The sequence below is a fragment of the Bombina bombina genome, chromosome 5, assembly GCF_027579735.1.
Source record: "Bombina bombina isolate aBomBom1 chromosome 5, aBomBom1.pri, whole genome shotgun sequence".
NCBI lineage: Eukaryota > Metazoa > Chordata > Amphibia > Anura > Bombinatoridae > Bombina > Bombina bombina.
In genome coordinates this window covers 56,062,176-56,134,264 of record NC_069503.1, presented here as the reverse complement: position 1 = coordinate 56,134,264, position 72,089 = coordinate 56,062,176, and the positions used below count along the sequence as shown (strand labels likewise).

Genomic DNA, 72,089 nt, shown 5'->3' with positions numbered 1-72,089 from the left:
CCAAGGAGGAGAGATAGACTTAATAACAGGTTTGATACGAACCAAAGCCTGAACAAAACAATGAATATCAGGAAGATTAGCAATCTTTCTGTGAAACAACACAGAAAGAGCAGAAATTTGTCCTTTCAAAGAGCTTGCAGACAAACCTTTATCCAGACCATCCTGAAGAAATTGTAATATTCTAGGAATTCTAAAAGAATGCCAGGAAAAATGATGAGAAGAGCACCAAGAAATGTAAATCTTCCAGACTCGATAATATATCTTCCTAGATACAGCTTTGCGAGCCTGTAACATAGTATTAATTACAGAGTCAGAGAAACCTCTATGACTGAGAATCAAGCGTTCAAATTTAAGGATTTGAGATCCTGATGGAAAAAAGGACCTTGCGATAGAAGGTCTGGTCTTAACAGAAGAGTCCACGGTTGGCAAGAAGCCATCCGAACAAGATCCGCATACCAAAACTTGTGAGGCCATGCTGGAGCCACCAGCAGAACAAACGAACGCTCTTTTAGAATCTGAAAATCACTCTTGGAAGAAGAACTAGAGGCGGAAAAATATAGGCAGGATGATACTTCCAAGGAAGTGACAACGCATCCACTGCCTCCGCCTGAGGATCCCTGGATCTGGACAGATACCTGGGAAGATTCTTGTTTAGATGAGAAGCCATCAGATCTATTTCTGGAAGACCCCAGGTTTTAACAATCTGAAGAAACACCTCTGGGTGAAGAGACCATTCGCCCGGATGTAACGTCTGGCGACTGAGATAATCCGCTTCCCAATTGTCTATACCTGGGATGTGAACCGCAGAAATTAGACAGGAGCTGGATTCCGCCCAAGCAAGTATCCGAGATACTTCTTTCATGGCCAGAGGACTGTGAGTCCCCCCTTGATGATTGACATATGCCACGGTTGTGACATTGTCCGTCTGAAAACAAATGAACGACTCTCTCTTTAGAAGAGGCCACGACTGAAGAGCCCTGAAAATCGCACGGAGTTCCAAAATGTTGATTGGTAATCTCGCCTCCTGAGATTCCCAAACCCCCTGTGCTGTCAGAGACCCCCATACAGCTCCCCAACCTGTCAGACTTGCGTCTGTTGAGATCACAGTCCAGGTCGGAAGAACAAAAGAAGCCCCCTGAACTAAACGATGGTGGTCTGTCCACCACGTCAGAGAGTGTCGTACAGTCGGTTTTAAAGATATTAATTGAGATATCTTTGTATAATCCCTGCACCACTGGTTCAGCATACAGAGCTGAAGAGGTCACATGTGAAAACGAGCAAAGGGGATCGCGTCCGATGCAGCAGTCATAAGACCTAGAATTTCCATGCATAAGGCTACCGAAGGGAATGATTGAGACTGAAGGTTTCGACAAGCTGAAACCAATTTCAGACTTCTCTTGTCTGTCAATGACAGAGTCATGGACACTGAATCTATCTGGAAACCTAAAAAGGTTACCCTTGTCTGAGGAATCAACGAACTCTTTGGTAAATTGATCCTCCAACCATGTTCTTGAAGAAACGACACAAGTCGATTCGTATGAGATTTTGCTAAATGTGAAGACTGAGCAAGTACCAAGATATCGTTCAAATAAGGAAATACCACAATACCCTGTTCTCTGATTACAGATAGTAGGGCACCGAGAACCTTTGTAAAAATCCTTGGAGCTGTTGCTAGGCCAAACGGCAGAGCCACAAACTGGTAATGCTTGTCTAGAAAAGAGAATCTCAGAAACTGATAGTGATCTGGATGAATCGGAATATGCAGATATGCATCCTGTAAATCTATTGTGGACATATAATGCCCTTGCTGAACAAAAGGCAGAATAGTCCTTATAGTTACCATTTTGAATGTTGGTATTCTTACATAATGATTCAATATTTTTAGATCCAGAACTGGTCTGAAGGAATTCTCCTTCTTTGGTACAATGAATAGATTTGAGTAAAACCCCAGACCCTGTTCCAAAACTGGAACTGGAATAATTACTCCAGCCAACTCTAGATCTGAAACAAATTTCAGAAACGCTTGAGCCTTCACTGGATTTAAAGGAACACGAGAAAGAAAAAATCTTCTTGCAGGGGGCCTTATCTTGAAACCTATTCTGTACCCTTGTGAAGCAATGTTCTGAATTCAAAGACTGTGAATCGAATTGATCCAAATTTCTTTGAAAAATCGTAATCTGCCCCCTACCAGCTGGGCTGGAATGAGGGCCGCACCTTCATGTGGACTTGGGAGCTGGCTTTTGCTTTCTAAAAGGCTTGGATTTATTCCAGACTGGAGATGGTTTCCAAACTGATACTGTTCCTGTAGGGGAAGGATCAGGCTTTTGTTCCTTATTGTGACGAAAAGAACGATTAGCAGCCCTATATTTACCTTTAGATTTTATTACCCTGGAAAGAAAGGGAAAGCAAAGTTGACTTAGAAGACATATCTGCATTCCAAGTTTTAAGCCATAAAGCTCTTCTAGCTAAAATAGCTAAAGACATATACCTGACATCAACCCTAATAATGTCAAAGATGGCATCACAAATAAAGTTGTTAGCATGTTGAAGAAGATTAACAATGCTATGAGAATTATGATCTGTTACTTGTTGTGCTAAAGCCTCCAACCAGAAAGTTGAAGCTGCAGCAACATCCGCCAAAGATATAGCAGGTCTAAGAAAATTACCTGAACATAAATATGCTTTTCTTAGAAAGGATTCAATTTTCCTATCTAAAGGATCCTTAAAGGAAGTACTATCTGCCGTAGGAATAGTAGTACGTTTAGCAAGAGTAGAGATAGCCCCATCAACCTTAGGGATTTTGTCCCAAAACTCTAATCTGTCAGATGGCACAGGATATAATTTCTTAAACCGTTTAGAAGGAGTAAATGAATTACCCAGATTATTCCATTCCCTGGAAATTACTTCAGAAATAGCATCAGGGACGGGAAAAACCTCCGGAATAACTTCAGGAGATTTAAAAACTGTGTTTAAACGTTTAGATTTAGTAACAAGAGGACCAGAATCCTCTATTTCTAATGCAATTAAGACTTCTTTAAGTAAGGAACGAATAAATTCCATTTTAAATAAATATGAAGATTTATCAGTGTCAATCTCTGAAACAGAATCATCTGAACCAGAGAAATCATCATCAGAAACAGAATCAGAATGATGATGTTCATTTAAAAGATCATCTGGAAAATGAGAAGTTTTAAAAGACCTTTTACGTTTACTGGAAGGAGGAATAACAGACATAGCCTTCATATTTAGACACAAAATCTCTTATATTAACAGGAACACCCTGAGTATTAGATGTTGATGGAACAGCAACAGGTAATGGAACATTACTAAAGGAAATGTTATCTGCATTAGCAAGTTTATCATGACATTCATCACAAACAACAGCCGGAGGAACAGTTACCACAAGTTTACAGCAAATACACTTAACTTTGGTAGATCCAGCATCAGGCAGCGATTTTCCAGAAGTAGCTTCTGATTCAGGGTCAATCTGAGACATCTTGCAATATGTAATAGAAAAAACAACATATAAAGCAAAATTGATCAAATTCCTTAAATGACAGTTTCAGGAATGGGAAAAAATGCCAATGAACAAGCTTCTAGCAACCAGAAGCAATAAACAACTAGACTGAAATAATGTGGAGACAATAATGACGCCCAAATTTTTTAGCGCCAAAAAAGACGCCCATATTATTTGGCGCCTAAATGCTTTTTGGCGCCAAATGACGCCGCATCCGGTGACGCCGACATTTTTGGCGCAAAAACGTCAAAAACATGACGCAACTTCCGGCGACACGTATGACGCCGGAAATGACAAAGAAAAAATTTGCGCCAAAAAAGTCCGCGCCAAAAATGACGCAATAAAATGAAGCATTTTCAGCCCCCGCGAGCCTAACAGCCCACAGGAAAAAAAGTCAAATTTTTAAGGTAAGAAAAAATTGATAATTCATATGCAATATCCCAAATAATGAAACTGACTGTCTGAAATAAGGAATATTGAACATCCTGAATCAAGGCAAATAAATGTTTAAACACATATATTTAGAACTTTATATAAAGTGCCCAACCATAGCTTAGAGTGTCACAAAAAATAAGACTTACTTACCCCAGGACACTCATCTACATAGAGTAGAAAGCCAAACCAGTACTGAAACGAGAATCAGTAGAGGTAATGGTATATAAGAGTATATCGTCGATCTGAAAAGGGAGGTAAGAGATGAATCTCTACGACCGATAACAGAGAACCTATGAAATAGACCCCGTAGAAGGAGATCATTGAATTCAAATAGGCAATACTCTCTTCACATCCCTCTGACATTCACTGCACACTGAGAGGAAAACCGGGCTCCAGCCTGCTGCGAAGCGCATATCAACGTAGAATCTAGCACAAACTTACTTCACCACCTCCAAGGGAGGCAAAGTTTGTAAAACTGATTTGTGGGTGTGGTGAGGGGTGTATTTATAGGCATTTTGAGGTTTGGGAAACTTTGCCCCTCCTGGTAGGATTGTATATCCCATACGTCACTAGCTCATGGACTCTTGCTAATTACATGAAAGAAAGAAAGAAATGCGCAACTGAGGCGCGAAAATAGGCCCCGCCCCTCTCTACCCGATGTTGCTGGGGCCTACACAGAAAGTTACAAAACGAACCTTGAGCCATGTGGGTTATAAAAAAAACCAAATAAGCCAAGTGAACCCTCCAAACAGAAGTCCCAAATAAAATAAACATAGTACTCCCAGACACACAAACGTTTGTTTCCTAATATAACATACAAACTGAGTGCCCATAAAATTAGCCCTATATGCAAGCTAGTAATACCCTTCTAACACTAGGATTACTGCTTACTCTTCCCCTAATGGGGATACTTTCAGCCTTTCTGTAGTTATCCAAGTCTCTGCAGAAAAAAAGGGCTGAACATACCTCATTGCTGTATAGCAAGAACTGTTCCTCACACTGAAGTTTTCCTGTACTCCTCAGCTTCTGTGGGAACAGCAGTGGACCTTAGTTACAAATGCTAAGATCATCATCCTTCCAGGCAGAAATCTTCATCTATATCCTGCCTGAGAGCAAATAGTACAACACCGGTACCATTTAAAAATAACAAACACTTGATTGAAGATTAAATAAAACTAACAGTTTAACACCTCTTCTCTTTACCCTTCCTGCTTAGAGCCAGCAAAGAGAATGACTGGGGGGTGGAGTTAAGGGGGGAGCTATATAGACAGCTCTGCTGTGGTGCTCTTTGCTACTTCCTGTCAGGAAGTACAATATCCCACAAGTTAGGATGAATCCGTGGACTCAGTACATCTTGCAAAAGAAATATTTTAATATGTTAGATTAGTTTATTATTGTACCACTGATTGTTTATAACTATGTATTTAACTCCTGCAAAGTCAGCTATAGAGCAGCAATGTAATACTGGGAGCTAGCTAAGCATATCTGGTGAGCCAATGACAAGAGGCACATGTGTGTAGCCACCAGTCAGCTCTCAGTACTACATACACTTGATAATAGAAGTGAAATTAAAATGACACATTCTATCTGAATCATGAAAGTGTAATTTTCTATCCCTTTAAGTATGATTTAAGTTACATAAAATGTCTGTGTATAAAAAGTCTTGCTGGTGATTAATAATCTGGGTTGGTGTAGGTCGGGATTCATTTGATATTGTTTTATGTACTGGTAAAGGGACAGAAAAGGAAAAATTAAACTTAAATGGATTAGATAGAACATGACATTTCAAACAACTTTCCAATTTACTTATATTATAATTTGTGCTTAGTTCTCTTAGTATCCTTTGTTAAAGAGTAATCCTAGTTGAACTCAGGAGCATGCACGTATCTTCAGACAGCAGAGTTTGCATGAACATTTATAGCAATGTTATACATAGTTACAAACACTGCTGCACAGAGTGCTAAATACACGTGCATGCCCCTAAGCTCATATAATATCAGCCTCCTATGTTTACTCTTTAAAAGGATACCAAAAGAACAAAGCAAAGTAGATTATAGAAGGGAATTGCAAAGTTAGGTAAAATTGCTGCTCTATCAGCGTTTAACTTTCACTGTCAGATTTGGCTTCTGTCTTTGATGATGTTTTCCTAATTATTCTGTGATATTGTGTTTTTATTTATACAAAAAACACAAAATACTGGTCTGGATTACAATCACTTTTTATTTGCATGAAAAAACATTACATATACGGTAATTATATAGTAAAAAACAGAATTTATGCTTACCTGATAAATTACTTTCTCTTGCGGTGTATCCAGTCCACGGATTCATCCTTACTTGTGGGATAGTCTCATTCCCTACAGGAAGTGGCAAAGAGAGCACACAGCAGAGCTGTCCATATAGCTCCCTCAGGCTCCGCCCCCCCAGTCATTCGACCGACGGTTAGGAGAAAAAGGAGAAACCATAGGGTGCAGTGGTGACTGTAGTTTAAACAAAAATAAATTTTAACCTGACTTAATTGCCAGGGCGGGCCGTGGACTGGATACACCACAAGAGAAAGTAATTTATCAGGTAAGCATAAATTCTGTTTTCTCTTGCAAGGTGTATCCAGTCCACAGATTCATCCTTACTTGTGGGATACCAATACCAAAGCTTTAGGACACGGATGAAGGGAGGGAACAAGTCAGGTAACCTAAACGGAAGGCACCACTGCTTGCAAAACCTTTCTCCCAAAAATAGCCTCTGAAGAAGCAAAAGTATCGAATTTGTAAAATTTGGCAAAAGTATGCAGTGAAGACCAAGTCGCTGCCTTACAAATCTGTTCAACAGAAGCCTCATTCTTGAAAGCCCATGTGGAAGCCACAGCTCTGGTGGAATTAGCTGTAATTCGTTCAGGAGGCTGCTGTCCAGCAGTCTCATAAGCCAATCGGATAATGCTTTTCAGCCAGAAGGAAAGAGAGGTAGCAGTCGCTTTTCAACCTCTCCTCTTACCAGAATAGACAACAAACAAGGATGATGTTTGTCTGAAATCTTTAGTTGCTTTTAAATAGAATTTTAAAGCACGAACCACATCAGGATTGTGTAATAGTCGTTCCTTCTTAGAAACTGGATTAGGACACAGAGAAGGAACAATGATTTCCTGGTTAATATTCTTATTAGAAACCACTTTAGGAAGAAAACCAGGTTTGGTACGCAAAACTACCTTATCTGCATGGAACACCAGATAGGGTGAATTACACTGCAAAGCAGACAATTCTGAAACTCTTTGAGCAGAAGATATAGCTACCAAAAACAAAACTTTCCAAGATAATAACTTAATATCTATGGAATGTAAAGGTTCAAACGGAACCCCTTGAAGAACTGAAAGAACTAAATTTAGACTCCATGGAGGAGCCACAGATTTATAGACAGGCTTGATTCTGACTAAAGCCTGTACTGACGCTTGTGTAACAGGATAGACAGAGCAGATATCTGTCCCTTTAAGGAACTAGCTGACAATCCTTTCTCCAATCCTTCTTGGAGAAAGGACAATATCCTGTGAATCCTAATCTTACTCCACGAGTAACCCTTGGATTCACACCAACAAATATATTTTCGCCATATCTTATGGTAAATTTTCCTGGTGACAGGCTTTCTAGCATGGATCAGAGTATCTATGACTGATTCAGAGAACCCACGCTTAGATAGAATTAAGCGTTCAATCTCCAAGCAGTCAGTTGCAGAGAAACTAGATTTGGATGCTTGAATGGACCCTGTATTAAAAGATCCTGCCTCGATGGCAGTGTCCATGGTGGAACAGATGACATGTCCACTAGGTCTGCATAACAAGTCCTGAGTGGCCACGCAGGCGCTATCAAAATTACCGAAGCCTTCTCCTGTTTGATTCTGGCTACCAGCCGAGGGAGAAGGGGAAACGGTGGAAAGACATAAGCCAGATTGAAGGACCAAGGCGCTACTAGAGCATCTATCAATGCTGCCTTGGGGTCCCTGGACCTGGATCCGTAAAGAGGAAGTTTGGTGTTCTGACGGGACGCCATCAGATCCAATTCTGGAATGCCCCATAGCTGGGTCAGCTGAGCAAAAACCTCCGGGTGGAGTTCCCATTCCCCCGGGTGAAAAGTCTGACGACTCAGAAAATCCGCCTCCCAGTTGTCTACTCCTGGGATGTGAATTGCAGATAGATGGCAGGAGTGATCCTCCATCCATTTAATGATCTTGGTTACTTCCTTCATCGCTAGGGAACTCTTTGTTCCTCCCTGATGATTGATGTACGCTACAGTCGTGATGTTGTCCGACTGAAATCTGATGAATTTGGCCGCCGCTAGTTGAGGCCATGCCTGGAGCGCGTTGAATATCGCTCTCAGTTCCAAAATGTTTATCGGGAGAAGAGATTCTTCCCGAGACCATAGGCCCTGAGCTTTCAGGGAGTCCCAGACCGCACCCCAGCCTAACAGACTGGCATCGGTCGTGACAATGATCCACTCCGGTCTGCGGAAGCACATTCCCTGAGACAGGTGATCCTGAGACAACCACCAGAGAAGAGAATCTCTGGCTTTCTGGTCCAGTTGTATTTGAGGAGACAAATCTGCGAAAAACAGTTAAGAGTGAGTGCACCTATTGGATTGAGACAGCTCAACCCTGATAAACAGCTGTTCCTTCAAACAACTGTGAGGGATCGATGGGGTAAAAAACAAGTGAGGGGAGCTGTGTGTATTTCAATACATAAATAATATGTGTTACCGTGACCTTTAAATGAGCTTCTCGTATTGGTTTCAAAATTCAATCATAATATATATTGCGCTGTGATAAGGTAAACAAATAGGTGAAAATTGGGTGAAAAATAGTGAAAATATGACTACAAGAGGTTAAAAAACAAAATATTTAATTGTTGCCATACAAAACAATATTGGACTAGATAATATATTCTGATAGGATAATAAGTGGTAAAGAGCTCTATTACCTTGTGTATATTATATATTAAAATTCCTTAATCAAAAGTTAAAATTGACAATAAATTCTTGCTATAGTGTTCAAAGCATATGATAAAAACAGATTAAGTTAAAATAATTAACGTAGGAGGTGGAAATAAATGTTCATCTGATGAATTGCAAGTATCTTTTGATGTGACTTTAAATGTGACTTTTAGTTGGAAATGAAATTACTCACAGTTTGCATGAAATAATTTTTCCAGGTGTCTGATTGGTTGAAACAGACAAGCCTTTATGTGAATAAAATAATTTTTCGCTGTAGTTAAAACTTGTAGATCGAAATTGTAGATGAAGATAACAACTAATGGATGGTAAAGATGCTGAAATTGTTTACCTAAAATGGGTTTGCAGGAGTTTCAGTTGTTGATAAAACTTGGTTCTGTATATTTAAACTGTTATCTAAGACTTGGTTTGCAGGAGTTTCAGTTGTTGGTATGACTTAATTAAGGAACTGTTTACCTTGTATTTATTTGCTGGAGTTTCTATTTTTCTGGTTGCGTGAGGTGTTTGAACGCTTCTCTTTGTAGGTGTCTGTTTGTAGCTGAAACTATATACCCTCCCAGGGTTTGCTGGAGCTTCAGTGATTGATGGTTGATCTGTAGTGAAACTGTTTACCTTGGAAAGGTTTGCAGGAGTTTCAGACCACCTGTTGGTTATAAAAATCTTTTCTTAAGAGTTGCTGGAGCTGTATACCTTTTTCAAGGTTTGCTGGAGCTTCAGGTCTGGTGAGTGTCCACTTTAAGTCTTGTGGTGCTCGGTGTATAGCAATCACCGGTAACAGATTTTTTCGTGTTCAGTCCTGGGTAGTCTCAGATGCAGACTTGAGTTGTTGGAGTGCACACTAGGGGCAAATCTATGCGTTTCGGCTTCAGCCTTTATCAGGCCTTTATCATAAAGGCTGAAGCCGAAACGCGTAGATTTGCCCCTAGTGTGCACTCCAACAACTCAAGTCTGCATCTGAGACTACCCAGGACTGAACACGAAAAAATCCGTTACCCGTGATTGCTATACACCGAGCACCACAAGACTTAAAGTGGACACTCACCAGACCTGAAGCTCCAGCAAACCTTGAAAAAGGTATACAGCTCCAGCAACTCTTAAGAAAAGATTTTTATAACCAACAGGTGGTCTGAAACTCCTGCAAACCTTTCCAAGGTAAACAGTTTCACTACAGATCAACCATCAATCACTGAAGCTCCAGCAAACCCTGGGAGGGTATACAGTTTCAGCTACAAACAGACACCTACAAAGAGAAGCGTTCAAACACCTCACGCAACCAGAAAAATAGAAACTCCAGCAAATAAATACAAGGTAAACAGTTCCTTAATTAAGTCATACCAACAACTGAAACTCCTGCAAACCAAGTCTTAGATAACAGTTTAAATATACAGAACCAAGTTTTATCAACAACTGAAACTCCTGCAAACCCATTTTAGGTAAACAGTTTCAGCATCTTTACCATCCATTAGTTGTTATCTTCATCTACAATTTCGATCTACAAGTTTTAACTACAGCGGAAAAATTATTTTATTCACATAAAGGCTTGTCTGTTTCAACCAATCAGACACCTGAAAAATTATTTCATGCAAACTGTGAGTAATTTCATTTCCAACTAAAAGTCACATTTAAAGTCACATCAAAAGATACTTGCAATTCATCAGATGAACATTTATTTCCACCTCCTACGTTAATTATTTTAACTTAATCTGTTTTTATCATATGCTTTGAACACTATAGCATGAATTTATTGTGAATTTATTGTCAATTTTAACTTTTGATTAAGGAATTTTAATATATAATATACGCAAGGTAATAGAGCTCTTTACCACTTATTATCCTATCAGAATATATTATCTAGTCCAATATTGTTTTGTATGGCAACAATTAAATATTTTGTTTTTTAACCTCTTGTAGTCATATTTTCACTATTTTTCACCCAATTTTCACCTATTTGTTTACCTTATCACAGCGCAATATATATTATGATTGAATTTTGAAACCAATACGAGAAGCTCATTTAAAGGTCACAGTAACACATATTATTTATGTATTGAAATACACACAGCTCCCCTCACTTGTTTTTTACCCCAGGAGACAAATCTGCATAATCCCTATTCCACTGTTTGAGCATGCACAGTTGCAGTGGCCTGAGATGAATTCGGGCAAAGGGGACAACGTCCATTGCCGCAACCATTAATCCGATTACCTCCATGCACTGCACTACAGATGGCTGAGGAATGGAATGAAGAACTCGGCAAGTAGTTAAAAGCTTTAACTTCCTGACCTCCGTCAGAAATATTTTCATTTCTACCGAGTCTATAAGTGTTCCCAGGAAGGGAACCCTTGTGAGCGGGGACAGAGAACTTTTTTCGACGTTCACCTTCCACCCATGAGACCTTAGAAAGGCCAGAACAATATCCGTATGAGCCTTGGCTCTATGAAAAGATGACGCCTGTATTAAGATGTCGTCTAGGTAAGGTGCTACTGCAATGCCCCGCGGTCTTAGTACCGCTAGAAGGGACCCTAACACCTTTGTGAAAATTCTGGGAGCGGTGGCCAACCCGAAGGGAAGGGCCACGAACTGGTAATGCTTGTCCAGAAAGGCGAACCTTAGGAACTGATGATGATCTTTGTGGATAGGAATATGCAGGTACGCATCCTTTAGATCCACGGTAGTCATATATTGACCTTCCTGGATCATCAGTAAGATTGTCCGAATGGTTTCCATTTTGAATGATGGAACTCTGAGGAATTTGTTTAGAATTTTTAGATCCATGATTGGCCTGAAAGTTCCTTCCTTTTTGGGAACTACAAACAGGTTTGAGTAAAAACCCAGTCCTTGTTCTGCAATTGGAACTGGATATATCACTCCCATCTTGAGTAGATCTTCTACACAGCGTAAGAACGCCTGTTTCTTTGTCTGGTCTGACGACAGACGAGAAATGTGGAACCTTCCCCTTGGAGGAGAGTCCTGTAATTCTAGAAGATATCCCTGAGCAATGATCTCTAATGCCCAGGGATCTGGAACATCTCTTGCCCAAGCCTGAGCAAAGAGAGAGAGTCTGCCCCCTACTAGATCCGGTCCCGGATCGGGGGCTACCCCTTCATGCTGTCTTAGTAGCAGCCGCAGGCTTCTTGGCCTGTTTACCCTTGTTCCAGCCCTGCAAAGGATTCCAGGTTGCTTTGGGCTGTGAAGCGTTACCCTCTTGCTTTGCGTTTGCAGAGGTTGAAGCAGGGCCGCTCCTGAAGTTGCAAAAGGAGCAAAAATTAGCCTTGTTTTTGGCCTTAAACGGTCTATCCTGCGGGAGGGCATGGCCCTTTCCCCCAGTTATATCCGAAATAATTTCTTTCAACTCGGGACCGAAAAGGGTCTTTCCCTTGAAAGGAATATTTAGTAATTTTGTTTTGGACGACGTCAGCCGACCATGATTTGAGCCAAAGCGCTCTTCGCGCCATAATGGCAAAACCAGAATTTTTCACCGCTAACTTAGCTAATTGCAAAGCGGCATCTGTGATAAAAGAATTAGCCAGCTTTAGAGCATGAATTCTATCCATGACTTCGTCATATGAAGTCTCCCTCTGGAGCGACTCCTCCAGCTCCTCAAACCAAAAAGCCGCTGCAGTAGTTACAGGAATAATGCAGGCAATAGGTTGGAGAAGGAAACCTAGTTGAACAAATATTTTCTTTAGTAAACCTTCTAATTTTTTATCCATAGGAAATTTGAAAGCACAACTGTCTTCTATTGGTATGGTTGTGCGCTTGGCTAGTGTTGAAACTGCTCCCTCTACCTTAGGGACCGTCTGCCACGCGTCCCGCCTGGGGTCAGTTATGGGGAACATTTTCTTAAAGATAGGGTGGGGGGAACAAAAGGTACACCTGGTCTCTCCTACTCCCTAGTCACAATATCCGCCACCCTCTTCGGGATCGGAAACGCATCAGTGTATACAGGGACTTCTAGAAACTTGTCCATTTTACACAATTTTTCTGGGACCACCATGGGGTCGCAATCATCCAGCGTAGCTAAAACCTCCTTAAGCAGCATGCGGAGGTGTTCCAGCTTAAATTTAAACGCTAAGGAATCTGATTCTGCCCGCTGAGAAACCTTTCCTGTGTCAGAAATTTCTCCCTCGGACAGCACATCCCTCACTGCCACTTCAGAGTGTTGTGAGGGTACAACGGATAAATCATCCAAAGCTTCTGATTGCTCATCCTCTGTTCTTAAAACTGAGCTATCACGCTTTTTAGGAAAAACTGGCAGTTTGGATAGAAATGCTGCAAGGGAATTATCCATGACTGCTGCTAATTGTTGTAATGTAATAGGGGCCAATGTGCTAGAGGTACTAGGCATCGCTTGCGCGGGCATAACTGGTGTCGACACATGGGGAGAGGAAGGTGGACTATCCTCGTTACCTTCCGTTAAAGAATCATCTTGGGCTACATTTTTAAGTGTCACTGCATGGTCTTTAAAATGCTTAGATACCTTAGCACACTTTAAACACAAATGTAAAGGGGGTTCCGCCATGGCTATTAAACACATAGAACAAGGTCTATCTGTAGGCTCAGACATGTTAAACAGACTTAGACAGCACAGAAAAATACAATTTGAGAAAAAACGGTACTGTGCCTTTAAATAATAAAAAGCGCACACTTTTTTACTAAATCTCAAAAAATAACCCAATCTTTATGAAATTTTCACCATATGATCCTAATGCTTTGAAATGATTGCACAGTGAATTTCAAGTCAATTAACCCCTTAATGCCCAAACCGGAGCAAACTAAAGCTGGCAACCGGTTAGCAAACTACAGCACCATGCCACAGCAATCTGCTGTGGCCCTACCTTCCTTGGGGATAAGTTTAATCGAAAATAAGCCTCTATGAAGTCCTCAAGTAATCTTTGGAGCCTCCACGTGAAGCTGCATGAAGCTGTCTGCAATATCAACTGCGCAACTGAGGCGCAAAATTTAGGCCCCCTCCCTCTCCACTCTGGAGTTGTGGGGCCTTCACAAGCCTAAATAGGTGTCTAAATATATGCCATGTGGAATAAAACCCCATAAAACGTTTCAAATGTAATAAAAACTTGTAAAATGATCAGATTTTTATTATAAAATAATCGATTGCCCCTTAACAGTGTCCACCAGTGTTTGAGCCCTTTTAATTAAGCCTTCCTTCTATACTAAGTCTCAGAATATGGCTTACCTTCCCCACAGGGGGATTCTTGTCAGTCTTCTAGCATTACTAAGTCTTGACTAGAAAAAAATGACTGAACATACCTTATAGCAGTTAAGCCTGCAAACTGTTCCCCCCAACTGAAGTTTTCTGGTACTCCTCAGTCCTGTGTGGGAACAGCAATGGATTTTAGTTACAACATGCTAAAATCGTTTTCCTCTCAGCAGAAATCTTCATTACTTTCTGCCAGAGAGTAAATAGTACAAACCGGCACTATTTAAAAATAACAAACTTTTGATTGAAGAAATAAAAACTACAAATCTAACACCACATTCACTTTACCCTCCCGTGGAGATGCTACTTGTTAGAGCGGCAAAGAGAATGACTGGGGGGGCGGAGCCTGAGGGGGAGCTATATGGACAGCTCTGCTGTGTGCTCTTTTGCCACTTCCTGTAGGGAATGAGAATATCCCACAAGTAAGGATGAATCCGTGGACTGGATACACCTTGCAAGAGAAAGCAGCATTACATGATATATGCACACAATGGTATAAATATACCTAACACTGGTGCTCTTGATACAAAGGGATTTATCATACATATAATGTTCCCTTTATATATACAGTATGTGCTATTATCAGTTCTTGTGGCTTCTAACTAACATGAAAACATCTAACAGACATAATATGAAGTTACAGAACATGACACACATATTACATACCCAGTATACATGTAGGTTATAGTAGCCATTTAAATTAAACTGATTATGATCACGTATGTACCGGTTACTGATATTGTGTCCCATGAAATAAAATCAGTTTCCCCTCAGTAATTCCTCTGCTATATAACATGTACCGCTAAGCATCTACTGCTATAAGAAAAGGTTTATTCACAAGATGTGCACTTAAAATATATCTCCCATATGTCAATCATTTGAGACTGCTGTTCTTGTTTATATAATTCTCTAACACTCTATTCATATAAAGACTCCTTTATTCTGTAAATATAATTATTTTCTCCCTATGTAAATCAAACGTACAACTCCTAATACTGGCATATTAATAAACACTGGGGGTGCTTTAGTGGTGAATGGTTGTGTAAACTGGGCAGTATGAGGACAGATCTGTATATTCCTGTGTGGTGTTTGGAGTCTATCACATTGATATGAGAGAAACTGAGGTGCACATATATAGAGGAACAATGGCCAGCAGAAGAGCACTTCCAATCTGGGGCTTATATAACGGGATTAAAAAGTATTATTTACAATAGGATCCTTTTTGATGCTTCTATTTAGATAGTTTGTCCTCTTTAGGATAATTGTAAAAAGGTTTGCACACTGTGTATATAAAGTTTATTTGTGTGTAAATATTTGGTGTTTTGTGATACCTGATTTAAATAAAAACCTTTTTCCCACTTTCTAAACATGTGAAAGGTTTCTTCCCTTGTGAATCCTTTCATGAGTTTTTAGATTACTTTTTTGTGTAAAACTTTTTCCACACTCTGTACATGGGAAAGGCTTTTCTCCTGTGTGATTCCTTTCATGACTTTTCAGACTATTTATATGTGTAAAACTTTTTCCACACTCTGTACATGTAAAAGGCTTTTCTCCTGTGTGAATCCTTTCATGATTTTTCAGAGTACTCTTATGTGTAAAACAATTCCCACACTCTGTACATTTGAAAGGCTTTTCTGCTGTGTGAATCCTTTCATGCTTTTTCAGAGTACTCATTTGTATAAAACTTTTTCCACACTCTGTACATTTGAAAGGCTTTTCTCCTGTGTGAATCCTTTCATGGTTTTTCAGAGTACGCATATGTGTAAAACATTTTCCACACTCTGTACATGTGAAGGGCTTTTCTCCTGTGTGAATCCTTTCATGTTTTTTCAGATGATCCATTCGTGTAAAACATTTTCCACACTCTGTACATGTGAAAGGCTTTTCTCCTGTGTGAATCCTTTCATGGTTTTTCAGATGATCCATTTGTGTAAAACATTTTCCACACTCTGTACATGTGAAAGGCTTTTCCCCTGTGTGAATCCTTTCATGAGTTTTCAGATAATCCATTCGTGTAAAACATTTTCCACACTCAGTACATGTGTGTGGTTTCTCACCTGTGTGAATTTTGTGGTGTTCTAGTAGATGAGAATTCCATCTAAAGCTTTTCTCACATTGTGTACATTGGAAAGGTTTCTCATTTGTTTGAATTATTTGGCTAGACTGTAAAATTTTCCCTTCTTTAATATGTTTTGAAAACTCAATAAATATGTGTGGTTTATCCTCCGGGATAATCATTTCACTAGATAAGTCATAAATCTTGTCCTTTTGTTTGATAACTAAATTACTCTCTGTAAATAATGATTGCTGCCCAGTTCCTGCCAATTCACCATTGTCTGTTAATATATTTTGCAATATCCCCAATGTTTGTGAATAGTCATTGGTGTCTAAGATTTTTGGAGTTTGTGGAATCATTCCGATGCTTTCTGTAGTGAAGGATGGATATGAAGTATTCACGTGTTTGTCTACATAAAATGAAATGGAATAAGGAAAAATAAGACTGTTTATTCATTATAATATAATCCATCTCAATAAAAAAACAGAATTTATGCTTACCTGATAAATTACTTTCTCTTGCGGTGTATCCAGTCCACGGATTCATCCTTTACTTGTGTGATATTCTCATTCCCTACAGGAAGTGGCAAAGAGAGCACACAGCAAAGCTGTCCATATAGCTCCCCCTCTAGCTCCACCCCCCAGTCATTTGACCAAAGGTTAGGAAGAAAAAGGAGAAACCATAGGGTGCAGTGGTGACTGTAGTTTAAACAAAAAATTTTTACCTGACTTAAATGCCAGGGCGGGCCGTGGACTGGATACACCGCAAGAGAAAGTAATTTATCAGGTAAGCATAAATTCTGTTTTCTCTTGCAAGGTGTATCCAGTCCACGGATTCATCCTTTACTTGTGGGATACCAATACCAAAGCTTTAGGACACGGATGAAGGGAGGGAACAAGACAGGTACCTTAAACGGAAGGCACCACTGCTTGCAAAACCTTTCTCCCAAAAATAGCCTCCGAAGAAGCAAAAGTATCGAATTTGTAAAATTTGGCAAAAGTATGCAGTGAAGACCAAGTCGCTGCCTTACAAATCTGTTCAACAGAAGCCTCATTTTTGAAAGCCCATGTAGAAGCCACTGCTCTGGTAGAATGAGCAGTAATTCTTTCAGGAGGCTGCTGGCCAGCAGTCTCATAGGCCAAACGGATGATGCTTTTCAGCCAAAAGGAAAGAGAGGTAGCAGTCGCTTTCTGACCTCTCCTCTTACCAGAATAGATAACAAACAAGGAAGATGTTTGTCTGAAATCCTTAGTTGCTTGTAAATAGAACTTTAAAGCACGAACAACATCAAGATTGTGTAATAGACGTTCCTTCTACGAAGATGGATTAGGACACAGAGAAGGAACAACTATTTCCTGGTTAATATTCTTGTTAGAAACAACTTTAGGAAGAAAACCAGGCTTGGTACGCAAAACTACCTTATCTGCGTGGAACACCAGGTAAGGTGAATCACACTGTAGGGCAGATAATTCTGAAACTCTTCTAGCAGAAGAGATAGCTATCAAAAACAAAACTTTCCAAGATAACAACTTAATGTCTATGGAATGTAAAGGTTCAAACGGAACCCCTTGAAGAACTGAAAGAACTAGATTCAAACTCCATGGCGGAGCCACAGGTTTATAGACAGGCTTGATTCTGACTAAAGCCTGAGCAAATGCTTGAACGTCTGGTACCTCTGCCAGACACTTGTGTAACAGGATAGACAAAGCAGATATTTGTCCTTTTAAGGAACTAGCTGACAATCCTTTCTCCAATCCTTCTTGGAGAAAGGACAATATCCTGGGAATCCGAATCTTACTCCATGAGTAACCCTTGGATTCACACCAACAAAGATATTTCCTCCATATCTTATGGTAGATTTTCCTGGTGACAGGCTTTCTAGCCTGAATCAGAGTATCTATGACTGACTCAGAGAAACCACGCTTTGATAGAATTAAGCGTTCAATCTCCAAGCAGTCAGACGTAGAGAAACTAAATTTGGATGCTTGAACGGACCCTGTATCAGAAAATCCTGCCTCATTGGCAACGTCCATAGTGGGACAGATGACATGTCCACTAGGTCTGCATACCAAGTCCTGCATGGCCACGCAGGCTCTATCAGAATCACCAAAGCCTTCTCCTGCTTGATTCTGGCAACCAGACGCGGGAGGAGAGGAAACGGTGGAAAAACATAAGCCAGATTGAAGGACCAAGGCGCTGCTAGAGCATCTATCAATACCGCCTTGGGATCCCGGGACCTGGACCCGTGGAGAGGAAGTTTGGTGTTCTGACAGGACGCCATCAGATCCAACTCTGGAGTGCCCCAAAACTAAGTCAGCTGGGCAAATGCCTCCGGGTGGAGTTCCCACTCCCCCGGGTGAAAAGTCTGACGACTTAGAAAATCCGCCTCCCAGTTGTCTACTCCTGGGATGTGAATTGCTGAGAGATGGCAGGAGTGATCCTCCGCCCACCTGATTATTTTGGTTACTTCCGTCATTGCTAGGGAACTCTTTGTTCCCCCCTGATGATTGACGTAAGCTACAGTCGTGATGTTGTCCGACTGAAATCTGATGAATTTGGCCGCAGGTAGTTGAGGCCATGCCTGAAGAGCGTTGAATATCGCCCTCAGTTCCAGAATGTTTATCGGGAGAAGAGTTTCTTCCCGAGACCATAAGCCCTAAGCTTTCAGGGAGTCCCAGACCGCACCCCAGCCTAACAGACTGACGTCGGTTGTTACAATGATCCACTCTGGTCTGCGGAAACATATTCCCTGAGACAGGTGATCCTGAGACAACCACCAGAGAAGAGAATCTCTGGTCTCCTGGTCCAACTGAATTTGAGGAGACAAATCTGCATAATCCCCATTCCACTGTTTGAACATGCATAGTTGCAGTGGTCTGACGTGTATCCGAGCAAAAGGGACTATGTCCATTGCCGCTACCATTAGTCCGATTGTCTCCATGCACTGAGCTACAGATGGCCGAGGAATGGAATGAAGAGCTCGGCAAGTAGTTAACAGTTTTAACTTTCTGACCTCTGTCAGAAATATTTTCATTTCTACCGAGTCTATCAGGGTTCCTAGGAATGGAACTCTTGTGAGGGGGAGAGAGAACTCTTTTTGACGTTCACCTTCCACCCATGAGACCTCAGAAAGGCCAATACGATCTCCGTGTGAGACTTGGTTCTTTGGAAAGTCGACGCCTGAATTAAGATGTCGTCTAGGTAAGGCGCCACTGCTATGCCCCGCGGTCTTAGAACCGCCAGGAGGGACCCTAGCACCTTTGTGAAAATTCTGGGAGCAGTGGCCAACCCGAAAGGAAGAGTCACAAACTGATAATGCTTGTCCAGAAAGGCGAACCTGAGAAACTGGTGATGATCTTTGTGGATAGGAATATGCAGATACGCATCCTTTAGATTCACGGTAGTCATATATTGACCCTCCTGGATCATTGGTAAGATTGTCCGAATGGTCTCCATCTTGAATGATGGGACTCTGAGGAATTTGTTTAGAATTTTGAGATCCAGGATTGGTCTGAAAGTTCCTTCTTTTTTGGGAACCACAAACAGGTTTGAGTAAAACCCCAGTCCTTGTTTTGCAATTGGAACTGGGTGGATCACTCCCATTGTAAGTAGATCTTCTACACAGCGTAAAAACGCCTCTTTCTTTGTCTGATCTGTAGACAGACGAAAAATGTGGAACCTTCCCCTTGAAGGAGAGTCCTTGAATTCTAGAAGGTATCCCTGGGCTACAATCTCTAATGCCCAAGGATCGTGTACATCTCTTGCCCAGGCCTGAGCGAAGAGAGAGAGTCTGCCCCCTACTAGATCCGGTCCTGGATCGGGGGCTACCCCTTCATGCTGTCTTGGTGGCAGCTGCAGGCTTTTTGGCCTGTTTACCCTTATTCCAGCCCTGGTAAGGTTTCCAGGTTGCCTTGGGCTGTGAAGCGTTACCCTCTTGCTTTGCAGCCGGAGAGGATGAAGCGGGGCCGTTCCTGAAATTGTGAAAGGAACGAAAATTAGCTTTGTTCTTTGTCTTAAAGGGCTTGTCCTGTAGGAGAGCATGGCCTTTTCCCACGGTGATATCTGAAATAATCTCTTTCAATTCAGGCCCGAAGAGGTTCTTTCCTTTGAAAGGAATGTTCAAAAGCTTGGATTTAGACGACACATCGGCCGACCAGGACTTTAGCCATAGCGCCCTGCGCGCCAAAATGGCGAAACCTGAATTTTTCGCCGCTAACTTAGCTATTTGGAAAGCGGCGTCAGTGATAAAAGAATTAGCTAGCTTTAGAGCCTTAATTCTATCCATAATTTCCTCATATGAGGTCTCCGTCTGGAGCGAGTCTTCCAGCGCCTCAAACCAGAAAGCAGCTGCAATAGTTACAGGAATAATGCAGGCAATAGGTTGGAGAAGAAAACCTTGTTGAACAAAAAGTTTCTTAAGTAAACCCTCTAACTTCTTATCCATAGGGTCTTTAAAAGCACAAATGTCTTCAATTGGTATGGTTGTGCGTTTAGCAAGTGCAGAAATAGCCCCCTCCACCTTAGGGACCGTCTGCCACGAGTCCCGCACACGGTCAGGTATGGGGAACATTTTCTTAAAAACAGGAGGGGGAGCAAAGGGAACACCTGGTCTATCCCACTCCCTAGTAACGATATCCGCAATCCTCTTAGGGACCGGAAACTTATCTGTGTAAACAGGGACGTCTAGGTACTTGTCCATTTTACACAATTTCTCTGGGATCACCAAAGGGTCGCAGTCATCCAGAGTAGCTAATACCTCCCTAAGCAAAACGCAGAGGTGTTCTAGTTTAAATTTAAAAGCCAATGTATCTGAATCTGTCTGAGGAGGAACCCTTCCTGAATCAGAGACTTCTCCCTCAGACATCAAATCCCTCGCTCCCACTTCAGAGCGTTGTGAGGGTATATCGGATACGGCTACCAAAGCGTCAGAATGCTCATAATCTGTTCTTAAAACGGAGCTATCACGCTTTGCGGGTAACACGGGCAGTTTAGATAAGAAGGCTGTAAGAGAATTATCCATGACTGCCGATAAGTCTTGTAATGTAAAAGGGTTAGACGCACTAGAGGTACTAGGCGTTGCTTGCGCAGGCGTAACTGGTTGTGACACTTGGGGAGAGGCAGACGGGCTACCCTCGTTACCTTCAGTCTGAGAATCATCTTGGGCCACATTCTTAAGTGCAACAATATGATCTTTAAAGTGTATAGACATATCAGTACAAGTGGGACACATTCTTAGAGGGGGTTCCACCATGGCTTCTAAACACATTTAACAAGGATTTTCCTTAGTGTCAGACATGTTTAATAGACTAGTAATATATACAAGCAGGCTTGGAAATCACTTTAATCAAATAAAACACACAATTTTAAAAAAACGTTACTGTGCCTTTAAGAGATAAAAAGAGCACACAATTTTACAAAACAGTGAAAAATGCAGCAATTCTCCTGAAATTTTCACAGTATGTACCTAAAGCCTTAATAAGATTGCACCACAAGTTTCAAAACGATTAACCCCTTAATGCCCAAACCAGAGCAGCCTAAAGCCAACACCCGGTTAAAAATAGTACAGCACCTTGCCACAGCCTTGCTGTGGCCCTACCTGCCCTTAGGGATCAGATTTGGGGGAATATAACTTCTATAAGGCCCTCAAACAGCAGAAGGACCCTCCATGTGAAGCAGCATGAACTTCTCTGCAATTCTAACTGCGCATCTGAGGCGCGAAATTAGGCCCCTCCCACTCTACTCCGGAGCTGTGAGGCCTAGTAAATCACTCTTAAGTGACTAAAAACCAGCCACGTGGGAATAACCCCAGAAAGAACCCCAAAAGGACTTTCAAAGTGTCTACAAACGATATTTTTCTTGAATAAACAATCGATTGCCCTGAATCAGTGTCAACCAGCATAATTAGCCCTGTTATGTAAGCATTCAATTCCTTACTAAGTCTGTGAACATAGCTTACCCTCCCCTCATGGGGATATTGTCAGTCTCTTCTAGCATTATCTCAGTCTTGTCTAGAAATAAATGACTGAACATACCTCATTGCAGATTACCCTGCAAACCGTTCCCCCCAACTGAAGTTTTCTGGTACTCCTCAGTCCTGTGTGGGAACAGCAGTGGATTTTAGTTACAACATGCTAAAATCATTTTCCTCTCAGAAGAAATCTTCATCACTTTTCTGCTAGAGAGTAAATAGTACAAACCGGTACCATTTAAAATAACAAACTTTTGATTGAAGATAATAAAAACTACAATTCTAACACCACATTCACTTTACCCTCCCGTAGAGAGACCCTAGTGCTTAGAGCCGGCAAAGAGAATGACTGGGGGGTGGAGCTAGAGGGGGAGCTATATGGACAGCTTTGCTGTGTGCTCTCTTTGCCACTTCCTGTAGGGAATGAGAATATCCCACAAGTAAAGGATGAATCCGTGGACTGGATACACCTTGCAAGAGAAAAACTTTTTATACTCAAAAATTCCATCCATTTTTGAATTATTAAATGTATTTACCTGTAAATCACAAATTAAAAAAGGATGACATAGAACGTAAACATTACTACATCATAGTAAACTAAATTACTGAGTTGTGGGTGTTCCACACATGGGAACAAGGTAGGCATAAGTGCAGTTATGGATGTTCCATGAGCAAGGTCAGGGCAGGAGAAGGTGGAGTTGTCGGTGTTCTGAGTAATGAACCAGGTCAGGGGGTGAGGTCAGGCAGTTGTTAGCCATGGTCTGTCTTAAAGGGTAGAGGTGGGAGCAGTATTTTTTACCCTCTTCCTCAGCTCAATGGATGTTGCTCCATCTTTATAACGTCACTGACACAAATGTTCTTAAAGATGCAGATATAAATATAATAGTTTATATTTGTTTAATGACTGATTTATTCTATTTCCCAGTAATTAAAGTCAGCATAATATCTATTGTACTCACCTAACACATATGAGTTCATGCTGATTACAGGCTCCAATGTCTATGCTCAGGAAGAAGGTTCCCTTATTCACTCCAGTTACATCAATACCTGATATCTCTCAGTGCTCTGGCCGTGTCTGTAAAAAGTATATTAAATGGTTTAGACTAATAATAATAAATAATGGTTCTGATTAACTGTACGTATGGTATAATTAAAGGCACACATAACAATTCATGTGATCCAGATCAGCTGTTTAGGTTATTACATATGTGCTATTGATTCAGCACAAGCATTTAGTACAGTTAACACTGTGGGTGTTATAATTGCACTTTAAATATTAATCTTCCCAGATCTATACAACATAATGGTAGAAAATCAATTTAAATGGGGCCATGTCACAACTTTATAAATATATTATAATCTTTGTTTTCTATCATTTATATGAAACAATATTTTCTCCTGAATGAAATGCTTAAAATCAGTTGTTTAAATAGAAGTTAAATCGGATACACCAGTATTGGTATTGTACTTCCTACTAATTCTCACTGTCAGACATTTTGTCATGTGCTCCACCCCCAGTCCTTTAACTTCTCTTGGTCAATACTGAGTTGTCTTAAGTCGTACTGCAAGATAGGCACCAAAATGTTCATTTCAATTGTTATCTTGGACAGAGTTAAGAAAAGAAAGATTATTTTGTTTACAAGGAGTGATAATATAATGAGATATGCATGCATAATAAAAATAAAATGCAAGTCATAGTAATTTTTTTTCTGATAAATGTTGTTCTGCACCTGTACCATGTGACAGCTATCAGAAAATAACAGACACATATTTTTATATAATGTGAACTCTTGCATATGCTAAGTAGGAGCCAGTCCCTAATAACAGGTAATTTAAAAGGCTGTGTACAATTTAATAATGAAAATAAATTACAAACAGTAAACAGTTATTTTTTTTAATTAAATTGTTTTTTATTGAATTTTTCAAAAATGAACACAACATGAATAACATTAGCACATAGCATTTGTGGAATAAAGTAAAATATAAATACAAATTACAGTCACTGTTGATAACATAAATTAGACGCAATATAATCAGCGTAGCCTTGTGACCGTAAAGAAATGAAGGATATTTCTAAAGAGGGTGAAAAGTAGAAGAGGAAATAAGTTAAAGAAGGGGGGGAGGGGGGGGGGAGATGAGAAGGTTTTGTGTCAAAGGTACTTGTTAGACATCATATTTATATGGGACCAGAAAACAACAAAATAACCTAAGATAAAATCAGCTTTACCTTGAAAGCAGTAGTGGAGTTTTTCCAACGAGAGAACATGATCACTTCCTTTAGCCACATTTGTAAGGTGGGTGTTGTCACTTTTTTCAAAAATCTAGGTATTAAATCTCTTGGCGCAATTTATCATACATTGTAACAATTTCCTATGATACAGACAGGGGATTTCGGGGAGGTCAATGAGGAGTATTATGGAAGGGCAAAGTTCGAGTGTTGTGCCTAATATTGAGTTAATGTGTAAGGTGATGTTTTCCCAAAATGTTTTTATCTGAGGGCAATGCCACCAGATATGGGAGAGTGCATATTTCACCACAATGTCTCCAACACAGTGAGGAGGCACCAGTGAAGATACTGTGGAGTCGGCGGGGTGTGAGGTACCATCTTGATAGGATTTTGTAGTTAAGTTCTACATTGATTGGGGAGATGGATGCTTTCTTAATCAATTTAAAGAATTTGCTTTATTGTTCTTCTGTAAACGTTTCTTGCAGTTCATTTTCCCACTTAGTTATGTATAGGGGTTTTATGTGTTGGGAAGCAGCCTCTAAGCAAATTTAGCTTATGTGGATTAATTTGGATTGCATGATGAATTTGAAGATATACAAACCATTTGGGAAAAGGTGTTCCTATATGTTGTAAGTCATTTTGCATTCTGAAATGTCCGTCTTTGAACAGTGAAGATATTGATAGTTGTTGTAAATGATCGGATATGGAGATTGTTTGTGTCAATTCGGGCTGGAGGAACAATGGGTGTCCCTAGAGTGGGGTGAGAGGGGATATTTGGCTTGAGATTATGTGATTTAATTGGATGGTTTTGTCCCATGTTTTTAGTGTGCTTGCTACATAGTAGTTGGTGGTGCATGTTGTTGGTCTGTATCTTTTAGGGATCCAACACATCTCGCCCAAAGAAGGAAGATTGGGGAGCGCTGCTTCTAGTTGGACCCATGGCTTAATATGGCAGTAATACATTCTAGTTGGGGAGCCCTAAAGTAGTCAGGTTGGGAATTCCTAGGCCGCCAAATTGAATAGCTCTGTTTTGTCTGGTGTAATATTGATGCCTAGATAGCGTATAGAGTTGGAGATTGAGAATAGGGTGTTTGAAGTTATATATGTGGTTTTGTTTGTCGTCAGGTTAATGGGTACTAGGGATGTTTTGTCCATGTTGATGGAAAAGTTAGAGATCACTTTATATGTATCAAGTTCTTTTAGTTTAGTGGGGATGGATGTGATTGGGGAGCCTATGTTGAAGATGATGTCATCTGCATACAGTAGGCATTTTTGTTCTATGGTGCCAAATTTCAGTCCGTTGATGTTTGGATTACATCGGATATGTGTAGCAAAAGTCTCAACTGTAAGGGGAAATAGGAGGGGTGATAGGGGGCAACCCTGTCGGGTACCATTTTTAATCGAAAATTTGTCCGAAGTTGAGTCATTAACGTGGATTACAGCAGTAGGGTTAGTGTATAGAGCCTTTATTCTTGTAATTAATTTGGTAGAGAACCCGAATTTCAACAAGGTGGACTACGTGAACTCCCAGTCCACCCTATTGAATGCCTTCCCAGCACCCGTACAGAGCAAAATAATTAAGGTTTTCCTATTATTGGAGTAATGTAGAGTTTGAAGTACACAAATCGAATCGTCTTTGGCTTCTCTGCCGGGGATAAAGCCCACCTGGTGAGTATGGTTCAGGTATGGCAGGACTTTATACGAGTGGCTAGAATCTTAGCATATAGTTTTACATCTATGTTCAATAGGGATATTGGCCTATAGTTACCTACTTGATCAGGGCATTTGCCTGGTTTTGGGAATAACCGATATGGTAGCCTCCAAGAGGTGTTGGGAGAGATTACCAGTCTGGTCTATCGATTGGAATAGAGTAAAGAGTTGTGGGCTTAATTGTGTTTTAAGTAGATGGTAGAATTTGGGGGTGAAGCCATCTGGGCCTGGGGATATCCCGGGTGGGAGGGATTTTATAGCCGTTAGAATTTTTTGTATATGGAATGGTTGGTCTAAGGTGGAAAAGTCTTCTGCTGTAAGGGATGGGAGGTTAATATGGGCTAGATAATCTGTAATCAGATTTGTTTTAGAATTGGGATTGCACGATTCTAAATTGTATATGATGTGTAGTATTTTGTAAAGTCCTGTAGTATGGCTCTACTATCGAAAGAGGTACGTCCTGTATGTCTTTTAATGTTTTTAATAAATGTTTTGTATTTCTTTTTTTTGAGGGATCTAGCTAGCATTGGACCCATTGTATTGCTTTCAACAAAAAAACTTTGCTTTCATTGTGAGGGAGCGCAAATGCACATTTTTAATTATATAATCATTTAAAGTGTCTCTGTCCCGCTGTTGAGGGAAAGTCGGATTAAGTTTATGTGCCAGTTCGGATTGCATAAATTTAGAGGTGAGAGTATTATATTGTGCAGTTCTTTGCTGACGTTGTCTCTTCATGTGTTTGATGAGTTCCCCCCATATAAAGCATTTGTATGCTTCCCAATTGTTGGAGTTAAAAGTGTCTAGGGGATTATTAATAGAAAATAATTCAACTGTTCTCTCCTTGATGTCTGTAAGGATGAGTGGGTCTGAAAATATAAGATCATTGAGCCTTCAGCTTGGACGGTTAAGTGGTATAGAGGAACAAGTGAAAGTGTTAATCAATGTGCTGTGGTTTGACCATACCGTATGTGTTATCTTAGAATCTTTTAAATTAGATAGTGTGGTTCGGTCGCAAACTATGTAGTCAAGTCGGGAGTAGGAGTTTTGTGGATGTGAGAAGAAGATGTAGTCCCAAGAAGTGGGATGCGTAATCTGCCAGGTGTCATATAGTGGAAGGGTTTGGAGAGCATGCCAGTTAGCCTTTGTTCATCTATTTCCCATATAAGATTTCCCTGTGGATGTATCTATTGCTGGGTTGAGTGGAAAGTTAAAAAAAGTCTCCTCCTATAATAGTCAGGCCTTTAGCATTATCTATTAGTTGGTTAAGTGCCTTACGAAAAAATGTGGGTGTGGGTCGGATGGGGGCATATATATTAGCTATTGTGAGGGGTCTACCATATAGTAAGCCCACAATTATTAGAACTCTACCGTCAGTGTCAGAATATTTATTTAGTAGTTCAAAGGAGGTGCCTTTTCTGATAGATACCCACACCATTCTTTTTTATCTGGGCCTGAACTAAGAAAGTGCTGGTCATAGTAATATGTAGACAGTTTGGGTTCATTGGTTTTTCTAAAGTGTGTTTCTTGGGTTAAAAGGAGGTCAATTCACTTTTTATAGAAGTCAAGGAAGGCAATTGACCTCTTTTCTGGAGATAAGAACCCTTTGACATTTTGCGTTGCTATTGTAAAAGTTTTAAGTGTTATGTGTTTACTCATTTATTTACGTGTGTGGGGGTATTACTATGGGGATCAGATATGACCAGAGAGCAAAACTGGAATATGTGTGGTTCTATCAAAGCAGAAGTGTAGTATGTACCAGATATAAATTGAAGTTGGCTAAAGGGAAGGGAGGGGGAAGGGGAAGAAGTGTTAGAATAAAGTTAAAGAAGGTGAGGAGAAAGAAGAAAATTAGGTTTAGTAGTCTACTTAACTGTAGAGAAGGGGGCTAGATACTGTATTTTGAAACTCACCACCGATGGATATGAATTATTGCATGGTAACAAAGGGTGGGGAAACAGGTTATAGTACATCAAGGAAGTTTAGTGACCTGGTTCAAGTACATTGAAAAATGGAAAAAAGGGGGACAAGGGTATTTATACTCTAATGAATGAATGTCATAGCATGAGACAAAAGATAAATAAAATACAAAAACCTCAGAAATCATGACATTTAAACATTTTAAAGACTACAAACATGTGTCTGAGAGCACAATTGGAAACTGTATTGCAATGTTAAATCGACATTAATAACAACATGAACAATATTAAGCAACTCTGAATAATTAAACATACTTCATTATCATAGTAGGTAATAGTTATTAACGTTAAGAATGAAAGAACTCACAAACTCCTAGAGTCATAGATGGTGATTAATGTTAGAATGTCTTTCTGTTTAGTAGCAGAATTTCAGGTAACCTCTGATGCAGTGTGGGTTTTGGAAGCAAGTTTCTTCTTGCTGAGTTTACTAGCTACTTCTGACCAGGTGCTTCTTTGAGGTTTGGGATGAACTGCAACAACCGATTTGGAAGCTTGAGATGACATTTTAGGAACATCTGGAGCTGGTATTCCCAGTGCAGTGCAGAAGGAAGCTGTGTCGGGTGGGCCTGTACATTTGATTCATTTTCCACTTTTGATAGTTTGGATGGATACAGGGAAGCCCCATCTATAGGGAACTTTCAAGGATCTTAGATGTGTAGTTAGGATGTTAAAGTCTCTTCTTCTCTGCAATGTTTTGATGGAGAGGTCTTGGAAGAATTGGATCTTTGCACCTAAGTATGTAAAGTTGTGCTGTTGTCTAGAAAAGTTCAGTATCTTTTCTCTATCCCTGACGCTCTGAAAGCACACCACAATATCTCTGGGAGGATGGTTTTCTGTAGGCTTAGGTTGAAGTGTGCGGTGAGCTCTTTCCAGAGGGATTTCCTGAATAACAACAGAGTTCGCTATTGCCAGAGATTGAAATATCTCTTGGAGGTAGTCATGAATTGCGTCGCCTGGCACCTTCTCAGGTATCCCTCTGATTCAAAGGTTGTTGCATCGAGTTCTGTTCTCTATGTCGTCTAACATTTGTTCTAGATCTATTCTTTCTGTAGAAGTATTTTTTGTGACATATCTGTCATGTCTTTAGCTATTTCTTCTCGTTCATCCTCCAGGGCTTCAACCCTATATCCTAGCTCATTAATGTCTCTCTTTAAGTCAGCACATTCTACGATTATGCATGATTTGACCTGTGAAATAAGAGCTTTCCATCGCCATCAGCATTTACTGGTGTAGGTTCTAGAAGGCTGGTTTGTGCAGCATTATCAGTGTTCTCTGTTAGAATGTCTTCTTCACAGTCTGTGGAAGCAGAGTCTGCAATTTTCTTTCTATCCATTTGTTTAAAGAATGTATTAACAGGATTGGGGCCTGTGTGTGGGTGCGGCTCTGTTTAGTTTATCCGCTTTAGAAGTTCTGCGATGTGCCATGATAAGTCTTAGTTGAGGCAGATGATTATCTGTAAGTTGATTGTTGCCTATGGGGTTAGGGTTGTTCCCTGGGAGTGGGTATTAAAACCTACTTGTCTATTCAGATGTGTTTTCTTATTCAGTTTGTTCTGAGTCGTATCATGTCACCATGACATTCAGATATCTAGTACACATGGATGAGATATGTAGGTAGTCTGCACAAGATGTATCTGCTATTTGCATAAGTCTATGATCTGGATTGTGTCATGCAGCAATCTTCTTAGGGCTAGCGGTTGAGATGTAAAACTATTATGCAGGACTTACTGTTTGAAGCCGATATTTGAAGCTTCTCAGGCCATGTGTGCTGAGTCTCATTGAGATGATTGCTGCGTCACAGCAGTAAATCTTGAGGATCACGTCTAGTGTTACCCTTAACTCTCCTTAGGTAGAATGCATTAGAACAGGAGGTTATAGGAGCCGGAGAGGGCTCTGCTGTGGTCTCAGGGCATTTGGTGGTGTTCAGACAGATTGCCACATTTTGGATGTGGCCTAGTATTGAAACCAAATGCGGCGTGTATGAGTAGACCACAGCGGTGATTGGGTAGGTCTTGAAGGGTCACTAGGATTATGGCTGAGCTATCCCTGTACTTTCCCCAGTAACTGGTGCAATTTTTGGGGATGTGATGCTGGACAGTGGTGTGTTTCAAGCGGACCGCACTTGGAGCTTCAGAAAGGGGCAGCCATCACAGACGCCTGCACGCTCTGCCCCCCAGCAAACAGTTATTTTATATAAAAAATAAAGCTAAAGGTGAAATTTCCCATACACTTTATACTATTTTATACACTGGTAAAACAAGTCATTAGAAACACAATTAAAGGGATAGCAAAGCCAAAATTAAACTTTTATGATTAGAATTTAAACAACTTTCCAATTTTCTTCTATTATCAAATCTGCTTTATTCCCTTGGGGAACTTTGTGGCAAAGCATATAATGCACTATGGTGTGCTAGCTGCTGATTAGTGGTCACACATACAAGCTTCTTGCCATTAGTTAACCTTATGTGCTCAGCTAGCTCCCAGTAGTGCACTGCTTCAATAAAGGATATCTAGAGAATGAAGCAAATATCATAATTGAAGTCAGTTGGGAAGTTGTTGAAAATTATATGTTGTATTTAAATGATGAAAAACATTTGATGTTTCTTGTTATTTTAAGGGAAAACCAAATTTACAGGACACTTCCCTTTAAGTCTGTGATCATGTGACATAAACAGCAGCAGCTGAAGGTGCAGAATACACTTACTAAGGTCTTTACTAACAACAAGAATCAGTCACAGATCAGTGGGATAAACGTTCTGATGATAAACAGGTGCAGCTAATAGAAATAAGAAATGTATTATAAAATAACATCATTAGAGATAAAATAATATGCAGATCACAAGATATTTATCATTAGATCAGTATATGTGATGAGACTGATACAACAGGGCCATAAGCTGAGTGATATTTATTACTGGAGCAAATAGCAGCTTCAGACTAATATTAAATAAAAATGGTTAATCTGGGCTCTACAGTTAATTATAAACCTATTGGGAAATACAGGATTCTAATTGGCTGATACTTAAGAATCTATTGCTCATTGGATAACAGTAACAACCCCCACAAATGTAATATTGGACAGACTTCCTCAAGCTTGAAAATATGGTTTGGTTCTGCTACAAACATTCATTATACAAAATGCTATAAATCATTATGTATTAAATTGGGATTTTTAAATTAAAGAACTTAATGTTAAATTCAATAACACAGCATGAAAAATATAGAAAACAAATTAAATAAGTAAAGTTGTTTTTTTATTTAAACTCAGTTTCTTATATGAAGTGAAATATTTTATCTTTAGCGTAACAAAATACAGAACAATATTTTCTCATCATTATATAAAACACAACAGTGTCAGGGTATCTGAATATTATATATATATATATATATATATATATATATATATATATATATATATATATATATATATATATATATATATATATATATATAATTTTCATATATATGGTTGCTAGGACCACAGGATTAATTATATATGAGGCTATTTGCAACAGTTCTATTTCTATTCACTGTAAATCACAGTCCCCTGGTTTTGGCTGGGTGAGACACGCTTATCCTGATTAAAGATAACATTTAAGTTATTTCAAAGAGAAAACATCTGTTTCATTACCTTACTTACAGGAACCCCTGAGTGAATAAAGATGAAATGTCTGATTTTCTTTTAGGCCTAATGAGATTCGTAGGGAAAACCAGTTTTAGCTGGTTTTTATGACTACATCACCTATGTTTAAATTATCCCCTGCTGAGTTTTTCCAAGTGCAAAGCCCAGACAAATTGGCATTTAAAGTCTCTGTGTAACATAAAGAAAATAAAGAATAAATAAATCTTGCAAAAGAAATAATATCTTCATGTAGTTAAAATAATCAAATGAATATATATATATATATATATATATATATATATATATATATATATATATATATATATATATATATATTCAGACAGCATATTATATATGAATATAGAAATTTGGGAGATTGTCTAATTTTCTAATATTTGCTAAACTTGATAGGCGACTATTTTAGTCGGTCTAAAATGTTTAACTGTGTCAGAATAATAACCTCTGTATCTCTATTTTTCATACATATAATAACAAGATATCCTATGAATATGGGTCATAAACAAGATCCATGCATTCAAATATGCATTAGGAATATGAAATACATTGCATTCCTATTGAGATACAATACAATACCAGGATACTGAATGCTATTTTAAATGGATTTTAAGCTAATCATTAGCAGTATAAATTCTTTATTAAAGGGACATGAAACCCACATTTTTTCTTTCATGATTTACAAACAGAATGCATTTTTAAAAATCTTTCTAATTTACTTCTATTATCTAATTTGTTTTATTCTCTTGATATTCTTTGCTGAAAAGCATATCTAGATATGCTCAGTAGCTGCTGATTGATTGCTGAACATAGAAGCCTCATGTGATTGGCTCACCCATGTGCATTGCTTTTTCTTCAAATAAGGATATCTAAAAAATGAAGCAAAATAAATAATAGAAGTAAATTGTAATGTTGTTTAAATTTGTATGTTCTATCTGAATCATGAAAGAAATATTTTGGGTTTAGTGGCCCTTTAATATGATTATTAAAAATATGCTTATGTCTGATATTGAAGTGATCAGAAAAAATAGCACTATATGATCCTATGAATATTAAACACATACGGCTAGATTACGAGTTTTGTCGGTTAAGCTGTGCGTTGCTAACGCTCAGTTCCAGCTCACCGCTCACCTACAAACAACGCTGGTATTACAGTTTTTTTTTAACCCGGCGTTAGCCTCTAAAAAGTGAGCGTTGAGCAAAATTTAGCTCCACATCTCACCTCAATACCAGCGCTGCTTACGGTAGCGGTGAGCTGGCTAAACGTGCTCGTGCATGATTTCCCCATAGGAAACAATGGGGCGGATTCGGCTGAAAAAAAAACTAACACCTGCAAAAAAGCAGCGTTCAGCTCCTAACGCAGCACCATTGTTTCCTATGGGGAAATACATTTTATGTCTGCACCTAACACCCTAACATGAACCCAGAGTCTAAACACCCCAATCTTACACTTATTAACCCCTAATCTGCTGACCCCGACATAGTCTCCACCTGCATAATATTATTAACCCCTAATCTTCCGCTCCGGACATCGCCGCCACCTACATTATACTTATGAACCCCTAATCTGCTGCCCCAAACATCAACAAACCCTACATTTTATTTATTAACCCCTAATCTGCCCCCCCAACATCGCCGCAACTATATTAAATTTATTAACCCGTAATCTACCGCCGCCAACGTTGCCGCCACTATAATAAAGTTATTAACCCCTAAACCTAAGTCTAACCCTAACCTAACACCCCCTAACTTAAATATAATTTAAATACATCTAAATAAATTTACTAGTATTAACTAAATTATTCCTATTTAAAACTATATACTTACCTATAAAATAAACCCTAAGCTAGCTACAATATAACTAATAATTACATTGTAGCCATCTTAGGGTTTATTTTTATTTTACAGGCAACTTTGTATTTATTTTAACTAGGTAGAATAGTTATTAAATAGTTATTAATTGGGGCGTGTCCGGGCAGCGGCCATGTTAGGTTGTGGTAATCAGAGCTCCTCACTGAACTCCCACTATCCAGCCGTTTTTTGAGAAATATATACAATTTTGGGCGGAAAATATTCGTTCAATGAATAGAGGAAGAAAATCTGAAAAGACTGATACCCATAAAGCATGTCTTATATCTGGTATCATGTCTTATATCATGAAAGTAAATGTTTGGGTTTCATTGCACCTTTAAGTGTGTAATATATTACAGTAAGTGATGTCCCCTGCAATGCAATTTGTTTTCAAATGTTGGCAAAATGGCAAGTAGTTGAAGTTACTAGTACTTGTTGATTTTACATTTGCGGCTTGACATTTTGACAACTTGGGGTGTTTTTTTTTTTTTAACACTGACAGAGTTCGACGTTGACAACAACATCATCCGTCACATATGTACATGTCATGCTAAAATGACAGAGGGAGACAAAAAAGATAGAGAGATAAAAAATAGGGATGCACCGAAATGAAAATTCTGGACCGCAACCGAAACCGAAAATTCAGGATGCCCTTTGCCGAAACCGAAACTGAATTTTTTTTTTTTTAAAATGGTTTTAAAATATTTTTTTTTACTTTTTTTCCTACAATTTTATTTATAATATTAGAGATTAATTAATTTAATGAGTCAGAAATTAAAAACTACAAGCCAATAAAATAAATAACCACACTTTTATTGAAAGTGACACCAAAATTGGACAAAACAGAGGGCTGTGAATAGTAGGCGTTTCCAAAGATGCTGTCTGTTTCAACTAAACTTAGGGTCAGTGGCCACCATTGCAGATGTTAGTTACACAGAATATTCATTCTGCCCATGTATTTGCCCATAAACAACAGGGCCCAAAATCAATGTGCAAGTTATATCTGTGCCACTGGGATGTAGAAAGACATCTGTTTATTTTGTTTATTTATTTAGTAGTCCAATTGACATTTTACTTACATACTCAGGCATTTCTGGGCCTGGCATAGTTATAATTACTATAGTATGATGTTTTATTAAACTTTTTAATTGCAAAATGTAGAGCTGCACATTCTCCTTAGTTCTCTACAAGGTACACAGGGAATCAGGCATTATTCAAAGCTGTCACTTGGGAGGTCTTCTGAATAATTTTACCCAGAATGATCCAATTATGCCTTCAGAAGACCTCCCAAGTGACAGCTTTGAATAATGCCTGATTCCCTGTGTATCTTGTAGAGAACTAAGGAGAATGTGCAGCTCTACATTTTGCAATTTAAAAAGATAAAACACAGTTATGCCCACTGCCCAGAATGTCTGCAAGAGGTGCAAAGGTCCCTCACAGTTCAGTCTATCAGTGCATGGATGAATGTAATTCACAGGGGAAAGCTCATTCATAGAATAGCCAGTTACCCCACATTTGATGTTTTGTCACTTTTTGTGTCATAAAAGATAAAAGCAGGACCCCCCTCACAGTTCAATCTATCATGTGGATGTAATGCACAGGCCAGGGAATCAAAGCTCAGAAGTAACAGTAGCCCCATTTGTGTGTCATAATGAGACACAAACTGGACTAATGTTAATTCTAAACTTTGATTCCCTGGCCTGTGCATTACATCCATAGACTGAACTGCAGTAAATATTTGCCGTTTATTTTAGTTACCACTTCTAGTCTAATACTACTTCTTACCAGTGCACGCACCCTCTGCTAAATGTGAGTGACACGTACAGACATGCGCACTTAGGCGATTGCCGATTAACTTCCCCTGTATGATAGATGTGCTGCACGAGGGCTCCAGAGATTTTTAACGGGTATGCTTGCCGCTACTGAGCAATAGTGAAAACATACTTTATTCCAAAAAATACATTTTTATTTTTTGGAATAAAGTGTGTTTTTCACTATTGCGCAGTACCGGATTTTTGCCAACGGACAAGCGGTTTGTCCTCCACTTTATGTAGCCTGCTCCACGTCACCTCTTTTTGGCTCAGACCTCCCTCCTCTCACACACGCCGGTGTTCTAAAGTTATGCTTCTACCCCGTAGGAATGTGTCACCGGAAGTGAGGAGGTATACACATTCCTACGGGGTAGACGCATAACTTTAGAACACCGGAACACCGCGCAAGGGCTACATACAGGTTAATGGGTATGGCTCAGACCTCCTTCCTCTGACGCACACGCCGGAACACCGCGCAAGGGCTCCTGAGATGTAAATATGTTAATAATGGCTCAGACCTCCCTCCTCTTACACACGCCGGTACACCAGAGATGTTAATGGGGGCATTTTTACTCAACATCCACATGATTTGTGTTGACTCTGCTGAGGCTCAATTTTCGTCAGCTTTGCTCTCTTTCGGCCGAAATGGAATAGGGCCATTTTCGGCTGAAACTTTCGGTTGCCGAAATTTCGGTGCATCCCTAATAAAAAGCAAGCATCAGGGCACATTTTGGATTTTATGAACATACTGGAAAGCACGAATTGGACAAGACACACGCGGTTTGTAAAGCCTGTCACACAAAAATTAAATACCTAGGGAATACTACTAACTTGAGAAATCACGTTAGCCGTTTTCACTCTGAGATGCTAACACCTGCCGCCAGTGCCACTGCCAAGGAAATAACAAGACTAGCTGAAGCTCATCAGCCAAGAATTGATGCAACGCTGTCAACTTTGCCACCCAACTCTGAAAAAGGGAAGAGAATAACCAAAGCTGTGGCAACTTTCATAGCGAAGGACCTACGGCCTTACTCTGTTGTGGAAAACCTTGGGTTTCGCAACCTGTTGAAGACGCTAGAGCCACGTTATAAGATCCCGTTACGCAATCACTTTACAGAAAACGTTATACCTGCACTCTACCAAGAAAAAAAAGCTCAGGTATTTGCATCAATGAGCCAAGCCAGTCGAGTCGCAATAACGTGTGATTCATGGACTTCAGTCACGACGGAGTCTTATGTAACAGTAACTGCACATTACGTTAGCAAGGACTGGCAGATCTTGTCGCATGTGCTGCAAACGAAAGCAGTTTATGAGTCTCACACGGGTTCTCATCTGGCGGAGCTACTGTCTTGTGTCGTGGAAGAATGGCAGCTGTCCGATAAATCTGTAGTGCTTGTGACCGACAATGCGTCGAACATGATTGTTGCTGCTCAAGTTGGAAAATTCCCTCATGTAAAATGCTTCGCCCATACACTGAATCTCGCATCCCAGCGGGCGCTGAAAGTGGCCACGCTCTCCAGGCTTTTAGGCAGAGTGCGACGAATATCAACATTTTCTCACCACAGAAAAACAGAAATGTCTTGGCCTGAAGAATCATAAGCTGATAACGGATGTGACAACAAGGTGGAACAGAATAACAAAAAATCAATAGTAGTTTGGGAGCGCTAAAAGCTAAATGAGAAAATTCTGGAAACTGATATATATTTTATCAAAAATATATTTATTAAAATAATATAAAACATGTATATAACATTTAGAATAGATTGTGGGACGTCTCCCTTAGTAGTTTAAGAACAAGTAAAATTTACTGCTTCAAAAAAAAAACACTTTTGTATATTTCTCTAAAAGATTCCACCTAGGTTTTTCTTTTTCACCTTGAATCAATTGTCTTTTAATTTCCACCTTAATTCTGATGCTAAGTAGTCGTAAGAAATTTCTCAGATATTATATCGTTTCCTACTTTTGTATTGTTACTTTGTATCAGATGGAAACAATTTACATTTCATAGTCCAATAGATTGTTATTTCAGTTGTTATCTTTTTGTAGCAATGTCTTTTGGTGTATAGTGTATAAACAGAGTTGTCTGTACTTAGTAAAAAATTTTTGATATTTTTTGATGGGGCTTACCGGTTCTTCTGACACGTCTGTGTCTGATGGTATCTCGGTTTCTCTTACCGGTTTTTTCGAGATACCATCAGACACAGACGTGTCAGAAGAACCGGTAAGCCCCATCAAAAAATATCAAAAATTTTTTACTAAGTACAGACAACTCTGTTTATACACTATACACCAAAAGACATTGCTACAAAAAGATAACAACTGAAATAACAATCTATTGGACTATGAAATGTAAATTGTTTCCATCTGATACAAAGTAACAATACAAAAGTAGGAAACGATATAATATCTGAGAAATTTCTTACGACTACTTAGCATCAGAATTAAGGTGGAAATTAAAAGACAATTGATTCAAGGTGAAAAAGAAAAACCTAGGTGGAATCTTTTAGAGAAATATACAAAAGTGTTTTTTTTTGAAGCAGTAAATTTTACTTGTTCTTAAACTACTAAGGGAGACGTCCCACAATCTATTCTAAATGTTATATACATGTTTTATATTATTTTAATAAATATATTTTTGATAAAATATATATCAGTTTCCAGAATTTTCTCATTTAGCTTTTAGCGCTCCCAAACTACTATTGATTTTTTGTTATTGTGTATTATTCAACGGTAATTATAGGGAAAATTACTTGTGAGGGAGCTTTGGGGAATAATACCTGGCGCTGCTCTTTATAAACTTATATAACAAGGTGGAACAGCTCATATGACATGGTCGAGAGGTTCTTAGAACAGCAACCTGCAATCTGTGCCACATTGTTGTCTCCAGAAGTCAGAAAAAGTGAGTCAGATCTCTGCACTCTCAACGAAACAGATGTGTCAAATGCAGAGGATGCTGTGAGTGCATTAAAGCCAATGAAAGATGCAACCACACTGATGTCAGAAGAGCGCAATCCAACTGTTTCTCTCATTGCCCCTCTAAATGCACAACTGCACCAGAACATGACAGACACCATGGGAGACACACCCATGATCCATGAGATCAAGAATGCCATCAAAACAGATCTCCTGAAGAGGTACAGCAGTGAGGCAGAGAAGAAGATACTTTATACAGCCTCTGCCCTGGATCCTCGTTTTAAGGGACTGCCTTTTATTCTCACAGAGGAGGAGAGATTGGAGATATACAGAGGAGTGACTGAGGAGGCTGCATCCTTGGAGGTAATTTTAATTGCATCATGTTTCTTGAAAAATGTATAAATTGAAAACAAACATAAAACATACCATCCATAACAACATAGGCTTAGCTAGCAGTAGCTTGCTTAGTAGCTAGTTTAATGAGTACAAGGTTTATTTATATAAGGCAGTTCGAAAACGCCACAGTCAGTCAACTTTCCTCCTCCTCTGTCCACTCCTAATAGATGTGACCTGTTGCATGCATTTATTTATGCATTACTGTCTCTCTGAGCACACACATAGCATTAGCTGGCTGGCTGCTAGAAGTAATAATGAATGCTATTTTTTCTATTCTTTTGTTCAAACACAGATTGAGTGTACTAGTACAGTTACATCTAGGAAGACAAATGTGGATGAAGTGCCACTGCCTGAGGGAAAAGAAACTCTGGAAGAAGAATCACCCATTGAGGAGGATAACCCTTCTCCTCCCAAAAGAAAGTCCACATCGCTGCTCATGACTTTGCTGGGCCAGTCTTTCACTGACACTGAAGGTACAATAGAACCCAAGACCCCCTATGCCAAGGCTGAAGAGGAAATAGAGAAATATTGTAAAGCCCCATCTCTGCCTCTCACTGAAGACCCTTTGAACTGGTGGCATGTACATGAGGTCATATTTCCCCTCCTCTCTCATTTGTCAAAGCGATACTTGTGTATCCCAGGTACAAGCGTGTCTGCAGAGCGGGTTTTCTCCACTGCAGGAGATGTGGTAACGGCAAAAAGAAGCACCCTCAAACCAGAGCATGTGGATCAACTAGTGTTCTTACAGAAAAACCTACATATTCCATAATTCTGAGTAGTGATTCAGGTTTATATTAATATTTAATGTTTTTTGGCACATCCAGAAAGTGCTGTGTGCCCCACTGCCCAGTGCAGTATTGTTAAATGATTTTATATTTGTTAATGTTATAGCTTATAGCTTTTTGGAAAATGAAGGTTAAAACCTTGAGTAAATCTTTGTTGGATCACAAAATATACTAGTACACGACACGACCGACCACGTCACTGTCACAGTCACACACACACAAACAATACAAAAGAAACAACACACAATTGCACACACCTCATGTGTTCACCATGATTCACTCTTTTTATGATGTGTGTTTTTTTTGGTATTGTTTGACTGTGTGTGTGTGTGTTGTGTAACAATATATTTGTGATCCAATAAAGATAATCAAAGTTAGTTAATCTAGTAGTTCAATGCTACTTGTTGTATAATGTCTATTACTACTTCTAGTGTTACTGTGATGTTTTCCAATCAGGAAGTGCTCTGTTTTGTAGATGTTGTGCTATTGTTTACAGCACACCTGTATTGTTTGCAATGCAGTGAGTGCATATTGCATAAGGGATTATTCACACTAAAAATTGTCTATTTTAAATAGACCCTTTAAGAAAGATATCATATGTTTTGTTTATGATCCCAAATGCCATCCCACTCCCAGGCAGATCTGTAGGGGTTAACCTAATATAACCAACCAGTTAACAATAACAATGTGTGTACTGTCTAACTGTCTTTAGGAGTGTGTGAGTGTGACTGTGAGTGAGTGCCAGTTTGAATGTTGTTTGTATGTATCTATGAGTGTGTGTGAGACTGAGTGCCTTAACTGCCTTTGAATGTTTTTGTTTGTATGTGTTTCTGTCTATGAGTGTGACTGTGGCTGACTGGCTGTGGTGCCTTTGAATGTTTTTGTTTGTGTGTGTCCCACTGTCTAGTGTCTGTCTAGTGTCTAACTGTTTATGAGTGTGCAGAGAGTGAGACCACTGAAACCAAACCACTATTATTAGGGGAAGGAAAAGCCTTGAGTAAACATTGAGTAAATCTTTATTGGATCACAAATATACTGTACAGACAGTACACAGCACACACACACACACACACACACAACAGCACAATACAAAAATAAAGCACACACACCTCAGGTGAGTGGCGTGCCACCCTTTCTTCACCATGATTTACTCCTTGATGTCTGTGGGCTTTTTTATGTATTGTTTGTTTGTGTGTGACTGCTGTGTACTGTTGTTCAGTGACAGACTCAGTCACTGTTCAGTTGTGTGTAGTACTGCTTTAACAGTAACTAATAACTAACTAATTATATTTGTGATCCCATAAAGATAATATAATCATCAAGAAGAAACTGTAGTTATAGTAGTTCAGTTCAATGCTACTTGTTTTAAATGTCTCTAGTACTACTGTAACTGTGTAAACTAATTGTATATGTCACACGTGTGTGTTGTGTGCACACTCTGTGCTGTGTGTTGTGTTCCAGATTCACGTGTTTGTTTGCCACAAATTGACAGTCATGAAGGCACAGTGGAGTGCACCTGTAATTTTGTACCGCACATAAGGGATTTATGTTTTGTTTTCTGAGGAGGACAATTTTCACACAAATAAGAAATAAGGTATTATGGTGGTAACTTAAGCTTAACCTATCTATTTTGGTTTTAATTTAATGTCTATTATTATTATTATTATTATTAAGTAAGTAAAGACATTAAATTAAAACCAACATAGATAGGTTAGACATTTATTTGTTGTTCATGTTTGTTTACAAGTGTATAGTGTACTATATATAAAATATACATTTAAATATTTTCTTTTATTGAAGAAGTACACTGCGAGCGCTGCACTTTTTACACTACGTACTCTGTAACTACAGTTTGATGCCATAATATTGTTTCCAAACCAATACAACAATTGCCATTTAGTATTTACTGTTCTATAAACTGTTGTTGTCTGCTGTGTTCAGACTTTGCCACAGGAAGAGTGTCCTTTTTTGAGCTAATAAAATAAAAAAAGAGTTTATTTTAATATTTTGACTGCTTGAATTTTTTTTTCTGAAAAATGTAAAAAATGGGCAGAAATAGTGCAGTAATCGCGATGCATCGTAGAATCGAATCGTGAGACAAGTGAAGATGCGCAGCTCTAATGTTTTAACAACCGGGACTGTGAGTGGAGTCTGTTTTGATACGGAAGTTTAGATACACACCGGACCTCCAGACCGAGTGAGTTGCAAGTAAAGCTGCAGACTGTGCGCCCTGAGAGACCTACAAACTGTTCCCCAGTGCGCCTATCATACCTCATATGTTTGAGGTTTTAATGTGTGAGTGTGAATTTGTGTGATATTAAATAAAATTGTTTATAACATACATATTACACTTAGAGGGGTTGCGCCCTGTTTTCTTCTTTTTTCCATTTCTTGTAGTTTACACAATGAGTTATTTTCTCTACATTCTGTCTTAATCATGAAAGACATTTTTTGGGTTTAATGTCCCTTTAAACAATACAAGTGTTGCTAACAAAATAGCAGTGACAACCCTTTGTCTACTCAGTAACAAGTTCCAATTGGCTTCTACAAATAAGGCAAACTATGTGGGCGGGTGGGTTTGGCCATTGGAAAACTAAGTGTTGATCTGTTGGGAAAGTGTATTCACTAGGCCTGTGTGTTAGATTAAAGCAACACCACACACGTCTCAAGAAAATAAATTGTTCTATATCCTTTTAAGCCAGGGCTGTCCTCTGCGCAAGTTACTGCGTGCCCCTCTGCGCTAGTTACTGCGCGCCCCTCTGCGCTAGTTACCATGCGCCTCTATATAAAGCAGGACTGATAATGTGCACTTTGGGGACTTCTGGTAGGTTGGCAAATAAGAGCCCTAGAACTTGCCCTGTGCCACTGGACATTTGTGCTAAATATTATTATTTGTGTGTTTAACAGACAAAATGTATACGCAGCCCATAAATAACCTAAATACTGACCTGCGGCCCCTGTGAGTTAGGGCCCATCACTGCCCTGTGCTACTCCTGGCAAATCTGACCATAATGCAGCTAATCATTCCCATACATTCATATCTACACATATATTTATTTATAATATAACACTTTAGCTGTTGTCTGCTTTACAAATGAATAAACTACACCTGTGTGATGACACGTGAGCTGCACATTATACACATTACATGATACTCAGTGTCTAATACTGATTTATATAACGTTTTATCTTATTCCCCTGCCCTGTGTGTAGCTGCTGTAAATGACTAACTCATAAACATAACTTGTGCTACAGTTGTGCTTCTGTGTGTATTAACCCTTCACTGGCACAGAGAGCAGCACAGTGTGTATTAACCCTTCACTGGCACAGAGAGCAGCACAGTGTGTATTAACCCTTCACTGGCACAGAGAGCAGCACAGTGTGTATTAACCCTTCACTAGCACAGAGAGCAGCACAGTGTGTATTAACCCTTCACTAGCACAGAGAGCAGCACAGTGTGTATTAACCCTTCACTGGCACAGAGAGCAGCACAGTGTGTATTAACCCTTCACTGGCACAGAGAGCAGCACGGTGTGTATTAACCCTTCACTAGCACAGAGAGCAGCACAGTGTGTATTAACCCTTCACTGGCACAGAGAGCAGCACAGTGTGTATTAACCCTTCACTGGCACAGAGAGCAGCACAGTGTGTATTAACCCTTCACTGGCACAGAGAGCAGCACGGTGTGTATTAACCCTTCACTAGCACAGAGAGCAGCACAGTGTGTATTAACCCTTCACTGGCACAGAGAGCAGCACAGTGTGTATTAACCCTTCACTAGCACAGAGAGCAGCACAGTGTGTATTAACCCTTCACTAGCACAGAGAGCAGCACAGTGTGTATTAACCCTTCACTAGCACAGAGAGCAGCACAGTGTGTATTAACCCTTCACTAACACAGAGCAGCACAGTGTGTATTAACCCTTCACTAGCACAGAGAGCAGCACAGTGAGTATTAACCCTTCACTAACACAGAGCAGCACAGTGTGTATTAACCCTTCACTGGCACAGAGAGCAGCACAGTGTGTATTAACCCTTCACTGGCACAGAGAGCAGCACAGTGTGTATTAACCCCTTCACTGGCACAGAGAGCTGCACAGTGTGTATTAACCCTTCACTAGCACAGAGAGCAGCACAGTGTGTATTAACCCTTCACTAGCACAGAGAGCAGCACAGTGTGTATTAACCCTTCACTAGCACAGAGAGCAGCACAGTGTGTATTAACCCTTCACTAGCACAGAGAGCAGCACAGTGTGTATTAACCCTTCACTAGCACAGAGAGCAGCACAGTGTGTATTAACCCTTCACTGGCACAGAGAGCTGCACAGTGTGTATTAACCCTTCACTGGCACAGAGAGCAGCAAAGTGTGTATTAACCCTACACTGGCACAGAGAGTTGCACAGTGTGTATTAACCATTCACTAGCACAGAGAGCTGCACAGTGTGTATTAACCCTTCACTAGCACAGCGAGCAGCACAGTGTGTATTAACCCTTCACTGGCACAGAGAGCAGCAAAGTGTGCATTAACCCTTCACTAGCACAGAGACTGCACAGTGTGTATTAACCTCTTCACTAGCACAGAGAGCAGCACAGTGTGTATTAACCCTTCACTAGCACAGAGAGCAGCACAGTGTGTATTAACCCTTCACTGGCACAGAGAGCTGCACAGTGTGTATTAACCCTTCACTAGCACAGAGAGCTGCACAGTGTGTATTAACCCTTCACTAGCACAGAGAGCTGCACAGTGTATATTAACCCTTCACTAGCACAGAAAGCTGCAGTGTGTATTAACCCTTCACTGGCACAGAGAGCAGCACAGTGTGTATTAACCCTTCACTGGCACAGAGAGCAGCACAGTGTTATTAACCCTTCACTGGCACAGAGAGCAGCACAGTGTGCATTAACCCTTCACTGGCACAGAGAGCAGCAGTGTGTATTAACCCTTCATTAGCACAGAGAGCTGCACAGTGTGTATTAACCCTTCACTGGCACAGAGAGCTGCACAGTGTGTATTAACCCTTCACTGGCACAGAGAGCAGCACAGTGTGTATTAACCCTTCACTGGCACAGAGAGCAGCACAGTGTGTATTAACCCTTCACTGGCACAGAGAGCAGCACAGTGTGTATTAACCCTTCACTAGCCCAGAGAGCAGCACAGTGTGTATTAACCCTTCACTAGCACAGAGAGTTACACAGTGTGTATTAACCCATCACTGGCACAGAGAGCTGCACAGTGTGTATTAACCCTTCACTGGCACAGAGAGCTGCAGTGTGTGTATTGACCCTTCACTGGCACAGAGAGCTGCACAGTGTGTATTAACCCTTCACTAGCACAGAGAGCAGCTCAGTGTGTATTAACCATTCACTAGCACAGAGAGCAGCACAGTGTGTATTAACCCTTCACTGGCACAGAGAGCAGCACAGTGTGTATTAACCCTTTACTAGCACAGAGAGCTGCACAGTGTGTATTAACCCTTCACTAGCACAGAGAGTAGCACAGTGTGTATAAACCCTTCACTAGCACAGAGTGTATTAACCCTTCACTAGCACAGAGAGCAGCACAGTGTGTATTAACCCTTCACTAGCCCAGAAAGATGCATTGTGTATTAACCCTTCAATGGCACAGAGAGCAGCAAAGTGTGTATTAACCCTTCACTGGCACAGAGAGCTGCACAGTGTGTATTAACCCTTCACTGGCACAGAGAGCAGCAAAGTGTGTATTAACCCTTCACTAGCACAGAGAGCTGCACAGTGTGTATTAACCCTTCACTGGCACAGAGAGCTGCACAGTGTGTATTAACCCTTCACTAGCACAGAGAGCTGCACAGTGTGAATTAACCCTTCACTAGCACAGAGAGCTGCACAGTGTGTATTAACCCTTCACTAGCACAGAGAGCTGCACAGTGTATATTAACCCTTCACTGGCACAGAAAGCTGCAGTGTGTATTAACCCTTCACTGGCACAGAAAGCAGCACAGTGTGTATTAACCCTTCACTGGCACAGAGAGCAGCACAGTGTTATTAACTCTTCACTGGCACAGAGAGCAGCACAGTGTGCATTAACCCTTCACTGGCACAGAGAGCAGCAGTGTGTATTAACCCTTCACTAGCACAGAGAGAAGCACAGTGTGTATTAACCCTTCACTGGCACAGAGAGCTGCACAGTGTGTATTAACCCTTCACTGGCACAGAGAGCTGCACAGTGTGTATTAACCCTTCACTGGCACAGAGAGCAGCACAGTGTGTATTAACCCTTCACTGGCACAGAGAGCAGCACAGTGTGAATTAACCCTTCACTGGCACAGAGAGCAGCACAGTGTGTATTAACCCTTCACTGGCACAGAGAGCAGCACAGTGTGTATTAACCCTTCACTGGCACAGAGAGCAGCACAGTGTGTATTAACCCTTCACTAGCACAGAGAGCAGCACACAGTGTATTAACCCTTCACTGGCACAGAGAGCAGCACAGTGTGTATTAACCCTTCACTAGCACAGAGAGCAGCACACAGTGTATTAACCCTTCACTGGCACAGAGAGCAGCACAGTGTGTATTAACCCTTCACTAGCACAGAGAGCAGCACACAGTGTATTAACCCTTCACTGGCACAGAGAGCAGCACAGTGTGTATTAACCCTTCACTGGCACAGAGAGCAGCACAGTGTGTATTAACCCTTCACTAGCCCAGAGAGCAGCACAGTGTGTATTAACCCTTCACTGGCACAGAGAGCTGCACAGTGTGTATTAACCCATCACTGGCACAGAGAGCAGCACAATGTGTATTAACCCTTCACTAGCACAGAGAGCAGCACAGTGTGTATTAACCCTTGACTGGCACAGAGAGCAGCACAGTGTGTATTAACCCTTCACTAGCCCAGAGAGTTACACAGTGTGTATTAACCCATCACTGGCACAGAGAGCTGCACAGTGTGTATTAACCCATCACTGGCACAGAGAGCAGCACAGTGTGTATTAACCCTTCACTAGCACAGAGAGCAGCACACAGTGTATTAACCCTTCACTGGCACAGAGAGCAGCACAGTGTGTATTAACCCTTCACTGGCACAGAGAGCAGCACAGTGTGTATTAACCCTTCACTAGCCCAGAGAGTTACACAGTGTGTATTAACCCATCACTGGCACAGAGAGCTGCACAGTGTGTATTAACCCATCACTGGCACAGAGAGCAGCACAGTGTGTATTAACCCTTCACTAGCACAGAGAGCAGCACAGTGTGTATTAACCCTTCACTGGCACAGAGAGCAGCACAGTGTGTATTAACCCTTCACTAGCACAGAGAGCAGCACAGTATGTATTAACCCTTCACTGGCACAGAGAGCTGCACAGTGTGTATTAACCCTTCACTAGCACAGAGAGTAGCACAGTGTGTATAAACCCTTCACTAGCACAGAGTGTATTAACCCTTCACTAGCACAGAGAGCAGCACAGTGTGTATTAACCCTTCACTAGCCCAGAGAGTTGCGTTGTGTATTAACCCTTCAATGGCACAGAGAGCAGCACAGTGTGTATTAACCCTTCACTGGCACAGAGAGCAGCACAGTGTGTATTAACCCTTCACTAGCCCAGAGAGATGCACAGTGTGTATTAACCCTTCACTAGCCCAGAGAGATGCACAGTGTGTATTAACCCTTCACTAGCCCAGAGAGATGTAGTGTGTATTAACCCTTCAATGGCACAGAGAACAGCACAGTGTGTATTAACCCTTCACTGGCACAGAGAGCTGCACAGTGTGTATTAACTAGGGTTGCACCGATATCGATACTAGTATCGGTACCGATACCAAGTATTTGCATGAGTACTTGTACTAATGCACCAATACTTAAACCGATACCTCCACTTCCTACCCATATGCTATCTTGTGGCGTTTTTTCAAACTGCATGTTCCCATTTCATTTTAAACTGGAGTGGAGACTAAACTAAAAATTGTTTACTACTGTTCTGCCAATACAAATTGCTGTTTTTGTATTATTGTGGGAGAGATCACTGTACCTCGTTCAGACAAACCCCTGAAGTACTGGGCAGTTAATAAACAGATTTCCAGCTCTGGCTAAAATGCCCCAAAAATATCTTTCTGCCCCATGCAGTAGTGTGGAAAGTGAAAGACTGTTCAACTTAAGAGTCGAACCTCCATACAAATGTCAGATTGATGTTATATAACAGCCCTACACCCAATTGCATAACCCCTTTAAATTTAATATTTTATTGTAATATTTTTTATTTATAAACATGTTCAGTGAACTTTGTGACAAATAAAACTTTTATTATTTCATAATGTCTTTTGAATTACAGTCCTTTATAATTATAAAGAAGGAATCTTAAATAATCTGTATTGTGCTTGGTAAACTGTCACATGATCTAAAAAAAAAGTATTTGAAAACAAGTATCGGTACTTGTACTCGGTCATAAAAAAATAGTATCGTGCAACCCTAGTATTAACCCTTAACTAGCACAGAGAGCTGCACAGTGTGTATTATCCCTTCAATGACACAGAGAGCTACACAGTCTGTATTAACCCCTTCCCTAGCACAGAGAGCTACACAGTGTGTTTTAACCCTTCACTGGCACAGAGAGCTGCACAGTGTGTATTAACCCTTCACTAGGACAGAGAGCAGCACAGTGTGTATTAACCCCTTCACTAGGACAGAGAGCAGCACAGTGTGTATTAACCCCTTCACTAGCACAGAGAGCTGCACAGTGTGTATTAACCCTTCACTAGCACAAAGAGCCGCACAGTGTGTATTAACCCTTCACTAGCACAGAGAAGCACAGTGTGTATTAACCCTTCACTAGCACAGAGAGAAGCAGTGTGTATTAACCCTTCACTAGCACAGAGAGAAGCACAGTGTGTAGTATCCCTTCACTAGCACACAGAGCAGCACAGTGTGTATTAACCCTTCACTAGCACAGAGAGCAGCACAGTGTGTATTAACCCTTCACTAGCACACAGAGCAGCACAGTGTATTAACCCTTCACTAGCACAAAAAGCAGCACAGTGTGTATTAACCCTTCACTAGCACAGAGAGAAGCACAGTGTGTATTAACCCTTCACTAGCACAGAGAGAAGCACAGTGTGTATTAACCCTTCACTAGCACAGATATCAGCACAGTGTGTATTAACCCTTCACTAGCACAGATATCAGCACAGTGTGTATTAACCCTTCACTAGCACAGATATCAGCACAGTGTGTATTAACCCTTCACTAGCACAGAGATCAGCACAGTGTGTATTAACCCTTCACTAGCACAGATATCAGCACAGTGTGTATTAACCCTTCACTAGCACAGATATCAGCACAGTGTGTATTAACCCTTCACTAGCACAGATATCAGCACAGTGTGTATTAACCCTTCACTAGCACAGATATCAGCACAGTGTGTATTAATCCTTCACTGGCACAGAGAGCAGCACAGTGTGTATTAACCCTTCACTAGCACAGAGCAGCACAGTGTGTATTAACCCTTCACTAGCACAGATATCAGCACAGTGTGTATTAACCCTTCACTAGCACAGAGAGCTGCACAGTGTGTATTAACCCTTCACTAGCACAGAGAGCTGCACAGTGTGGATTAACCCTTCACTAGCACAGAGCAGCACAGTGTGGATTAACCCTTCACTAGCACAGAGAGCAGTAAAGTGCATTAACCCATCACTGGAAACAAAGCGCAGCACAGTGTGTATTAACCCATCACTGGAACATAGAGCAGCACAGTTTGTATTAACCCTTTACTAGCACAGAGTGTAACAATGTGTATTAACCCCTTCACTAGCACAGGGAGTAACACATTGTGTATTAAATCCCATTTACTAGCAAGGAGCAGCAAAGTGTGTATTAACCCCTTCACTAGAATAGAGAGCAGTATAGTGTGTATTAACCCTTCACCAAGACAAAGATCTACAGTGTTTATTAACCCTTCACTAGCACAGAGAGCTGCACACTTTAAGTTGAACAGCACTTACTTTCCCATTGCCTGGCACAAGCAGATGAATAACAAGCATTAATATAACAACAATATTTATAACAATTATAGACCAGAAAGTAACTAAAACGTTTTATCACACAATACACACAGCCTGACTCATTCACCCAGCAACAGCTGCACAGGAAGTAAATGGGAGTGGCACAAAGGAGAAGGGTCTAGCTGCAGACTGGAGCTCCACTCTAGACAGGAAACATGTGACCTCCACTCAAAGTTTTTTTTTCTTTGCTTTTTTTTTTAAATTAACTTTAATGTAACAAACAACCTATAGACAATCATTCTGGAAACGAAACATTTTGCAGCTTTCTTGTTCTTAATGTTCATTCACAGTGGTTTATGCTGATTGTTATTTATAAAGTAACCACTGTGATTGTCATTTATATGGTAACCACTGTGACTGTCATTTATAAAGTAATCACTGTGACTGTCATTTATAAGGTAACCACTGTGACTGTCATTTATAAAGTAACCACTGTGAGTGTCACTTATAAGGTAACCACTGTGACTGTCATTTATAAGGTAACTACTGTGACTGTCATTTATAAGGTAACCACTGTGACTGTCATTTATAAGGTAACCACTGTGACTGTCATTTATAAAGTAATCACTGTGACTGTCATTTATAAGGTAACCACTGTGACTGTCATTTATAAGGTAACAACTGTGACTGTCATTTATAAGGTAACCACTGTGACTGTCATTTATAAGGTAACTACTGTGACTGTCATTTATAAGGTAACCACTGTGACTGTCATTTATAAAGTAACCACTGTGACTGTTATTTATAAGGTAACCACTGTGACTGTCATTTATAAAGTAATCACTGTGACTGTCATTTATAAGGTAATCACTGTGACTGTCATTTATAATGTAACCACTGTGACTGTCATTTATAAAGTAACCACTGTGACTGTCATTTATAAGATAATCACTGTGACTGTCATTTATAAGGTAATCACTGTGACTGTCATTTATAAAGTAACCACTGTGACTGTCACTTATAAGGTAATCACTGTGACTGTCATTTATAATGTAACCACTGTGACTGTCATTTATAAAGTAACCACTGTGACTGTCACTTATAAGGTAATCACTGTGACTGTCATTTATAATGTAACCACTGTGACTGTCATTTATAAGGTAACCACTGTGATTGTCATTTATAATGTAACCACTGTGACTGTCATTTATAAGGTAATCACTGTGACTGTCATTTATAAAGTAGCCACTGTGACTGTCACTTATAAGGTAATCACTGTGACTGTCATTTATAATGTAACCACTGTGACTGTCATTTATAAAGTAACCACTGTGACTGTCATTTATAATGTAACCACTGTGACTGTCATTTATAAAGTAACCACTGTGACTGTCATTTATAAGGTAATCACTGTGAATGTCATTTATAAGGTAACTACTGTGACTGTTATTTATAAGGTAATCACTGTGATTGTCATTTATAAGGTAACCACTGTGACTGTCATTTATAAGGTAATCACTGTGACTGTCATTTATAATGTAACCACTGTGACTGTCATTTATAAGGTAACCACGGTGACTGACATTTATAAGGTAATCACTGTGATTGCCATTTATAAGGTAATCACTGTTACTGTCATTTATAAGGTAATCACTGTGAGTGTCATTTATAAAGTAATCTCTGTGACTGTCATTTATAAGGTAACCACTGTGACTGTCATTTATAAGGTAATCACTGTGACTGTCATTTATAAGGTAACCACTGTGACAGTCATTTATATGGTAACCACTGTGACTGACATTTATAAGGTAACCACTGTGACTGTCATTTATAAGGTAACCACTGTGGCTGTCATTTATAAGGTAATCACTGTGACTGTCATTTATAAGGTAATCACTGTGACTGTCATTTATAAGGTGATCACTGTGACTGACATTTATAAGGTAATCACTGTGACTGACATTTATAAGGTAATCACTGTGGCTGTCATTCATAAGGTAACCACTGTGACTGACATGTATAAGGTAACCACTGTGAGTGTCATTTATAAGGTAACCACTGTGACTGACATTTATAAGGTAACCACTGTGACTGTCATTTATAAGGTAATCACTGTGACTGACATTTATAAGGTAACCACCGTGACTGACATTTATAAGGTAGCCACTACGAATGAACATTAACACAAGAAAGCTGCAAAATGTGCAAGGCTGAAGTTGTCTTCTTAATCCGTCAGCTTCTTATTCTGCAATTTGTAAAATAAAGATATCTACAGATATTTTTATTTTAAATAAAATACACTTTCCAAAAACCTAAACAAAATTACATTTTATAAAAAAAATTAATCTTATATTAAGGTGACCAGACGTCCCCGGGGACATAATTTTGCCCTCAATTTTTCCCGAATTGAGGAGACTGTCCCCGGCAAAATTATGTCCCCGAAATTGTCCCTGGCTCCTTTTTATTGTCCCCGACTCACTTCCTCCCAGCGTACACAGGTGTCACAAGCAGCGCGTGCAAGTAGGAGGGAAGAGACGGAGAATTCCTGCACAGACCACAGACAGTACAACTCAGAGTAAGATAAGTACTTACTACATAATTCTATGTGCTTATCATTCACAGCACACACACACACTGTAATAGTGTTTTACTTGTACCACTAGCACATTACCTTGCTTAATGTGCAAGTGGTACAAGTATAAAGGAAATTTATGCTTACCTGATAAATGTATTTCTTTTACGATATGACGAGTCCACAGATTTCATCCTTACTTGTGGGATTTAACCTCCTGCTAGCAGGAAGTGGCAAGGAGCACCACAGCAGAGCTGTATATATAGCTCCTCCCTTCCCTCCACCTCCAGTAATTCGACCGAAGTTAGGAAGAGAAAGGAAAAGCCAAAGGTGCAGAGGTGACTGAAGTTTAATAAAAATAAGTACATACCTGTCTTAGAAATAACAGGGTGGGCCGTGGACTCGTCATATCGTAAAAGAAATAAATTTATCAGGTAAGCATAAATTTCCTTTTCTTTTACAAGATATGACGAGTCCACGGATTTCATCCTTACTTGTGGGATACAATACCAAAGCTACAGGACTCGGATGAAAGGGAGGGACAAGACAGGAACCTAAACGGAAGGCACCACTGCTTGACGAACCTTTCTCCCAAAACCAGCCTCAGAAGAAGCAAAAGTATCAAATTTTTAAAATTTGGAAAAAGTGTGAAGAAAAGACCAAGTTGCAGCCTTGCAAATCTGTTCAACAGAAGCATCATTTTTAAATGCCCATGAGGAAGCCACAGCCCTAGTAGATTAAGCCGTAATTCTTTCAGGAGGCTGTTGTCCAGCTGTCTCATATGTAAGACGGATGACACTCTTCAGCCAAAAAGAGAGGTAGCCGTAGCTTTCTGACCCCTACGCTTCCCAGAAAAAAAAATGAATAATGAAGATGATTGATGGAAATCCTTAGTCGCCTACGAGTAAAACTTCAAGGCGCGGACCACGTCCAAGTTATGCAACAGACGCTCCTTCTTAGAAGAAGGATTAGGACATAATGAAGGAACAACAATTTCCTGATTAATATTCTTATTTGAAACAACCTTAGAAAGGAACCCAGGTTTGGTACATAAAACCACCTTATCAGAATGAAAGATAAGATAAGGCCAGTCACATTGTAACGCTGAAAGCTCAGAGACTCTACGAGCAGAAGAAATAGCAACCAAAAATAAAACTTTCCAAGATAACAACTTAATATCTATGGAATGCATGGGTTCAACGGAACCCCTTGAAGAACATTAAGAACTAAATTCAAACTCCAGGATGGAGCAATTGGTTTAAACACAGGCTTGATTCTGGTCAGAGCCTGACAAAAAGACTGAACATCTGGAACATCTGCCAAACATTTGTGTAGTAAAATTGACAAAGCAGAGATTCGTCCCTTTAAGGAATTTGCTGATAACCATTTCTCCAATCCTTCTTGGAGAAAAGACAGAATCCTGGGAATCCTAACTCTACTCCATGAGTAGCCCTTGGATTTGCACCAAAAAATATATTTACGCCATATCTTATGGTAGATCTTTCTAGTGACAGGCTTACGTGCCTGAATCAAAGTATCAATGACTGAATCAGAGAACCCCCGCTTAGATAAAATCAAGTGTTCAATCTCCAAGCAGTCAGTTGCAGAGAAACTAGATTTGGGTGTTGGAAGGGTCCCTGAATGAGAAGGTCCTGCCTCAATGGAAGCTTCCATGGTGGCAGAGAGGACATGTCCACTAGATCGGCATACCAAGTCCTGCGAGGCCACGCAGGCGCGATTAGAATTACTGAAGCCCTCTCCTGTTTGATACGAGCAATCACCCGGGGAAGGAGAGCAAACGGTGGAAACACATAAGCTAGGTTGAACGACCAAGGCACTGCCAAGGCATCCACCCCTCTAAAGAAGCGTTATGTGAAACGCGCATCAGGGGCACTACTACGAGGTTATGGAACCTCAATTTTAGAAAGCTGACTCAGTGGAACAAATGAATAGCACCTAAATTATGTTCTTTACTATTAGTGGCAGTTAAACGTTAATTGGGTCTCCGCTATAGAAGAGACCTTTCTGTAGCTTAGCTTGATAAACTCTTAATATTAGCTAACCTGTTGGCTCATAATATAGCAAAAGCTGCACTTAGAAATCGATATTTATTTCTGTCTTTTTTGTCAAGCGCACACTTAATGGGCATAAGCGGCATTGAGATATTTGAACTACTTAAAACTGTCCAATTTTTTATGCGCTCATGAGATAGGGCATGAGCGGTATTGAGATATTTGAACTACTCAAAACTGTCAAATTTTTATGCGCTTATGATATAGAGTATTGATCCATGCAAGAAATGTTTGTATGTGCTTAATTAACCCTTTAAGGACACAGCTTTCAGTTTGCTCAATGGTTTTATGACGGAAAAATTCTGTCATATGTCCTTAAGAGGTTAATATATTATTTAAAAAAAAAAATTACCAATATACAAACACAATATTGCTGTCTCATACTATTGGGTTGGAGCATGCTATTGTATCGATAATTTTTGCAACAATAGATATACATAGACCTAATGTTGTCTGATACAATCTATGCAAATTTTGTAATACACAGCTCATAACCCCTTCTGACCTTAAAGGCATATACCACATAGTATGATTATCACAGGTGCTGCTTAACCAACAATGAAGGTTTTCTTAAGATTACTACAGTTGGTAATATTTGTAAAGAAAAGCCCCAGAAAATATTGAAACTATTACTCGTATATGCAAGTGAATTATCTACATATTGACACGGTGTGTCTTTTAGATTATTCAAGAGATTCACACTATAAGGTACGAATATATACATTTTATTAGGCATTGTTCACAAGAGAACTGTGCTTTTCAGTAAAAAGTCTACAAATATATTAGACATCAAACGCCACTATTGCTCACAATAATCTGTTTACCCCAAGGGTTAATTATTTGTATCAACACAGATGTTATATGTACCACTTGGGAGTAACAGATTAACAATTGAACAGGTGCATTCTAGATTCACTATCTTAGTTCCAGCAAGTTTTAAACGAATGTGTGTGTGTGCATGAGCACTATTCCTGCTGGACTAGTATACATTCTTTTCTCCCAATAAAGTTATTTAGTGTATATGCGTATGTATATGATATTTTACAATATCCAAACTTTCTGTTAAACGATCTGAGTACACTTCTACAATGGGTTTTAAGTATTAAACTAATCCAGGAACCAGCAGTCTTCTCTTTGTGCTGCAAATTTCTTTGCATCTCTTTGTACATTCTGACTGCCAAGGCATCTATCAGTTTGGGCTGAGGATCCCTTGACCTGGATCCGTATCTCGGGAGCTTGGCATTCTGACGAGATGCCATCAGATCCAACTCCGGTATGCCCCATCTGAGAATCAGGGTGGCAAAGACCTCCAGATGGAGTTCCCACTCCCCTGGATGGAACGTCTGTCTGCTTAAAAAGTCCGCTTCCCAGTTTTCCACTCCTGGGATGTAGATTGCTGACAGATAACAAGAGTGAGTCTCCGCCCACCGAATTATCTTGGATACTTCTGTCATCGCTAAGGAACTTCTTGTTCCTCCCTGATGATTGATGTAAGCCACAGTCGTGATGTTGTCTGACTGAAAGCGGATGAATTTGGCCGAAGCCAACTGAGGCCACGCCTGAAGCTCATTGAATATTGCTCTCAATTCCAGAATATTGATTAAAAGAAGAGACTCCGACTGAGTCCACACACCTTGAGCCTTCAGGGAATTCCAGACTGCACCCCAACCTAGTAGGCTGGCGTCCGTTGTCACTATCACCCATGAGGGTCTGCGGAAGCACGTCCCTTGGGACAGATGATCCAGCGATAACCACCAAAGAAGAGAGTCTCTTGTCTCCTGATCCAGATCTATCTGAGGAGACAAATTTGCATAATCTCCATTCCACTGCCTGAGCATGCTCAGTTGTAGCGGTCTTAGATGAAAACGAGCAAACGGAATGATGTCCATTGCCGCCACCATCAATCCAATTACCTCCATGCACTGAGCCACTGATGGCCGAGGATTGGACTGAAGGGCTTGGCATGTATTCAGAATCTTTGACTTTCTGACCTCTGTCAAGAAAATTTTCATAGATATGGAATCTATTAGAGTCCCAAGGAGGGAACCCTTGTCTGTGGAATTAACTCCTTTCTAGATTCACCTTCCACCCGTGAGTCCTCAGAAAGGACAGAACCATGTCTGTATGAGACTTTGCCAGATGGTAAGATGGCGCCTGGATCAGAATATCATTCAGGTAAGGCGCCACTGCAATGCCCCGCGGCCTGAGAACTGCCAGAAGTGACCCTAGAACCTTTGTGAAGATCCTGGGTGCTGTGGCCAACCCGAAGGGAAGAGCCACAAACTGAAAATGTTTGTCCAGAAAGGCAAACCTTAGGAACTGGTGATGATCCTTGTGGATAGGAATATGAAGATATGCATCCTTCAAGTCCACTGTAGTCATATATTGACCCTCCTGGATCAACGGTAGAATTGTTCGAACAGTCTCCATCTTGAAGGATGGGACTCTGAGAAACTTGTTTAGACTTTTTAGATCTAAAATAGGTCGAAACGTGCCCTCTTTTTTGGGAACCACGAAAAGATTTGAGTAAAACCCCTGCCCTTGTTCCAGTATTGGAACGGGACGAATCACTCCCATAGTAAAGAGGTCTTTTACACAATGTAAGAACGCCTCTCTTTTTATCTGGTCTACAGACAATCGTGAAAGAAGAAACCTCCCCCTTGGGAGATAATTTTTGAATTCCAGCTGATACCCTTGGGACACAATTTCCAGTGTCCAAGGATCCTGAACATCTCTTACCCAAGCCTGGGCAAAGAGAGAAAGTCTGCCCCCTACTAGATCCGGTCCCAGATCGGGGGCCGCCCCTTCATGCTGTCTTAATAGCAGCAGTGGGCTTCTTGGGTTGCTTACCCTTGTTCCAAGCCTGGTTGGGTCTCCAGACGGACTTGGCCTGAGCAAAATTCCCTTCCTGCTTGGCGGAAGAAGAGGGGACTCGTTTAAAGTTCTGAAAGGAACGAAAATTATTTTGTTTACCCCTCAGTTTAGCAGTTCTATCCTGAAGTAGGAGATGACCCTTACCTCCCGTAATGTCAGAAATGATTTCTTCCAAGTCAGGCCCGAATAGGGTTTTTCCCTTGAAAGGAATAGTCAAAAGCTTTGACTTAGACGACTCATCAGCAGACCATGATTTTAACCATAACGCTCTACGTGCTAAAATGGCAAATCCGGCAGTCTTAGCCGCCAATTTGGCAATCTGAAAGGTGGCATCTGTAGTAAAAGAATTAGCCAGCTTAAGAGCCTTAATTCTATCTAAGATATCCTCTAAAGGAGTCTCAGTCTTAAGAGACTCTTCTAATGCATCAAACCAGAAGGCCGCCGCAGTGGTAACTGGTACAATGCAGGCCGTCGGTTGTAAAAGGAAACCCTGATGAATTAACAGTTTCTTTAGAAGACCCTCCAATTTCTTATCCATAGGTTCTTTGAAAGCACAACTGTCCTCAATAGGAATAGTTGTACGCTTAGCCAGGGTAGATATGGCTCCCTCCACTTTAGGGACTGTTTGCCAAGAGTCCCGAACAGTGTTAGATATGGGATACATTTTCTTAAGATTAGGAGAAGGTGAGAACGGGATACCCGGTCTGTCCCATTCCCTCTTGATCTCCAAAATTCTCTTAGGAACCGGAAAACATCAGTGTAAGCAGGTACCTCTAAGTATTTGTCCATTTTACACAATTTCTCTAGTGGTACCACAATAGAGTCACCGTCATCTAGAGTCGCTAAAACCTCCCGAAGTAACAGGCGGAGGTGTTCAAGCTTAAATCTAAAGGACATGAAGTCCGAGTCCGTCTGAGGTAACACACTTCCCGAATCGGAAAGTTCCCCCTCAGACAGAAGTTCCCTGACTCCCAAATCAGATCCCTGTGAGGGTACATCGGAAATAGCTAACAAAGCATCGGAGGACTCAGTATTCACATTGACTTCTGTCCTGCTACGTTTGCCCTGTAACACTGGCAACTTAGATAATACCTCTGTAAGGGTAGTTGACATAACTGCAGCCATATCCTGCAGAGTAAATTAATTAGACGCGGTTGAAGAACCAGGCGTCGCTTGGGTGTGCGTTAAAGGTTGTGACGCTTGGGGAGAAGTTAGTGGTATACCCTGATTCTCCTCAGACTGAGAATCATCCATAGACACATTTTATTTACATAAAATCTGTGCTTTACATTGTAAGGCCCTCTCAGTACACAAGGGACAAAAAAATCAGAGGGGGTTCCACATTGGCATCTAAACACATAGAACAAGTAGTTTCCTCAGTTTCAGACATGTTAAACAGACTAGCAATAGTAATAATAGTCCTTCTTTGCTTAAAATATTGAGCTCTGAATTCAAATTATATAGACAAAAATGTTGATACAAAGGGATTTATCAGACATATAATGTTCCCTTTATATATACAGTATGTGCTATTATCAGTTATTGTGGCTTCTAACTAACATGAAAACATCTAACAGACATAATATCAAGTTACAGAACATGCCACACATATTACATACCCAGTCTATGTGTAGGTTATAGTAGCCATTTAAATTAAACTGATTATGATCACATGACACACATATTACATACCCAGTATACATGTAGGTTATAGTAGCCATTTAAATTAAACTGATTATGATCACATGACACACATATTACATACCCAGTATACATGTAGGTTATAGTAGCCATTTAAATTAAACTGATTATGATCACGTGACACACATATTACATACCCAGTATACATGTAGGTTATAGTAGCCATTTAAATCAAACTGATTATGATCACATGACACACATATTACATACCCAGTATACATGTAGGTTATAGTAGCCATTTAAATTAACTGATTATGATCACGTGACACACATATTACATACCCAGTATGCATGTAGGTTATAGTAGCCATTTAAATTAAACTGATTATGATCAAATGACACACATATTACATACCCAGTATACATGTAGGTTATAGTAGCCATTTAAATTAAACTGATTATGATCACATGACACACATATTACATACCCATTATACATTTAGGTTATAGTAGCCATTTAAATTAAACTGATTATGATCACGTGACACACATATTACATACCCAGTATACATGTAGGTTATAGTAGCCATTTAAATTAACTGATTATGATCACATGACACACATATTACATACTCAGTATACATGTAGGTTATAGTAGCCATTTAAATTAAACTGATTATGATCACATGACACACATATTACATACCCATTATACATGTAGGTTATAGTAGCCATTTAAATTAAACTGATTATGATCACGTGACACACATATTACATACCCAGTATACATGTAGGTTATAGTATCCATTTAAATTAAACTGATTATGATCACGTGACACAAATATTACATACCCAGTATACATGTAGGTTATAGTAGCCATTAATATTATACTGATTATGATCACGTATGTACCGGTTACTGATATTGTGTCTCATGAAATAAAATCAGTTTCCCCACAGTAATTCCTCTGGTATATAACATGTACAATGCTAAGCATCTATTGCTATAAGAAAAGGTTTATCCACATGATGTGCACAATAAATATATCTCCCAGTTGTCAATCATTTGAGACTGATGTTCTTGTTTATATAATTCTCTAACACTCTTCAAATAAAGACTCCTTTATTCTGTAAATTTAATTATTGTATCCCCTATGTAAAACAAACATACAAATCCTAACACTGGCATATTAATAAACAACACTGGGGGTGCTTTGGTGGTGAATAGTTGTGTAAACTGCTCAGTATGAGGACAGATTTGTATATTCCTGTGTGGTGTTTGGATTCTATCACATTGATATGAGAGAAACTGAGGTGCACATATATAGAGGAACAAAGGACAGCAGGAGAGCAGTTCCAGTCTGGGGCTTTTATAACTGGGATTTAGAAAGTATTATTTACAATAGGATCCTTTTTGATGCTTCTATTTAGAGAGTTTGTCCTCTTTAGGATAATTGTAAAAAAGTTTGTACAATGTGTATATAAAGTTTATTTGTGTGTAAATATTTGGTGTTTTTTGATACCTGATTTCAATAAAAACCTTTTTTCCCACTTTCTAAACATGTGAAAGGTTTCTTCCCTTGTGAATCCTTTCATGAGTTTTCAGATTACTCATTTGTGTAAAACCTTTTCCACACTCTGTACATGTGAACGGCTTTTCTCCTGTGTGACTCATTTCATGCTTTTTCAGATCACACTTTAGTGTAAACCTTTTTCCACACTCTGTACATGTGAAAGGCTTTTCTCCTGTGTGAATCCTTTCATGCCTTTTCAGATTACTCTTTTCTGCAAAATATTTTCCACACTCTGTACATGTGAACAGCTTTTCTCCTGTGTGAATCCTTTCATGAGTTTTCAGATTACTCATTTGTATAAAACTTTTTCCACACTCTGTACATGTGAACGGCTTTTCTCCTGTGTGAATCATTTCATGAGTTTTCAGTTCACTGTTTTGTATAAAACTTTTCCCACACTCTGTACATGTGAAAGGCTTTTCTCCTGTGTGAATCATTTCATGAGTTTTCAGATTACGTTTTTCTGTAAAACATTTTCCACATGCTGTACATGAGAAAGGCTTTACTTCTGTGTGAATCATTTCATGAGTTTTCAGATGACGTTTTTCTGTAAAACATTTTCCACACTCTGTACATGAGAAAGGCTTTTCTCCTGTGTGAATCATTTCATGAGATTTCAGATGACGTTTCTCTTTAAAACATTTTCCACACTCTGTACATGAGAAAGGCTTTTCTCCTGTGTGAATCCTTTCATGAATTTTCAGATTCCTTTTTTCTGTAAAACTTTTTCCACACTCTGTACATGTGAAAGGCTTTTCTCCTGTGTGAATTCTTTCATGATTTTTCAATTCACTCTTTTGTGTAAAACTTTTTCCACACTCTGTACATGTGAAAGGCTTTACTCCTGTGTGAATCTTTTTATGAGTTTCCAGATGAATACTTTGTATAAAACATTTGCCGCACTCAGTACATGTATGTGGTTTCTCACCTGTGTGAATTTTGTTGTGTTCTAGTAGATGAGACTTCCATCTAAAGATTTTCTCACATTCTGTAGATTTGAAAGGTTTCTCCTTTGTAAGAATCCTTTGGTTACACTGTGGACTTTTCCCTTCTTTAATATGTTTTGAAAACTCAGTAAATGTGTGTGATTTATCATTTGGGATAATAATTTCACTAGATAACTCATAAATGTTTTCCTCTTGTTTGATTACTAAATTACTCTCTGTACATAATGATTGCTGCTCATCTCCTGCCAATTCACTGTCTTTTAATATCTTTTGTGATATCCCCCATGTTTGTGAATAGTCATTGTTGTCTAAGATTTTTGGAGTTTGTGGTATCATTCTGATGCTTTCTGTAGTGAAGGATGGATATGAGCTATTCAAGTGTTTGTCTACATAAAAAGAAATGGAATAAAGAAAAAATTAGACTGTTTATTCTTTATAATATAATCCATCTCAATAAAAAAAAACATTTTTTATACCCAAAAATGCCTTCTGCTTTGTATTTTTAAACATATTTACCTGTAAATCACAAATTAAAAAAGGACGACATAGAATGTAAACATTACTACATCATCGTAAACTAAATTACTGAGATGTGGGTGTTACACAGATGGGAACAAGGTAGGCATAAGTGCAGTTATGGGTGTTCTATGAGCGAGATTAGGGAAGAGGAAGGTAGAGTTGCAGGTGTTCTAAGTAATGAACCAGGTCAGAGGGTGAGGTTAGGCAGTTGTTGGACATGATCTGTCTAAAAGAACAGAGGGGGGAGTAGTATTTTTTTCCCTCCTCCTCAGCCCAATGGATGTTGCTCCTTCTTTATAATGTCACTGACACAAATGTTCTTAAAGATGCAGATATAAACATAATAGTTTATATTTGTTTAATGAGTGATCTGTTCTATTTTCCCAGTAATTAAAGTCAGCATAATATCTATTTTACTCACCTAACCCATATGAGTTCATGCTGATAACAGGCTCCAATGTCTGTGCTCAGGAAGAAAGTTCCCTTATTCACTCCAGTTACATCAATACCTGATATCTCTCAGTGTTCTAGCCGTGTCTGTAAAAAGTATATTAAATGGTTTAGACAGATAATAATAAATAATGGTTCTGATTAACTGTACGTGTGGTATACTTAAAGGCACACATAACAATTCATGTGATGCAGATTAGGTTATTACATATGCGATGATGATATACCACAAGTATTTAGTACAGTAAACTATGTGGGTGTTATAATTGCCCCTTATATATTAATCTTCTCAGATCTATACAACATAATGTTAGAAAATCTATTTAAGTGGGGCCATATCTCAAATTTACAAATATATTATAATTTTTGTTTTCTATCATTTATATGAAACAATATTTTCTCCTGAAAGAAATTTTTAAAATCAGCTGTTTAAATATAAGTTAAATCGGATACTGCAGTATTGGTATTATACTTCCTACTAATTCTCACTGTCAGACATTTTGTCATGTGCTCCACCCCCAGTCCTTTAACTTCTCTTGGTCAGCCAATCAGATTGAGCTTGCATTCTATTGGCTGATCAGAACAGCCAATAGAATGCAAGCTCAATCTGATTGGCTGATTGGATCAGCCAATCCGATTGAACTTGAATCTGATTGGCTGATTCAATCAGCCAATCAGATTTTTCCTACTTTAATTCCGATTGGCTGATAGAATCCTATCAGCCAATCGGAATTCGAGGGACGCCATATTGGATGACGTCATTTAAAGGAACCTTCATTCGGTGTTAGGACGTCAGAAGAAGAGGATGGATCCGCGCCGGCTGCTTCAAGATGGAACCGCTCCACTCCGAATGGAAGAAGATAGAAGATGCCGCCTGGATGAAGACTTCGGACCCTCTGGAGGACCTATTCTGGCCGGATAGGATGAAGACTTCGGACCCTCTTCTGGACGGATCGGATGGTACCCAGCTGGGGGAAGACAAGGTAGGAAGATCTTCAGGGGCTTAGTGTTAGGTTTTTTAAGGGGGGTTTGGGTGGATTAGATTAGGGGTATGTGGGTGGTGGGTTGTAATGTTGGGGGGGTATTGTATGGGTTTTTTTTACAGGCAAAAGAGCTGATTTCTTTGGGGCATGCCCCGCAAAAAGCCCTTTTAAGGGCTGGTAAGGTAATAGAGCTGTTAACTTTTTATTTTAGAATAGGGTAGGGCATTTTTTTATTTTGGGGGGCTTTGTTATTTTATTAGGGGGCTTAGAGTAGGTGTAATTAGTTTAAAATTCTTGTAATCTTTTTTTTTTGTAATTTAGTGGGGGGTTTTTGTAATTTAGTTTAGTTGATTTAATTGTAGGTAATTGTAGGTAGTTTAGTTAATTAATGTATTGATAGTGTAGTGTTAGGTTAAATTGTAACTTAGGTTAGGATTTATTTTACAGGTAATTTTGTAATTATTTTAACTAGGTAGCTATTAAATAGTAAATAACTATTTAATAGCTATTGTACCTAGTTAAAATAAATACAAAGTTGCCTGTAAAATAAATATAAATCCTAAAATAGCTACAATATAATTATTCGTTATATTGTAGATATATTAGGGTTTATTTTACAGGTAAATATTTAGCTTTAAATAGGAATAATTTATTTAATAAGATTTAATTTATTTTGTTAGATAAAAATTATATTTAACATAGGGGGGTGTTAGGGTTAGACTTAGCTTTAGGGGTTAATACATTTATTAGAGTAGCGGCGAGGTCTGGTCGGCGGATTAGGGGTTAATACTTGAAGTTAGGTGTCGCAGATGTTAGGGAGGGCAGATTAGGGGTTAATACTATTTATTATAGGGTTTGTCGAGGCGGGAGTGCGACGGTTTAGGGGTTAATAGATTTATTATAGTGGCGGCGAGGTCCGGTCGGCAGATTAGGGGTTAATAAGTGTAGGTAAGGTAGCGGCGGCAGATTAGGGGTTAATAAATATAATATAGGGGTCGGCGATGTTGTGGGCAGCAGATTAGGGGTACATAGGTATAATGTAGGTTGCGGCGGTGTCCGGAGCGGCAGATTAGGGGTTAATAATAAAATGCAGGGATCAGCGATAGCGGGGGCGGCAGATTTGGGGTTAATAAGTGTCAGGCTAGGGGTGTTTAGACTCGGGGTACATGTTAGGATGTTAGGTGCAGACTTAGAGAGTGTTTCCCCATAGGAAACAATGGGGCTGCGTTAGGAGCTTAACGCTGCTGTTTTGCAGGTGTTAGGTTTTTTTTCATCCCAAACTGCCCCATTGTTTCCTATGGGGGAATCGTGCACAAGCACGTTTTTCCAGCTAGCCGCTACCGTAAGCAACGCTGGTACTGAGAGTTGAAGTGGCGGTAAATATGCCTGTACGCTCTCGTTTTGGAGCCTAACGCAGCCCTTCAGAGAACTCTAATTACAAGCGTTATTTAAAAGGTGCGGAGGAAAAAAAACACGCATAGCTAACGCACCCCTTTGGCCGCAAAACTCTAAATCTAGGCGATAGTAAATTGTTTTCTGATAAATGTAGTTCTACACCTGTACCATGTGACAGCTATCAGCCAATAACAGACACATATTTTTATATAATGTGAACTCTTGCATATGCCAAGTAGGAGCCAGTGCCTCATAACAGGTAATTTAAAAGGCTGTGTACAATTTGATAATGGAAATAAATTACAAACAGCAAACAGTTATTTTTTTTTTATTAAATTGGTTTTATTGAATTTTTCAAAAATGAACACAACATGAATAACATTAGCACATAACATTTGTGGAATATAGTGAAAGTAAAATATAAATACAAATTACAGTCACTGTTGATAACATAAATTAGAGGCACTATAATCAGCGTAGCCGTGTGACCGTAAAGAAATGAAGGATATTTCTAAAGAGGGGGAAAATTAGGAGAGGAAATAAGTTAAAGAAGGGGAGGAGGGGGAGGTGGGGGAGATGAGAAGAAGGTTTTGTGTCACAGGTACTTGTTAGGTTATATTGTTGTTTTCTGCTCCCATATAAATATGATGTCTAAGATAAAATCAGCTTTACCTTGAAAGCAGTAGTGGAGTTTTTCCAAATAAAGAATATGATCACTTCCTTTAGCCACATTTGTAAGGTGGGTGTTGTCGCTTTTTTCCAAAATCTAGGTATTAAATCTCTTGGCGCAATTTATCATACATTGTAACAATCTCCTATGATACAGACAGGGGATTTGGGGGAGGGTCATTGAGGAGTATTATGGAAGGGCGAATTTCGAGTGCTGTGCCTAATATTGAGTTAATGTGTAAGGTGATCTTTTTATCTGAAGGCAATGCCTATTTCACCACAATGTCTCTAACACAGTGAGGAGGCACCAGTGAAGATACTGTGGAGTCGGTGGGGTGTGAGGTACCATCTTGATGGGATTTTGTAGTTAAGTTCTACAATGATTGGGGAGATGGATGCTTTCTTAGTCAATTTAAAGAATTTACTTCATTGTTCTTCTGTAAACGTTTCTTGCAGTTCATTTTCCCACTTAGTTATGTATAGGGGTTTATGTGTTGGGAAGCAGCCTCTAAGCATACTATAAATTAATATATAAGGATTCAAATGGTGTGATAGGTCTAACGAAATTTAGCTTATGTGGATTTATTTGGATTGCGTGACGAATTTAAAGATATACAAACCATTTGTGAAAAGGTGTTCCTTTATGTTGTAAGTCATTTTGCGTTCTGAAATGTCCATCTTTAAACAGTGAAGATATTGGTAGTTGTTGTAATTGATCGGTTATGGAGATTGTGTCAATTCGGGCTGGAGGAACAATGGATGTCCCCAGAGTGGGGTGAGAGGGGATATTTGGCTTGAGATTATGCAATTTAATTGGATGGTTTTGTCCCATGTTTTAAGTAGTGATGTCGCGAACAGTTCGCCGGAGAACAGTTCCCGGCGATCATAGCTTGTTCTCGTTCGCCGCGGCGGGCGAACATGTGCGATGTTCGATCCGCCCCCTATTCGTCATCATTGAGTAAACTTTGACCCTGTATCTCACAGTCTGCAGACACATTTCAGCCAATCAGCAGCAGACACTCCCTCCCAGACCCCATGTACTTAAATGATGATTTACGCTGTGCATAGTTAATACGATTCATTCCCGTGTAATTTACATACAAGTTGTACGTTTTTGATAAAATACGCTTTTCGCTGAACAATATTGTTATGATTTTTAGATGCACATTAACAATACAATTTTTTCCTGTGTATTTGTGTGTGAATGGTTCAATAATTCATTTTGTATTATTTATAAATGATTAATTTAGTTTTGCAGTTTATAATGTATGTATCTCCTCCCCATATAAAATTACAGTATACGCCCCTTGTGGCTTTATAGAAATCCCCCAGGGAAATAGTAGAACTGGCGAGGATCCTTAAAGGGATAGTAAACATCCAAAAAGGTAATCCCTTTATTTACCATTCCCCAGTTTTACACAACCAACACTGTTATAGAAATATACGGCTAGATTATGAGTTTTGCACTAGGGTTAAAAAGCAGCGTTGAGAGGTCCAAACGCTGCTTTATTCCTAACGCTGGTATTATGAGTCTGCCAGGTACAGGTGTAACGCTCACTTTTTTTCCGCGACTCGAGCATACCGCAAATCCACTAACGTAAATTGCGTATCCTATCTTTTCAATGGGGTTTTCCTAACGCCAGTATTACGAGTCTTGGAAAAAGTGAGCGGTACAGCCTCTCCTGTCAAGACTCCTACAGCATTTAAAAGTCAGTAGTTAAGAGGTTTATGGGCTAACGCCGTAACATAAAACTCTTAACTAAAGTGCTAAAAAGTACACTAACACCCATAAACTACCTATTAACCCCTAAACCGTGCCCCCCCCCCACATCGCAAACACTTAAATACATTTTTTAACCCCTAATCTGTTGACCGGACATCGCAGCCACTTCAATAAATATATTAACCCCTAAACCGCCGCACTCCTGCCTCGCAAACATTAGTTAAATTTTATTAAGCCCTAATCTGCCATTCCTAACATCGCCGACACCTACCTACATTTATTAACCCCAATGTTGCGGTAACTATATTAAATGTATTAACCCCTAAACCTAAGTCTAACCATAACCCTAACACCCACTAACTTAAATATAATTTTAAATAATCTAAATAAAATTACTACAATGAACTAAATTATTCCTATTTAAAAATAAATACCTATAAAATAAACCCTAAGATAGCTACAATATAACTAATAGTTACATTGTAGCTATCTTAGGGTTTATTTTTATTTTACAGGCAACTTTGTATTTATTTTAACTGGGTACAATAGTTATTAAATTGTTATTAACTATTTAATAACTACATAGCTAAAATAAGTACAAATATACCTGTAAAATAAAACCTAACCTAAGTTACAATTACACCTAACACTACACTATCATTAAATAAATTAACTAAATGAACTACAATTAATTACAATTAAATAAAATAAACTAAAGTACGAAAAAAAAACCCCACTAAATTACATAAAATAATAAAATAATTACAATTTTTTAAAGCTAATTACACCTAATCTAATCCCCCTAATAAAATAAAAAAGGCCCCCAAAATAAAAAAAACCCTACCCTATACTAAATTACAAATAGCCCTTAAAAGGGCTTTTTGCGGGGCATTGCCCCAAAGTAATCAGCTCTTTCACCTGCAAAAACAAAAATACAATACCCCCCAACATTAAAACCCACCACCCACACACCCAACCCTACTCTAAAACCCACCCAATCCCCCCTTAATAAAACACTAACCCCCTAAAGATCACCCTACCTTGAGACGTCTTCCCCCAACCAGGCAGAAGTGGTCCTCCAGACGGTCCGAAGTCTTCATCCTATCCGGGCAGAAGAGATCCTCCAGACGGGCAGAAGTCTTCAACCAGGCGGCATCTTCTATCTTCATCCATCCGGAGCGGGTCCATCTTCAAGACATCCGACGTAGAGCATCCTCCTCTTTCCGCTGACTAACACTAAATGACGGTACCTTTAAGTGACGTCATCCAAGATGGCGTCCCTTCAATTCCGATTGGCTGATCTTCAAGGGGTTAGTGTTAGGTTTTATTAAGTGGGGATTGAGTGGGTTTTAGAGTAGGGTTGGGTGTGTGGGTGGTGGGTTTTAATGTTGGGGGTATTGTATTTTTTTTCCAGGTAAAAGAGCTGATGACTTTGGGGCAATGCCCAGCAAAAAGTCCTTTTAAGGGCTATTTGTAATTTAGTGTAGGGTAGGGATTTTTATTATTTTGGGGGGCTTTTTTATTTTGTTAGGGGGATTAGATTAGGTGAAAAAAAATTGTAATTATTTTATTATTTTCTGTAATTTAGTGGGGGGTTTCCCCGTAATTTAGATAATTGTATTTAATTGTATTTAATTGTAGTTAGTGTAGGGAATTAATTTAATTATAGTGTAGTGTTAGGTGTAATTGTAACTTAGGTTTATTTTTATTTTACAGGTAAATTTGTCTTTATTTTAACTAGGAAGTAATTAAATAGTTAATAACTATTTATTAACTATTGTACCTAGTTAAAATAAATACAAAGTTGCCTGTAAAATAAAAATAAACTCTAAGATAGATACAATGTAAATATTAGTTATATTGTAGCTATCTTAGGGTTTATTTTATAGGCAAGTATTTAGTTTTAAATAGGAATAATTTATTTAATTGTAGTAATTTTATTTAGATTTATTTAAGTTATATTTAAGTTAGGGGGTGTTAGGTTTAGGGTTAGACTTAGGTTTCGGGATTAATAACTTTAATAACTTTAATATAGTTGTGGCGACGTTGGGGGCGGCAGATTAGGGGTTAATAATTGTAGTTAGGTTGCGGCGACATTGGGGGCGGCAGATTAGGGGTTAATAAATAAAATGTAGGTTGCTGCGATGTTGGGGACATCAGATTAGGGGTTAATAAGAATAATGTAGGTGGCGGCGGTGTCCGGAGGGGCAGATTAGAGTTTTAATAATATAATGTAGGTGTCGGCGATGTTAGGGGCGGCAGATTAGGGGTTAATAAGTGTAAGATTAGGGGTGTTTAGACTCGGGGTTCATGTTAGGGTGTTAGGTGTAGACATAAAATGTATTTCCCCATAGGAATCAATGGGGCTGCGTTAGGAGCTGAACGCTGCTTTTTTGCAGGTGTTAGGTTTTTTTTCAGCCGGCTCTCCCCCATTGATTCCTATGGGGAAATCGTGCACGAGCATGTTTTGCCAGCTCACCGCTACCGTAAGCAGCACTGGTATTAAAGTGAGATGTGGAGCAAAATTTTGCTCACCGCTCACTTTTCTGCAGCTAACGCCGGGTTTGAAAAAAAGGTAATACCAGCGTTGTCTGTAGGTGAGTGGTGAGCTGAAACTGCTCGTTAGCCCCGCAAGCCTTACCGACAAAAACTCGTAATCTAGCTTACTACTTTTTTTTACAGAGGTACTTTTTACCTCTGTAATTACCTTGTATCTAAGCTTCTGCAGGCTACCTCCTTATCTCAGCTCTTTTGACAAACTTGCATTTCAGGCAATTAGTGCTGACTATTAAATAACTCCACGTGCATGAGCACAATGTTATTTATATGAAAAACATGAACTAACACCCTCTAGCTGTGAAAAACTGTCATTGCATCCAGATAAGAGGTGGCCTACAAGGGTTTATAAATTAGCATATGAGCCAACCTAGGTATAGCTTTCAACTAAGACTACCAAGAGAACAAAGCAAATTTGATGAATAAAATTAAATTAGAAAGTTGTTTAAAATGACACGCCCTATCTCAATCATAAAGGTTTAATTTGTACTTTATTATCCCTTTAAATAATCTCTCCATCCCAGAGACCTTTAGATATTCAGCACCATAATGTCCATCCTCAGAGTGGCAGATACACAATGCGCAGCTTGGGGCCGGCAGGTATCAATAAGAGGGGCCAAAAAATAAAAAATAGATAATAAAACTATATACAGTGTTAAATATAATACAAAATCCTGATGTAGTGTCTAGGTTATAAAAATATATAAATGTGCGATAACAATAGAATATATAAATAACCAATAAAAAAAAATAAAAAAATATATATATATAGATAACCAATATCCTTTTAAACCAGTTATAATCTCCTAATGAAACCAAATGTGATGCTGATGTTACAAACACAGAATAAGTGTCCAAAAGAAAAAATGTGTTATGTTGAGATTAAAAATAAAAAAAATAATAAACAAAAATACATTGTATCCTGAAGGAAGCAGATAAGGCTAATCCAAAAGCCAATGTGATAAGTGGCAGTGTCCAGACACATTTCTCAGGCGGCTCCTCTGGAGTGTCGTGCCCTGACACAAAAATATGATGTATCTAGAACAAGAGAGACAGAGGGCGCCACATAGTGCAGATAAATACAAGACAGGATGGAAGGTTTGCATCCTGTATAGAATTCCTACTCACGTGGTAGAAAGCACTAATGTGCAATATAGGCAGGCCGAGTCCAAACAGTCACCCGGCAGAGTTCCCAGGCACCTGGATCAGATAGTCTCTTTATCCCAGCAGGGAAGGTCCAAAGTGACAATGTAGTGCCCACTGTCTTTATGCTGTTAACAAGGGGTAATGTTCTCCAAGGCCCAATCAGTAAGGTGTATAACCAGCCAAGAGCCCCAAGATGATCAGTCCAAGAATGTAAGAATGCAGCAGAGATGTAACAAAACATCAAAGGTTTATTAAAAAGTTTAAAACCACATAAGCAACGCGTTTCTCCGTGTCACAGCACGGTTTCATCAGGCTATAAAATCAGTTACAAAGCTGCTGCAATTATAACCAGTAGTGTCCAATTAGCATCTAGCAAAAATGCACACCCACAAATAACACAGCTGCTAAAATCATAGTAACCACCAAGTAATAATATTATTTCCCGCTATATAGAACAAGAAATCATAGTTTGTGAAATGATTTCCATGGAACAACAGAATCCTAACACTCTGCTTATAATATTAAATATTACTATACTATATTTGTATGCGTTAATCATGACATTTTTGTATATGTTAATTACGTTTTACGATAATAAAGGGGTGGGAGCAGTTTCTAAAAAGCGTCATCTCCTAACTGAACCAATTATGAGCAGAGGAGTATTAACAATAGCCAGGGGGTGGGAGCGATTTCTGAATAGCGTCATCTCATAACTAAACCAATTGCAGGCAAGGGGGTATAAGACAAATAGCAATAGCGTGCTATGGATGCCAAAACAGCTTGTCCATCATCCGATACATCAGAAGGAGTGTAGTGCGGGAACCAATTCCGTAAAAAGGGTGTGTGTGAACCAAATCGTTGTGACGTACTATGAAGGACAAAACATATGGTCCATCATTAAATACATAAAGGAGGCGTGTGAAAACAAGAACCAATCACAGAGAGGGGGATGTGAATTAAAATCATATTGACGTGACAAAAGATAAACAAAATACCACATTCTGCTCCATCGCTGTACAAAAAAGAACATAAAATCAATGGGGCAGTGATCATAATATAAAATAAAAAACATACAAATACGTCAATGATAAAACAAAATAACATATAGATCAAGAAGCAGATATATAATGTTAGACATAAATATATGCATTACGGTATTGTCATATAAACATCGTATAAAAAGAATGACAATAACTAGGAAAATAACTAAATGATGTGACATCACAAAATGAGAGCAAATAGGGCTCCCCATCCCGTTCACCGATCTAATAATAACAGACTAGGTGGAAGGGATCACTTTACCATAATATCAAATGATAAAGAGAAAAAATCATATTAATAAATATAAACTTATAGTGCAAACATAATAATATTCACACACTAATGCTAATAATAGTAATAATGTGTTAGTAGACACGAATAATATAAGATGGTATCTATGAAACCAAATACCGAAAATAAATACAAATAACGTGACCAATATCGTACACTGCTCCTGTTTCA

At 39.4% G+C, this 72,089-nt stretch overlaps 1 protein-coding gene across 1 annotated transcript; it reads right to left on the bottom strand.

The window, feature by feature from the left end:
- Positions 1 to 14,562: 14,562 nt before the first annotated feature.
- On the bottom strand, positions 14,563 to 60,602 carry LOC128661305 (oocyte zinc finger protein XlCOF6-like; the record flags this gene model as incomplete). Its single annotated transcript, XM_053715576.1, has 3 exons — positions 14,563 to 16,626; positions 23,729 to 23,786; positions 60,210 to 60,602. Coding segments are annotated over 3 exons (1,554 nt in total), but the record flags the coding sequence as incomplete, so codon positions are not given.
- Between the last annotated feature and the right edge of the window lie 11,487 nt (positions 60,603 to 72,089).